Raw genomic sequence first — 70,687 nt, forward strand, 5'->3', positions numbered from 1 at the left:
TTACATTGACAGCCTGGGGTCAGTCTGCTCTGCCCTGAGTGTGTTACATTGACAGAGTGGGGTCAGTCTGCTCTTCCCTGGGTGGGTTACATTAACAGAGTGGGGTCAGTCTGCTCTACCCTGGGTGGGTTACATTGACAGAGTGGGGTCAGTCTGCTCTTCGCTGGCGGCGTTACATTGACAGAGTGTGGTCAGCCTGGTCTTCCCTGGGTGTGTTACATTGAGGATTGGAGTCAGTCTGCACTTCCCTGGGTGTGTTACATTGACAGAGTGGGGTCAGTCTGCTCTTCCCTGGATATGTTACATTGACAGGGTGGGGTCAGTCTGCTCTTCCCTTTGTGAGATACATTGACAGAGTGGGGTCAGTCTGCTCTTCCCTGAGTGAGTTACATTGACAGAATGGGGTCAGTCTGCTCTTCCCAGGGGGTGTTACATTGACAGAGTGGGGTCAGTCGTATCTTCCCTGGGTGAGTTACATTGACAGAGTTGGGTCAGTCTGCACTTCCCTGGGTGTCTTACATTGACAGAGTGTGGTCAGCCTGCTCTTACCTGGATGTGTTACATTGACAGAGTGGGGTGAGTCTGCTCTTCCCAGGGTGTGTTACACAGACAGAGTGGAAACAGTTTGCTCTTCCCTGGGTGGGTTACATTAACAGAGTGGGGTCAGTCTGCTCTACACTGACTGGGTTACATTGACAGAGTGGGGTCAGTCTGCTCTTCGCTGGGTGCGTTACATTGACAGAGTGTGGTCAGTCTTGTCTTCCCTGGGTGTGTTACATTGACACAGTGGGATCAGTCTGTTCTTCACTGTGTGTGTTACATTGACAGAGTGGGGTCAGTCTGCTCTTCCCCGGGTGTGTTACATTGAGAGAGTGGGGTCAGTGTGCTCTTCCCTGGGTGTGTTACATTGACAGAGTGGGGTCAGTCTGCTCTTCCCTGGGTGTGTTACACAGACAGAGTGGAAACAGTTTGCTCTTCCCTGGGTGGGTTACATTGACAGAGTGGGGTCAGTCTGCTCTTCCCTGGGTGTGTTACACAGACAGAGTGGAAACAGTTTGCTCTTCCCTGGGTGGGTTACATTAACAGAGTGTGGTCAGTCTGCTCTAACCTGACTGGGTTACATTGACAGAGTGGGGTCAGTCTGCTCTTCGCTGGGTGCGTTACATTGACAGCGTGGGGTCAGTCTGTTCTTCCCCGGGTGTGTTACATTGACAGAGTGGGGTCAGTCTGCTTTTCCCTGGATGTGTTACATTGACGAATTGGGGTCGGTCTGCTCTTCCCTGGGTGGGTTACATTGACAGAGTGGGGTCAGTCTGCTCTTCCCTTTGTGAGTTACATTGACAGACTCGGGTCAGTCTGCTCTTCCCTGGGTGTGTTACATTGACACAGTGGGATCAATCTGCTCTTCCCTGGGTGTATTACATTGACAGAGTGCGGTCAGTCTGCTCTTCCCTGGGTGCGTGACATTGACAGAGTGGGGTCAGTCTGTTCTTCCCTGGGTGTGTTACATTGACAGAATGGGGTCAGTCTGCTCTTCCCTGGGTGTGTTACATTGACAGAGTGGGGTCAGTCTGCTCTTCCCTGGGGGTGTTACATTGACAGAGTGGGTTCAGTCTGCTCTTCCCTGGGTGGGTTACATTGAGAGAGTGGGGTGAGTCTGCTCTTCCCAGGGTGTGTTACATCGACAGAGTGGAAACAGTTTGCTCTTCCCTGGGTGGGTTACCTTAAAAGAGTGGGGTTAGTCTGCTCTACCCTGGGTGGGTTACATTGACAGAGTGGGGTCAGTCTGCTCTTCGCTGGGTGCGTTACATTGACAGAGTGGGGTCAGTCTTGTCTGCCCTGGGTGTGTTACATTGACACAGAGGGGTCAGTCTGCTCTTTCCTGGGTGTGTTACATTGACAGAGTGGGGGCAGTCTGCTCTTCCCTTTGTGAGTGACATTGAAAGAATGAGGTCAGTCTGCTCTTCCCTGGGGGTGTTACATTGACAGAGTGAGGTCAGTCTGCTCTTCCCTGGGTGTGTTACATTAACAGAGTGAGGTCAGTCTGCTCTTCTCTCTGTGTTACATTGACTGAGTGGGGTCAGTCAGGTCTTCCCTGTGTGTTTTACATTGACAGAGTGGGATCAGTCTGCTCTTCACTGGGTGTGTTACATTGACGCAGTGGGGTCGGTCTGCTCTTCACTGGGTGGGTTTCAATGACAGAGTGGGGTCAGTCGGCTCTGCCCTGGGTGTGTTACATTAACAGAGTGTGGTCAGTCTGCTCTTCCCTGGGTGTGTTACATTGACAGAGTGGAGTCAGTCTGCTCTTCCCTGGGTGTGTTACATTGACAGAGTGGGGTCAGTCTGCTCTTCCCTTTGTGAGTTACATTGACAGACTGGGGTCAGTCTGCTCTTCCCTGGGTGTGTTACATTGACAGAGTGGGGTCAGTCTGCACTTCCCTGCGTGTGTTACATTGACAGAGTGTGGTCAGTGTGCTCTTCCCTGGGTGTGTTACATTGACAGAGTGGAGTCAGTCAACTCTTCCCTGGGTGGGTTACATTGACAGAGTGGGGTCAGTCTGCTCTTCCCTTTATGAGTTACATTGACAGCCTGGGGTCAGTCTGCTCTGCCCTGAGTGTGTTACATTGACAGAGTGGGGTCAGTCTGCTCTTCCCTGGGTCTGTTACATTGACAGAGTGGGGTCAGTCGGCTATGCCCTGGTGGTGTTACTTTGACAGAGTGTGGTCAGTCTGCACTTCCCTGGGTGTGTTACATTGACAGAGTGGGGTCAGTCTGCTCTTCCCTGGATATGTGACATTGACAGGGTGGGGTCTGTCTGCTCTTCCCTTTGTGAGATACATTGATAGAGTGGGGTGAGTCTGCTTTTCCCAGGGTGTGTTACACAGACAGAGTGGAAACAGTTTGCTCTTCCCTGGGTGGGTTACATTAACAGAGTGGGGTCAGTCTTCTCTACCCTGACTGGGTTACATTGACAGAGTGGGGTCAGTCTGCTCTTCGCTGGGTGCGTTACATTGACAGAGTGGGGTCAGTCTTGTCTTCCCTGGGTGTGTTACATTGACACAGAGGGGTCAGTCTGCACTTTCCTGGGAGTGTTACATTGACACAGTGGGATCAGTCTCTTCTTCACTGTGTGTGTTACATTGACAGAGTGGGGTCAGTCTGCTCTTCCCCGGGTGTGTTACATTGAGAGAGTGGGGTCAGTCTGCTCTTCCCTGGGTGTGTTACATTGACAGAGTGGGGTCAGTCTGCTCTTCCCTGGGTGTGTTACATTGACAGAGTGGGGTCGGTCTGCTCTTCCCTGGGTGTGTTACATTGACAGAGGGGCGTCAGTCTGTCCTTCCCTGGGTGTGTTACACTGACAGATTGGGGTCAGTCTGCTCTTCCCTGGGTCTGTTACATTGACAGAGTGGGGTCAGTCTGCTCTTCACTGGGTGTGTTACATTGACAGAGTGGGGTCAGTCTGCTCTTCCCTGGGGGTCTTACATTGTCAGAGTGGGGTCAGTCTGCTCTTCCCTGGGGGTGTTACATTGAAAGAGTGGTGTCAGTCTGCTCTTCCCTGGGTGTGTTAAATTGACAGAGTGGGGTCAGTCTGCTCTTCCCTGGATATGTTACATTGACAGGGTGGGGTCTGTCTGCTCTTCCCTTTGTGAGATACATTGACAGAGTGGGGTCAGTCTGCTCTTCCCTGAGTGAGTTACATTGACAGAATCGGGTCAGTCTGCTCTTCCCAGGGGGTGTTACATTGACAGAGTGGGGTCAGTCGTATCTTCCCTGGGTGAGTTACATTGACAGAGTTGGGTCAGTCTGCACTTCCCTGGGTGTGTTACATTGGCAGAGAAGGGTCAGTCTGCTCTTACCTGGATGTGTTACATTGACAGAGTGGGGTGAGTCTGCTTTTCCCAGGGTGTGTTACACAGACAGAGTGGAAACAGTTTGCTCTTCCCTGGGTGGGTTACATTAACAGAGTGGGGTCAGTCTGCTCTACCCTGGGTGTGTTAAATTGACAGAGTGAGGTCAGTCTGCTCTTCACTGGGTGTGTTACAGTGACAGAGTGAGGTCAGTCTGCTCTTCCCTGGGTGTGTTACTTTGATAGAATGGGGTCCGTCTGCTCTTCCCTGGGTGTGTTATATTGACAGAGTTGGGTCAGTCTGCTCTTCCCTGGGGGTGTTACATTGACAGAGTGGTGTCAGTCTGCTCTTCCCTGGGGGTGTTACATTGACAGAGTGGGGTCAGTCTGCTCTTCCCTGGCTGGGTTATATTGGCAGAGTGGGGTCAGTCTACTCTTCCCTGCGTGTGTTTCATTGACAGAGCGGGGTCAGTCTGCTCTTCCCTGAGTGTGTTACATTGACAGGGTGGGGTCAGTCTGCTCTTCCCTTCATGTGTTCCATTGACAGAGTGGGGTCAGTCTGCTCTTCCCTGGGTGTGTTACATTGACAGAGTGGGGTCCGCGTGCACTTCCCTGGGTGTTTTAAATTGACAGAGTGGGGTCAGTCTGCTCTTCCCTGGGAGTGATACATTGACAGAGTAGGGTCAGTCTGCTCTTCCCTGGGTGTGTTACTTTGACAGAGTGGGGTCAGTGTGCTCTTCCCTGGGTGTGTTACATTGATAGAGTGGGGTCAGTCTGCTGTTGCCTGGGTGTGTTACATTGACAGAGTGGGTTCAGTCTGCTCTTCCCTGGCTTTGTTACATTGACAGAGTGGGGTCAGTCTGCTCTTCCCTGGGTGTGTTACATTGACAGAGTGGGGTCAGTCTGCTCTTCCCTGGGTGTGTTACATTGACAGAGAGGGGACAGTCTGCTCTTCCCTGGGTGTGTTACAATGACAGAGTGGGGTCAGTCTGCTCTTCCTTGGGTGGTTTACATTGACAGAGTGGGGTCAGTCTCCTCTTCCCGCGGTGTGTTACATTGACAGAGTTGGGTCAGTCTGATCTTCCCTGGGTGTATAACGTTGACAGAAAGGGGTCAGTCTGCTCTTCCCTTGGTGCGTTGCAATGACAGAGTGTGGTCAGTCTGCTCTTCCCTGTGTCTGTTATATTTGACCGGATGAGGTCAGTCTGCTCTTCCCTCGGTGTGTTACATTGCCAGAGTGGTTTCAGTCTGCTCTTCCCTGGGTGTGTTACATTGACAGAGAGGGGTCAGTCTGCTCTTCCCTCGGTGGGTTACATTGAAAGTGTGGGGTCAGTCTGCTCTTCCCTGGGTGTGTTACATTGACACAGTGGGGTCAATCTGCTCTTCCCTGGGTGTGTTACATTGACAGTGTGCGGTCAGTCTGCTCTTCCCTGGGTGCGTGACATTGACAGAGTGGGGTCAGTCTGCTCTTCCCTGGGTGTGTTACATTGACAGAGTGGGGTCCGTCTGCTCATCCCTGGGTGTGTTACATTGACAGAGAGGGGTCAGTCTGCTCTTCCCTGGATGTGTTACATTGAAAGTGTGGGGTCAGTCTGCTCTTCCCTGGGTGTGTTACATTGACACAGTGGGGTCAGTCTGCTCTTCCCTGGGTGCGTGACATTGACAGAGTGCGGTCAGTCTGCTCTTCCCTGGGTGCGTGACATTGACAGAGTGGGGTCAGTCTGCTCTTCCCTGGGTGTGTTACATTGACAGAGTGGGGTCAGTCTGCTCTTCCCTGGCTGAGTTACATGGAGGGAGAGGGGTCTGTCTGCTCTTCACTGGGTGGGGTACATTGACAGAGTGCGGTCAGTCTGCTCTTCCCTGGATGTGTTACATTGAAAGTGTGGGGTCAGTCTGCTCTTCCCTTGGTGTATTACATTGACAAAGTGGGGTCAATCTGCTCTTCCCTGCGTGCGTGACATTGACAGAGTGCGGTCAGTCTACTCTTCCCTGGGTGCGTGACATTGACAGAATGGGGTCAGTCTACTCTTCCCTGGGTGTGTTACATTGACAGAGTGGGGTCAGTCTGCTCTTCCCTGGTCTGTTACATTGACTGAGTGGGGTAAATCTGCTCTTCCCTGGCTGTGTTACATTGACAGAGAGGGGTCAGTCTGCTCTTCCCTGGGTGGGTTGCATTGACCGAGTGCGGTCAGTCTGCTCTTCCCTGGATGTGTTACATTGAAAGTGTGGGGTCAGTCTGCTCTTCCCTGGGTGTGTTGCATTGACACAGTGGGATCCATCTGCTCTTCCCTGGGCGGTTACATTGACAGAGTGCGGTCAGTCTGCTCTTCCCTGGGTGCGTGACATTGACAGAGTGGGGTCAGTCTGCTCTTCCCTGGGTCTGTTACATTGACAGAGTGGGGTAAATCTGCTCTTCCCTGGCTGTGTTACATTGACAGAGAGGGGTCAGTCTGCTCTTCCCTGGGTGGATTACATTCACGGAGTGCGGTCAGTCTGCTCTTCCCTGGATGTGTTACATTGAAAGTGTGGGGTCAGTCTGCTCTTCCCTGGATGTGTTACATTGACACAGTGGGATCAATCTGCTCTTCCCTGGGTGTGTTACATTGACAGAGTGCGGTCAGTCTGCTCGCCCCTGGGTGCGTGACATTGACAGAGTGGGGTCAGTCTGCTCTTCCCTGGGTGTGTTACATTGACAGAGTGGGGTCAGTCTGCTCTTCCCTGGGTGTGTTACAATGACAGAGTGGGGTTAGTCTGCTCTTCCCTGGGTATAACATTGACCGAGTGAGGTCAATCTTCTGTTCCCTGGGTGAGTTACATTGACAGAGAGGGGTCAGTCTGCTCTTCCCTGGCTGTGTTACAATGACAGAGTGGGGTCAGACTGCTCTTCCTTGGGTGTGTTACATTGACAGAGTGGGGACAGTCTGCTCTTCCCTGAGTGTGTTACTTTGACAGAGTGGGGTCAGTCTGCTCTTCCCTTGGTGAGTTACATTGAGATAGAGAGGTCACTCTGGTCTCCCCTGTGTGTGTTACATTGACAAAGGGGGGGCAATCTTCTCTTCCCTGTGTGAGGTACATTGACAGAGTGGGGTCAGTCTGCTCTTCCCTGTGTGTGTTACATTGACAGAGTGGGGTCAGTCTGCACTTCCCCGAGTGTGTTACTTTGACAGAGTGGGGACAGTGTGCTCTTTCCTGGTTGTGTAACATTGACAGAGTTGGGTCAGTCTGCTCTTCCCTGGGTGTGTTACATTGAGAGAGGGGGTCAGTCTGCCCTTCCCTGTGTGTTACTTGGAGAGAGTGGGGTCAGTCTGCTCTGCCCAGGGTGTGTTATATTAACAGAGTGGGGTCAGTCTGCTCTTCCCGGTGTGTGTTACATTGACAGAGTGGGGTCAGTCTGCTCTTTACAGGGTGTGTTACATTGATATAGTGGGGTCAGTCTGTTCTTCCATGGGTGTGTTGCATTGACAGAGTTGTGTCAGTCTGCTCTTCCCTGTGTGTGTTAGATTAACAGAATGGAGTCAGTCTGCCCTTCCCTGGATGTGTTACATTGACAGAGTGTGGTCAGTCTGCTCTTCCCTGGGTGTGTTACGTTGACAGAGTGGGGTCAGTCTTGTCTGCCCTGGGTGTGTTACATTGACACAGAGGGGTCATTCTGCTCTTTCCTGGGTGTGTTACATTGACAGAGTGGGGGCAGTCTGCTCTTCCCTTTGTGAGTGACATTGAAAGAATGAGGTCATTCTGCTCTTCCCTGGGGGTGTTACATTGACAGAGTGAGGTCAGTCTGCTCTTCCCTGGGTGTGTTACATTAACAGAGTGAGGTCAGTCTGCTCTTCTCTGTGTGTTACATTGACTGAGTGGGGTCAGTCAGGTCTTCCCTGTGTGTTTTACATTGACAGAGTGGGATCAGTCTGCTCTTCACTGGGTGTGTTACATTGACGCAGTGGGGTCGGTCTGCTCTTCACTGGGTGGGTTTCATTGACAGAGTGGGGTCAGTCGGCTCTGCCCTGGGTGTGTTACATTAACAGAGTGTGGTCAGTCTGCTCTTCCCTGGGTGTGTTACATTGACAGAGTGGAGTCAGTCTGCTCTTCCCTGGGTGTGTTACATTGACAGAGTGGGGTCAGTCTGCTCTTCCCTTTGTGAGTTACATTGACAGACTGGGGTCAGTCTGCTCTTCCCTGGGTGTGTTACATTGACAGAGTGGGGTCAGTCTGCACTTCCCTGCGTGTGTTACATTGACAGAGTGTGGTCAGTGTGCTCTTCCCTGGGTGTGTTACATTGACAGAGTGGAGTCAGTCAACTCTTCCCTGGGTGGGTTACATTGACAGAGTGGGGTCAGTCTGCTCTTCCCTTTATGATTTACATTGACAGCCTGGGGTCAGTCTGCTCTGCCCTGAGTGTGTTACATTGACAGAGTGGGGTCAGTCTGCTCTTCCCTGGGTCTGTTACATTGACAGAGTGGGGTCAGTCGGCTATGCCCTGGTGGTGTTACTTTGACAGAGTGTGGTCAGTCTGCACTTCCCTGGGTGTGTTACATTGACAGAGTGGGGTCAGTCTGCTCTTCCCTGGATATGTGACATTGACAGGGTGGGGTCTGTCTGCTCTTCCCTTTGTGAGATACATTGATAGAGTGGGGTCAGTCTGCTCTTCCCAGGGGGTGTTACATTGACAGAGTGGGGTCAGTCGTATCTTCCCTGGGTGAGTTACATTGACAGAGTTGGGTCAGTCTGCACTTCCCTGGGTGTGTTACATTGGCAGAGAAGGGTCAGTCTGCTCTTACCTGGATGTGTTACATTGACAGAGTGGGGTGAGTCTGCTTTTCCCAGGGTGTGTTACACAGACAGAGTGGAAACAGTTTGCTCTTCCCTGGGTGGGTTACATTAACAGAGTGGGGTCAGTCTGCTCTACCCTGACTGGGTTACATTGACAGAGTGGGGTCAGTCTGCTCTTCGCTGGGTGCGTTACATTGACAGAGTGGGGTCAGTCTTGTCTTCCCTGGGTGTGTTACATTGACACAGAGGGGTCAGTCTGCACTTTCCTGGGAGTGTTACATTGACACAGTGGGATCAGTCTCTTCTTCACTGTGTGTGTTACATTGACAGAGTGGGGTCAGTCTGCTCTTCCCCGGGTGTGTTACATTGAGAGAGTGGGGTCAGTCTGCTCTTCCCTGGGTGTGTTACATTGACAGAGTGGGGTCAGTCTGCTCTTCCCTGGGTGTGTTACATTGACAGAGTGGGGTCGGTCTGCTCTTCCCTGGGTGTGTTACATTGACAGAGGGGCGTCAGTCTGTCCTTCCCTGGGTGTGTTACACTGACAGATTGGGGTCAGTCTGCTCTTCCCTGGGTCTGTTACATTGACAGAGTGGGGTCAGTCTGCTCTTCCCTGGGTGTGTTACATTGACAGAGTGGGGTCAGTCTGCTCTTCCCTGGGGGTCTTACATTGTCAGAGTGGGGTCAGTCTGCTCTTCCCTGGGGGTGTTACATTGAAAGAGTGGTGTCAGTCTGCTCTTCCCTGGGTGTGTTATATTGACAGAGTTTGGTCAGTCTGCTCTTCCCTGGGTGTGTTACATTGACAGAGTGTGGTCAGCCTGCTCTTCCCTGGCTGTGTTACATTGACAGAGTGGAGTCAGTCTGCACTTCCCTGGGTGTATTACATTGACAGAGTGGGGTCAGTCTGCTCTTCCCTGGATATGTTACATTGACAGGGTGGGGTCTGTCTGCTCTTCCCTTTGTGAGATACATTGACAGAGTGGGGTCAGTCTGCTCTTCCCTGAGTGAGTTACATTGACAGAATCGGGTCAGTCTGCTCTTCCCAGGGGGTGTTACATTGACAGAGTGGGGTCAGTCGTATCTTCCCTGGGTGAGTTACATTGACAGAGTTGGGTCAGTCTGCACTTCCCTGGGTGTCTTACATTGGCAGAGAAGGGTCAGTCTGCTCTTACCTGGATGTGTTACATTGACAGAGTGGGGTGAGTCTGCTTTTCCCAGGGTGTGTTACCTAGACAGAGTGGAAACAGTTTGCTCTTCCCTGGGTGGGTTACATTAACAGAGTGGGGTCAGTCTGCTCTACCCTGGGTGTGTTAAATTGACAGAGTGAGGTCAGTCTGCTCTTCACTGGGTGTGTTACAGTGACAGAGTGAGGTCAGTCTGCTCTTCCCTGGGTGTGTTACTTTGATAGAATGGGGTCCGTCTGCTCTTCCCTGGCTGGGTTATATTGGCAGAGTGGGGTCAGTCTACTCTTCCCTGCGTGTGTTTCATTGACAGAGCGGGGTCAGTCTGCTCTTCCCTGAGTGTGTTACATTGACAGGGTGGGGTCAGTCTGCTCTTCCCTTCATTTGTTCCATTGACAGAGTGGGGTCAGTCTGCTCTTCCCTGGGTGTGTTACATTGACAGAGTGGGGTCCGCGTGCACTTCCCTGGGTGTTTTAAATTGACAGAGTGGGGTCAGTCTGCTCTTCCCTGGGAGTGATACATTGACAGAGTAGGGTCAGTCTGCTCTTCCCTGGGTGTGTTACTTTGACAGAGTGGGGTCAGTGTGCTCTTCCCTGGGTGTGTTACATTGATAGAGTGGGGTCAGTCTGCTGTTGCCTGGGTGTGTTACATTGACAGAGTGGGTTCAGTCTGCTCTTCCCTGGCTTTGTTACATTGACAGAGTGGGGTCAGTCTGCTCTTCCCTGGGTGTGTTACATTGACAGAGTGGGGTCAGTCTGCTCTTCCCTGGGTGTGTTACATTGACAGAGAGGGGACAGTCTGCTCTTCCCTGGGTGTGTTACAATGACAGAGTGGGGTCAGTCTGCTCTTCCTTGGGTGGTTTACATTGACAGAGTGGGGTCAGTTTCCTCTTCCCGCGGTGTGTTACATTGACAGAGTTGGGTCAGTCTGATCTTCCCTGGGTGTATAACGTTGACAGAAAGGGGTCAGTCTGCTCTTCCCTTGGTGCGTTGCAATGACAGAGTGTGGTCAGTCTGCTCTTCCCTGTGTCTGTTATATTTGACCGGATGAGGTCAGTCTGCTCTTCCTTCGGTGTGTTACATTGCCAGAGTGGTTTCAGTCTGCTCTTCCCTGGGTGTGTTACATTGACAGAGTGTGGTCAGTCTGCTCTTCCCTGGGTGTGTTACATTGACAGAGTGGAGTCAGTCTGCTCTTCCCTGGGTGTGTTACATTGACAGAGTGGGGTCAGTCTGCTCTTCCCTTTGTGAGTTACATTGACAGACTGGGGTCAGTCTGCTCTTCCCTGGGTGTGTTACATTGACAGAGTGGGGTCAGTCTGCACTTCCCTGCGTGTGTTACATTGACAGAGTGTGGTCAGTGTGCTCTTCCCTGGGTGTGTTACATTGACAGAGTGGAGTCAGTCAACTCTTCCCTGGGTGGGTTACATTGACAGAGTGGGGTCAGTCTGCTCTTCCCTTTATGATTTACATTGACAGCCTGGGGTCAGTCTGCTCTGCCCTGAGTGTGTTACATTGACAGAGTGGGGTCAGTCTGCTCTTCCCTGGGTCTGTTACATTGACAGAGTGGGGTCAGTCGGCTATGCCCTGGTGGTGTTACTTTGACAGAGTGTGGTCAGTCTGCACTTCCCTGGGTGTGTTACATTGACAGAGTGGGGTCAGTCTGCTCTTCCCTGGATATGTGACATTGACAGGGTGGGGTCTGTCTGCTCTTCCCTTTGTGAGATACATTGATAGAGTGGGGTCAGTCTGCTCTTCCCAGGGGGTGTTACATTGACAGAGTGGGGTCAGTCGTATCTTCCCTGGGTGAGTTACATTGACAGAGTTGGGTCAGTCTGCACTTCCCTGGGTGTGTTACATTGGCAGAGAAGGGTCAGTCTGCTCTTACCTGGATGTGTTACATTGACAGAGTGGGGTGAGTCTGCTTTTCCCAGGGTGTGTTACACAGACAGAGTGGAAACAGTTTGCTCTTCCCTGGGTGGGTTACATTAACAGAGTGGGGTCAGTCTGCTCTACCCTGACTGGGTTACATTGACAGAGTGGGGTCAGTCTGCTCTTCGCTGGGTGCGTTACATTGACAGAGTGGGGTCAGTCTTGTCTTCCCTGGGTGTGTTACATTGACACAGAGGGGTCAGTCTGCACTTTCCTGGGAGTGTTACATTGACACAGTGGGATCAGTCTCTTCTTCACTGTGTGTGTTACATTGACAGAGTGGGGTCAGTCTGCTCTTCCCCGGGTGTGTTACATTGAGAGAGTGGGGTCAGTCTGCTCTTCCCTGGGTGTGTTACATTGACAGAGTGGGGTCAGTCTGCTCTTCCCTGGGTGTGTTACATTGACAGAGTGGGGTCGGTCTGCTCTTCCCTGGGTGTGTTACATTGACAGAGGGGCGTCAGTCTGTCCTTCCCTGGGTGTGTTACACTGACAGATTGGGGTCAGTCTGCTCTTCCCTGGGTCTGTTACATTGACAGAGTGGGGTCAGTCTGCTCTTCCCTGGGTGTGTTACATTGACAGAGTGGGGTCAGTCTGCTCTTCCCTGGGGGTCTTACATTGTCAGAGTGGGGTCAGTCTGCTCTTCCCTGGGGGTGTTACATTGAAAGAGTGGTGTCAGTCTGCTCTTCCCTGGGTGTGTTATATTGACAGAGTTTGGTCAGTCTGCTCTTCCCTGGGTGTGTTACATTGACAGAGTGTGGTCAGCCTGCTCTTCCCTGGCTGTGTTACATTGACAGAGTGGAGTCAGTCTGCACTTCCCTGGGTGTATTACATTGACAGAGTGGGGTCAGTCTGCTCTTCCCTGGATATGTTACATTGACAGGGTGGGGTCTGTCTGCTCTTCCCTTTGTGAGATACATTGACAGAGTGGGGTCAGTCTGCTCTTCCCTGAGTGAGTTACATTGACAGAATCGGGTCAGTCTGCTCTTCCCAGGGGGTGTTACATTGACAGAGTGGGGTCAGTCGTATCTTCCCTGGGTGAGTTACATTGACAGAGTTGGGTCAGTCTGCACTTCCCTGGGTGTCTTACATTGGCAGAGAAGGGTCAGTCTGCTCTTACCTGGATGTGTTACATTGACAGAGTGGGGTGAGTCTGCTTTTCCCAGGGTGTGTTACCTAGACAGAGTGGAAACAGTTTGCTCTTCCCTGGGTGGGTTACATTAACAGAGTGGGGTCAGTCTGCTCTACCCTGGGTGTGTTAAATTGACAGAGTGAGGTCAGTCTGCTCTTCACTGGGTGTGTTACAGTGACAGAGTGAGGTCAGTCTGCTCTTCCCTGGGTGTGTTACTTTGATAGAATGGGGTCCGTCTGCTCTTCCCTGGCTGGGTTATATTGGCAGAGTGGGGTCAGTCTACTCTTCCCTGCGTGTGTTTCATTGACAGAGCGGGGTCAGTCTGCTCTTCCCTGAGTGTGTTACATTGACAGGGTGGGGTCAGTCTGCTCTTCCCTTCATGTGTTCCATTGACAGAGTGGGGTCAGTCTGCTCTTCCCTGGGTGTGTTACATTGACAGAGTGGGGTCCGCGTGCACTTCCCTGGGTGTTTTAAATTGACAGAGTGGGGTCAGTCTGCTCTTCCCTGGGAGTGATACATTGACAGAGTAGGGTCAGTCTGCTCTTCCCTGGGTGTGTTACTTTGACAGAGTGGGGTCAGTGTGCTCTTCCCTGGGTGTGTTACATTGATAGAGTGGGTTCAGTCTGCTCTTCCCTGGCTTTGTTACATTGACAGAGTGGGGTCAGTCTGCTCTTCCCTGGGTGTGTTACATTGACAGAGTGGGGTCAGTCTGCTCTTCCCTGGGTGTGTTACATTGACAGAGAGGGGACAGTCTGCTCTTCCCTGGGTGTGTTACAATGACAGAGTGGGGTCAGTCTGCTCTTCCTTGGGTGGTTTACATTGACAGAGTGGGGTCAGTCTCCTCTTCCCGCGGTGTGTTACATTGACAGACTTGGGTCAGTCTGATCTTCCCTGGGTGTATAACGTTGACAGAAAGGGGTCAGTCTGCTCTTTCCTTGGTGCGTTGCAATGACAGAGTGTGGTCAGTCTGCTCTTCCCTGTGTCTGTTATATTTGACCGGATGAGGTCAGTCTGCTCTTCCCTCGGTGTGTTACATTGCCAGAGTGGTTTCAGTCTGCTCTTCCCTGGGTGTGTTACATTGACAGAGAGGGGTCAGTCTGCTCTTCCCTCGGTGGGTTACATTGAAAGTGTGGGGTCAGTCTGCTCTTCCCTGGGTGTGTTACATTGACACAGTGGGGTCAATCTGCTCTTCCCTGGGTGTGTTACATTGACAGTGTGCGGTCAGTCTGCTCTTCCCTGGGTGCGTGACATTGACAGAGTGGGGTCAGTCTGCTCTTCCCTGGGTGTGTTACATTGACAGAGTGGGGTCCGTCTGCTCATCCCTGGGTGTGTTACATTGACAGAGAGGGGTCAGTCTGCTCTTCCCTGGATGTGTTACATTGAAAGTGTGGGCTCAGTCTGCTCTTCCCTGGGTGTGTTACATTGACACAGTGGGGTCAGTCTGCTCTTCCCTGGGTGCGTGACATTGACAGAGTGCGGTCAGTCTGCTCTTCCCTGGGTGCGTGACATTGACAGAGTGGGGTCAGTCTGCTCTTCCCTGGGTGTGTTACATTGACAGAGTGGGGTCAGTCTGCTCTTCCCTGGCTGAGTTACATGGAGGGAGAGGGGTCTGTCTGCTCTTCACTGGGTGGGGTACATTGACAGAGTGGGGTCAGTCCGCTCTTCTCTGCGTGTGTTACTTTGACAGAGTGGAGTCAGTCTGCTCTTCCCTGGGTGTGTTACATTGAAAGTGTGGGGTCAGTCTGCTCTTCCCTTGGTGTATTACATTGACAAAGTGGGGTCAGTCTGCTCTTCCCTGCGTGCGTGACATTGACAGATTGCGGTCAGTCTACTCTTCCCTGGGTGCGTGACATTGACAGAATGGGGTCAGTCTACTCTTCCCTGGGTGTGTTACATTGACAGAGTGGGGTCAGTCTGCTCTTCCCTGTGTCTGTTACATTGACTGAGTGGGGTAAATCTGCTCTTCCCTGGCTGTGTTACATTGACAGAGAGGGGTCAGTCTGCTCTTCCCTGGGTGGGTTGCATTGACCGAGTGCGGTCAGTCTGCTCTTCCCTGGATGTGTTACATTGAAAGTGTGGGGTCAGTCTGCTCTTCCCTGGGTGTGTTGCATTGACACAGTGGGATCCATCTGCTCTTCCCTGGGCGGTTACATTGACAGAGTGCGGTCAGTCTGCTCTTCCCTGGGTGCGTGACATTGACAGAGTGGGGTCAGTCTGCTCTTCCCTGGGTCTGTTACATTGACAGAGTGGGGTAAATCTGCTCTTCCCTGGCTGTGTTACATTGACAGAGAGGGGTCAGTCTGCTCTTCCCTGGGTGGATTACATTCACGGAGTGCGGTCAGTCTGCTCTTCCCTGGATGTGTTACATTGAAAGTGTGGGGTCAGTCTGCTCTTCCCTGGATGTGTTACATTGACACAGTGGGATCAATCTGCTCTTCCCTGGGTGTGTTACATTGACAGAGTGCGGTCAGTCTGCTCGCCCCTGGGTGCGTGACATTGACAGAGTGGGGTCAGTCTGCTCTTCCCTGGGTGTGTTACATTGACAGAGTGGGGTCAGTCTGCTCTTCCCTGGGTGTGTTACAATGACAGAGTGGGGTTAGTCTGCTCTTCCCTGGGTATAACATTGACCGAGTGAGGTCAATCTTCTGTTCCCTGGGTGAGTTACATTGACAGAGAGGGGTCAGTCTGCTCTTCCCTGGCTGTGTTACAATGACAGAGTGGGGTCAGACTGCTCTTCCTTGGGTGTGTTACATTGACAGAGTGGGGACAGTCTGCTCTTCCCTGAGTGTGTTACTTTGACAGAGTGGGGTCAGTCTGCTCTTCCCTTGGTGAGTTACATTGAGATAGAGAGGTCACTCTGGTCTCCCCTGTGTGTGTTACATTGACAAAGGGGGGGCAATCTTCTCTTCCCGGGGTGTGTTTCATTGACAGAGTGGGTTCTGTCTGCTCTTCCCTCTGTGTGTTACATTGACAGAGTGGGGTCAGTCTGCTCTTTCCTGGTTGTGTAACATTGACAGAGTTGGGTCAGTCTGCTCTTCCCTGGGTGTGTTACATTGAGAGAGGGGGTCAGTCTGCTCTTCCCTGTGTGTTACTTGGAGAGAGTGGGGTCAGTCTGCTCTTCCCAGGGTGTGTTATATTAACAGAGTGGTGTCAGTCTGCTCTTCCCGGTGTGTGTTACATTGACAGAGTGGGGTCAGTCTGCTCTTTACAGGGTGTGTTACATTGATATAGTGGGGTCAGTCTGTTCTTCCATGGGTGTGTTGCATTGACAGAGTTGTGTCAGTCTGCTCTTCCCTGGGTGTGTTACATTGTCAGAGTGGGGTCAGTCTGCTATTCCCTGTGTGTAACATTGACAGAGTGGGGTCAGTCTGCTCTTCCCTGTGTGTGTTAGATTAACAGAATGGAGTCAGTCTGCCCTTCCCTGGATGTGTTACATTGACAGAGTGGGGTCATTCTGCTCTTCCCTGGGTGTGTTACATTGACAGAGTTGGGTCAGTCTGCTCTTCCCTGGGTGGGTTACATTTACAGAGTGGTGTGAGTCTGCTCTTCCCAGGGTGTGTTACATAGACAGAGTGGCGTCAGTCTGCACTTCCCTGGGTGTCTTACATTGACAGAGAAGGGTCAGTCTGCTCTTCCCTGGATGTGTTACATTGACAGAGTGGCGTCAGTCTGCTCTTCCCTGGGTGGGTTACATTTACAGAGTGGTGTGAGTCTGCTCTTCCCAGGGTGTGTTACATTGACAGAGTGGGGTCAGTCTGCTCTACTCTGGGTGGGTTACATTGACAGAGTGGAAAAAGTTTGCTCTTCCCTGGGTGCATTACATTGACACAGAGGGGTCAGTCTGCTCTTCCCTGGTAGTTTTACATTGATACAGAGTTATCAGTCTACTCTTCCCTGTGTGTGTTACATTGACAGAGTGGGGTCAGACTGCTCTTCCCTGGGTGTGTTACATTGACAGAGTGGGGTCAGTCTGCTCTTTCCTGGGTGTGTTACATTGACAGAGTGGGGTCAGACTGCTCTTCCCTGGGGGTGTTACATTGACAGAGTGGGGTCAGTCTGCTCTTCCCTGGGTGTGTTACATTGACAGAGTGGGGTCAGTCTGCTCTTCCATGGGTGTGTTCCATTGACAGAGTTGGGTCAGTCATATCTTCCGTGGGGATGTTATATTGACAGAGTGGGGTCAGTCTGCTCTTCCCTGGGTGTGTTACATTGACAGAGTGGGGTCAGTCTGCTCTTTCCTGGGTGTGTTACATTGACAGAGTGGGGTCAGTCTGCTCTTCCCTGGGGGTGTTACATTGACAGATTGGGGTCAGTCTGCTCTTACCTGGGTGTGTTACATTGACAGAGTGGGGTCAGTCTGCTCTTCCCTTTGTGAGTTACATTGACAGAGTGGGGTCAGTCTGCCCTTCCCTGGGTGTGTTACATTGACAGAGTGTGGTTAGTCTGCTCTTCCCTGGGGGTCTTACATTGACAGAGTGGGGTTTGTTTGCTCTTCCCTGTGTGTGTTACATTGACAGAGTGGCGTCAGTCTGCTCTTCCTCGGGTGTGTTACATTGACAGAGTGGGGTCAGTCTGCTTTTCCCTGGGTGTCATACATTGACAGAGTGGGGTCAGTCTGCTCTTCCCTTGGTGGGTTACATTGACAGTATGGGGTGAGTCTGCTCTTCCCAGGGTGTGATACATAGACAGAGTGGAAACAGTTTGCTCGTCTCTGGGTGTGTTACATTGACACAGAGGCGTCAGTCTGCTCTTTCCTGTTAGTGTTACATTGACACAGTGGGATCAGTCTACTCTTCCCTGGGTGGGTTACATTGACAGAGTGGGGAAGGTCTGCTCTTCACTGGGTGTGTTACATTGACAGAGTGGGGTCAGTCTGCTCTTCCCTGGGTGTGTTACATTGACAGAGTGGGGTTAGTCTCCTCTTTCCTGGGTGGGTTACATTGACAGAGTGGGTTCAGTCTGCTCTTCCCTGGGTGTGTTAAATTGACAGAGTGGGACCGGTCTGCCCTTCCCTGTGTGTGTTACATTGACAGAGTGGGGTCAGTCTGCTCTTTACAGGTTGTGTTACATTGACAGAGTGGGGTCAGTCTGCTCTTCCCTGTGTGTTACATTGTCAGAGTGGGGTCAGTCTGCTCATCAATGGGTGTGTTATATTGACAGAGTGGGGTTAGTCTGCTCTTTCCTGGGTGGGTTACATTGACAGAGTGGGTTCAGTCTGCTCTTCCCTGGGTGTGTTAAATTGACAGAGTGGGACCGGTCTGCCCTTCCCTGTGTGTGTTACATTGACAGAGTGGGGTCAGTCTGCTCTTTCCTGGGTGGGTTACATTCACAGAGTGGGGTCGGTCTGCCCTTCCCTGTGTGTGTTACATTGACAGAGTGAGGTCAGTCTGCTCTTCCCTGGGTGTGGAACATTGACAGAGTGGGGTCAGTCTGCTCATCCCTGGGTGTTTTACATTGACAGAGTGGGGTCAGTCTGCACTTCCCTGGGTGTGTTACATTGACAGAGTGTGGTCAGTCTGCTGTTCCCTGGGTGTGTTACATTGTCAGAGTGGGGTCAGTGTGCTCTTCCCTGGGTGTGTAACATTGACAGTGTGGGGTCAGTTTGCGCTTCCCTGGGTGTGTTACATTGACAGAGTGGGGTCAATCTGGTCTCGCCTGGGTCTGTTACATTGACAGTGTGGGGACAGTCTGCACTTCCCTGGGTGTGTTACATTGACAGAGTGGGGTCAATCTGATCTTCCCTGGGTGTGTTCCATTGACAGAGTTGTGTCAGTCTGCTCTTCCCTGTGTGTGTTACATTTACAGAGTGTGGTCCGTCTGCTCTTCCCTGGGGGTGTTAAATTGACAGAGTCGGGTCAGTCAGAACTTCCCTGGGTGTGTTACATTGACAGAGTGGGGTCAATCTGATCTCGCCTGGGTATGTTACATTGACAGAGTCGGGTCAGTCTGCTCTTCCCTGTGTGTGTTACATTTACAGTTTGTGGTCAGTCTGCTCTTCTCTGGGGGTGTTACATTGACCGAGTGGGGTCAGTGTGCTCTTCCCTGGGTGTGGTACATTGACAGAGTGGGGTCAGTCTGCTCTTCCTTGGGTGGGTTACATTGACAGAGTTGGGTCAGTCTGCTCTTCCCTGGGGGTGTTACATTGACAGAGTGGGGTCAGTCTGCTCTTCCCTGTTTGTGGTTCATTGACAAAGTGGGGTCAGTCTGCTCTTCCCCGGGTGTGTTACATTGACAGAGTGGGGTCAGTCTGCTTTTCCCTGGGTGTGTTACATTGGCAGAGTGGGGTCAGTCTGCTCTTCCCTGGGTGGGTTACATTGACAGTATGGGGTGAGTCTGCTCTTCCCAGGGTGTGTTACATAGACAGAGTGGAAAAAGTTTGCTCGTCTCTGGGTGTGTTACATTGACACAGAGGCGTCAGTCTGCACTTTCCTGGTAGTGTTACATTGACACAGTGGGATCAGTCTACTCTTCCCTGGGTGGGTTACATTGACAGAGTGGGGTAGGTCTGCTCTTCCCTGGGTGTGTTACATTGAAAGAGTGGGGTCAGTCTGCTCTTCCCTGTGTGTGTTACATTGAGAGAGTGGGGTTAGTCTGCTCTTTCCTGGGTGGGTTACATTGACAGAGTGGGGTCAGTCTGCTCTTCCCTGGTTGTGTTAAATTGACAGAGTGGGATCGGTTTGCCCTTCCCTGTGTGTGTTACATTGACAGAGTGGGGTCAGTCTGCTCTTTACAGGTTGTGTTACTTTGACAGAGTGGGGTCAGGCTGTTCTTCCATGGGTGTGTTACATTGACAGAGTGTGGTCAGTCTGCTCTTCCCTGTGTGTTACATTGACAGAGTGGGGTCAGTCTGCTCTTCCCTTTGTGAGTTACATTTACAGAGTGGGGTCAGTCTGCTCATCAATGGGTGTGTTACATTGGCAGAGTGGGGTTAGTCTGCTCTTCCCTGGGGGTGTTACATTGACAGAGTGGGGTCAGTCTGCACTTCCCTGGGTGTGTTACATTGACAGAGTGTGGTCAGTCTGCTCTTCCCTGGGGGTGTTACATTGACAGAGTGGGGTCAGTCAGCTCTTCCCTGGGGGTGTTACATTGGCAGAGTGGGGTCAGTCTGCTCTTCCCTGGGTGTGTTACATTCACAGAGAGGGGTCGGTCTGCCCTTCCCTGTGTGTGTTACATTGGCAGAGTGAGGTCAGTCTGCTCTTCCCTGGGTGTGTTACATTGGCAGAGTGGGGTCAGTCTGCTCTTCCCTTTGTGAGTTACATTGAAAGAGTGGGGTCAGTCTGCTCATCCCTGGGTTTTTTACATTGACAGAGTGGGGTCAGTCTGCACTTCCCTGGGTGTGTTACATTGACAGAGTGTGGTCAGTCTGCTGTTCCCTGGGTATGTTACATTGACAGAGTGGGGTCAGTGTGCTCTTCCCTGGGTGTGTTACATTGACAGAGTGGGGTCAATCTGATCTCGCCTGGGTGTGTTACATTGACAGTGTGGGGTCAGTCTGCACTTCCCTGGGTGTGTTACATTGACAGAGTGGGGTCAATCTGATCTCGCCTGGGTGTGTTACATTGACAGTGTGGGGACAGTCTGCACTTCCCCGGATGTGTTACATTGACAGAGTGGGGTCAATCTGATCTTCCCTGGGTGTGTTCCATTGACAGATTTGTGTCAGTCTGCTGTTCCCTGTGTGTGTTACATTTACAGAGGGTGGTCAGTCTGCTCTTCCCTGGGGGTGTTACATTGACAGAGCGGGGTCAGTCTGCTCTTTCTTGGGTGGGTTACATTGACTGGGTGGGGTCAGTCGGATCTTCCCTGAGAGTGTGACATTGACAGAGTGAGGTCAGTCTGCTCTTTCCTAGGTGTGTTTCATTGACCGAGTGGGGTCAGTCTGCTCTTCCCTGGGTGTGTTACATTGACAGAGTGGGGTTAGTCGGATCTTCCCTGGGTGAGTTACATTGACAGAGTTGGGTCAGTCTGCACTTCCCTGGGTGTCTTACATTGACAGAGAAGGGTCAGTCTGCTCTTCCCTGGGGGTGTTACATTGACAGAGTGGGGTCAGTCTGCTCTTCCCTGGGTGGGTTACATTGAGAGAGTGGGGTGAGTCTGCTCTTCCCAGGGTGTGTTACATCGACAGAGTGGAAATAGTTTGCTCTTCCCTGGGTGGGATACATTAACAGAGTGGGGTCAGTCTGCTCTACCCTTGGTGGGTTACATTGACAGAGTGGCGTGAGTCTGCTCTTCGCTGGGTGCGTTACATTGACAGAGTGGGGTCAGTCTTGTCTGCCCTGGGTGTGTTACATTGACAGAGTGAGGTCAGTCTGCTCTTCCCTGGGTGTGTTACATTGACAGAGTGGAGGCAGTCTGCTCTTCCCTTTGTGAGTTACATTGAAAGAATGAGGTCAGTCTGCTCTTCCCTGGGGGTGTTACATTGACAGAGTGAGGTCAGTGTGCTCTTCCCTGGGTGTGTTACATTGACAGAGTGGGGTCGGTCTGCCCTTCCCTGTGTGTGTTATATTAACAGAGTGAGGTCAGTCTGCTCTTCCCTGTGTGTTACATTGACTGAGTGGGGTCAGTCAGGTCTTCCCTGTGTGTGTTACATTGACAGAGTGGGATCAGTCTGCTCTTCCCTGGGTGTGTTACATTGACGCAGTGGGGTCGGTCTGCTCTTCCCTGGGTGGGTTACATTGACAGAGTGGGGTCAGTCTGCTCTTCCCTTTGTGAGTTACATTGACAGACTAGGGTCAGTCTGCTCTTCCCTGGGTGTGTTAGATTGACAGAGTGGGGTCAGTCTGCACTTCCCTGCGTGTGTTACATTGACAGAGTGTGGTCAGTCTGCTCTTCCCTGGGTGTGTTACATTGACAGAGTGGAGTCAGTCTGCTCTTCCCTGGGTGGGTTACATTGACAGAGTGGGGTCAGTCTGCTCTTCCCTTTGTGAGTTACATTGACAGACTGTGGTCAGTCTGCTCTGCCCTGGGTGTGTTACATTGACAGAGTGGAGTCAGTCTGCTCTGCCCTGGGTGTGTTACATTGACAGAGTGGGGTCAGTCTGCTCTTCCCTGGGTGTGTTACATTGACAGAGTGGGGTCAGTCGGCTATGCCCTGGTGGTGTTACTTTGACAGAGTGTGGTCAGTCTGCACTTCCCTGCGTGCGTTACATTGACAGAGTGTGGTCAGTCTGCTCTTCCCTGGGTGTGTTACATTGACAGATTGGAGGCAGTCTGCTCTTCCCTTTGTGAGATACATTGACAGAGTGGGGTCAGTCTGCTCTTCCCTGAGTGAGTTACATTGACAGAATGGGGTCAGTCTGCTCTTCCCAGGGGGTGTTACATTGACAGAGTGGGGTCAGTCGTATCTTCCCTTGGTGTGTTACATTGACAGAGTTGGGTCAGTCTGCACTTCCCTGGGTGTCTTACATTGACAGTGAAGGGTCAGTCTGCTCTTACCTGGATGTGTTACATTGACAGAGTGGGGTGAGTCTGCTCTTCCCAGGGTGTGTTACACAGACAGAGTGGAAACAGTTTGCTCTTCCCTGGGTGGGTTACATTAACAGAGTGTGGTCAGTCTGTTCTAACCTGACTGGGTTACATTGACAGAGTGGGGTCAGTCTGCTCTTCGCTGGGTGCGATACATTGACAGAGTGGGGTCAGTCTGTTCTTCCCCGGGTGTGTTACATTGAGAGAGTGGGGTCAGTCTGCTTTTCCCTGGATGTGTTACATTGACAGAGTGGGGTCAGTCTGCTCTTCCCTGGGTGTGTTACATTGACAGAGTGGGGTCAGTCTGCTCTTCCCTGGGTGTGTTACATTGACAGAGTGGGGTCAGTCTGCTCTTCCCTGGGGGTGTTACATTGACAGAGTGGGGTCAGTCTGCTCTTCCCTGGGTGGGTTACATTGAGAGAGTGGGGTGAGTCTGCTCTTCCCAGGGTGTGTTACATCGACAGAGTGGAAACAGTTTGCTCTTCCATGGGTGGGTTACATTAACAGAGTGGGGTGAGTCTGCTCTACCCTGGGTGGGTTACATTGACAGAGTGGGGTCAGTCTGCTCTTCGCTGGGTGCGTTACATTGACAGAGTGGGGTCAGTCTTGTCTGCCCTGGGTGTGTTACATTGACACAGAGGGGTCAGTCTGCTCTTTCCTGGATGTGTTACATTGACAGAGTGGGGGCAGTCTGCTCTTCCCTTTGTGAGTTACATTGACAGACTGGGGTCAGTCTGCTCTTCCCTGGGTGTGTTAGATTGACAGAGTGGGGTCAGTCTGCACTTCCCTGCGTGTGTTACATTGACAGAGTGTGGTCAGTCTGCTCTTCCCTGGGTGTGTTACATTGACAGAGTGGAGTCAGTCTGCTCTTCCCTGGGTGGGTTACATTGACAGAGTGGGGTCAGTCTTCTCTTCCCTTTGTGAGTTACATTGACAGCCTGGGGTCAGTCTGCTCTGCCCTGAGTGTGTTACATTGACAGAGTGGGGTCAGTCTGCTCTTCCCTGGGTGGGTTACATTAACAGAGTGGGGTCAGTCTGCTCTACCCTGGGTGGGTTACATTGACAGAGTGGGGTCAGTCTGCTCTTCGCTGGCGGCGTTACATTGACAGAGTGTGGTCAGCCTGGTCTTCCCTGGGTGTGTTACATTGAGGATTGGAGTCAGTCTGCACTTCCCTGGGTGTGTTACATTGACAGAGTGGGGTCAGTCTGCTCTTCCCTGGATATGTTACATTGACAGGGTGGGGTCAGTCTGCTCTTCCCTTTGTGAGATACATTGACAGAGTGGGGTCAGTCTGCTCTTCCCTGAGTGAGTTACATTGACAGAATGGGGTCAGTCTGCTCTTCCCAGGGGGTGTTACATTGACAGAGTGGGGTCAGTCGTATCTTCCCTGGGTGAGTTACATTGACAGAGTTGGGTCAGTCTGCACTTCCCTGTGTGTCTTACATTGACAGAGTGTGGTCAGCCTGCTCTTACCTGGATGTGTTACATTGACAGAGTGGGGTGAGTCTGCTCTTCCCAGGGTGTGTTACACAGACAGAGTGGAAACAGTTTGCTCTTCCCTGGGTGGGTTACATTAACAGAGTGGGGTCAGTCTGCTCTACACTGACTGGGTTATATTGACAGAGTGGGGTCAGTCTGCTCTTCGCTGGGTGCGTTACATTGACAGAGTGTGGTCAGTCTTGTCTTCCCTGGGTGTGTTACATTGACACAGTGGTATCAGTCTGTTCTTCACTGTGTGTGTTACATTGACAGAGTGGGGTCAGTCTGCTCTTCCCCGGGTGTGTTACATTGAGAGAGTGGGGTCAGTGTGCTCTTCCCTGGGTGTGTTACATTGACAGAGTGGGGTCAGTCTGCTCTTCCCTGGGTGTGTTACACAGACAGAGTGGAAACAGTTTGCTCTTCCCTGGGTGGGTTACATTAACAGAGTGTGGTCAGTCTGCTCTAACCTGACTGGGTTACATTGACAGAGTGGGGTCAGTCTGCTCTTCGCTGGGTGCGTTACATTGACAGCGTGGGGGTCAGTCTGTTCTTCCCCGGGTGTGTTACATTGACAGAGTGGGGTCAGTCTGCTTTTCCCTGGATGTGTTACATTGACGAATTGGGGTCGGTCTGCTCTTCCCTGGGTGGGTTACATTGACAGAGTGGGGTCAGTCTGCTCTTCCCTTTGTGAGTTACATTGACAGACTGGGGTCAGTCTGCTCTTCCCTGGGTGTGTTACATTGACACAGTGGGATCAATCTGCTCTTCCCTGGGTGTATTACATTGACAGAGTGCGGTCATTCTGCTCTTCCCTGGGTGCGTGACATTGACAGAGTGGGGTCAGTCTGTTCTTCCCTGGGTGTGTTACATTGACAGAATGGGGTCAGTCTGCTCTTCCCTGGGTGTGTTACATTGACAGAGTGGGGTCAGTCTGCTCTTCCCTGGGGGTGTTACATTGACAGAGTGGGTTCAGTCTGCTCTTCCCTGGGTGGGTTACATTGAGAGAGTGGGGTGAGTCTGCTCTTCCCAGGGTGTGTTACATCGACAGAGTGGAAACAGTTTGCTCTTCCCTGGGTGGGTTACCTTAAATGAGTGGGGTTAGTCTGCTCTACCCTGGGTGGGTTACATTGACAGAGTGGGGTGAGTCTGCTCTTCGCTGGGTGCGTTACATTGACAGAGTGGGGTCAGTCTTGACTGCCCTGGGTGTGTTACATTGACACAGAGGGGTCAGTCTGCTCTTTCCTGGGTGTGTTATATTGACAGAGTGGGGGCAGTCTGCTCTTCCCTTTGTGAGTGACATTGAAAGAATGAGGTCAGTCTGCTCTTCCCTGGGGGTGTTACATTGACAGAGTGAGGTCAGTCTGCTCTTCCCTGGGTGTGTTACATTAACAGAGTGAGGTCAGTCTGCTCTTCTCTGTGTATTACATTGACTGAGAGGGGTCAGTCAGGTCTTCCCTGTGTGTTTTACATTGACAGAGTGGGATCAGTCTGCTCTTCACTGGGTGTGTTACATTGACGCAGTGGGGTCGGTCTGCTCTTCACTGGGTGGGTTTCATTGACAGAGTGGGGTCAGTCGGCTCTGCCCTGGGTGTGTTACATTAACAGAGTGTGGTCAGTCTGCTCTTCCCTGGGTGTGTTACATTGACAGAGTGGAGTCAGTCTGCTCTTCCCTGGGTGTGTTACATTGACAGAGTGGGGTCAGTCTGCTCTTCCCTTTGTGAGTTACATTGACAGACTGGGGTCAGTCTGCTCTTCCGTGGGTGTTACATTGACAGAGTGGGGTCAGTCTGCACTTCCCTGCGTGTGTTACATTGACAGAGTGTGGTCAGTGTGCTCTTCCCTGGGTGTGTTACATTGACAGAGTGGAGTCAGTCAACTCTTCCCTGGGTGGGTTACATTGACAGAGTGGGGTCAGTCTGCTCTTCCCTTTATGAGTTACATTGACAGCCTGGGGTCAGTCTGCTCTGCCCTGAGTGTGTTACATTGACAGAGTGGGGTCAGTCTGCTCTTCCCTGGGTCTGTTACATTGACAGAGTGGGGTCAGTCGGCTATGCCCTGGTGGTGTTACTTTGACAGAGTGTGGTCAGTCTGCACTTCCCTGGGTGTGTTACATTGACAGAGTGGGGTCAGTCTGCTCTTCCCTGGATATGTGACATTGACAGGGTGGGGTCTGTCTGCTCTTCCCTTTGTGAGATACATTGATAGAGTGGGGTCAGTCTGCTCTTCCCAGGGGGTGTTACATTGACAGAGTGGGGTCAGTCGTATCTTCCCTGGGTGAGTTACATTGACAGAGTTGGGTCAGTCTGCACTTCCCTGGGTGTGTTACATTGGCAGAGAAGGGTCAGTCTGCTCTTACCTGGATGTGTTACATTGACAGAGTGGGGTGAGTCTGCTTTTCCCAGGGTGTGTTACACAGACAGAGTGAAAACAGTTTGCTCTTCCCTGGGTGGGTTACATTAACAGAGTGGGGTCAGTCTGCTCTACCCTGACTGGGTTACATTGACAGAGTGGGGTCAGTCTGCTCTTCGCTGGGTGCGTTACATTGACAGAGTGGGGTCAGTCTTGTCTTCCCTGGGTGTGTTACATTGACACAGAGGGGTCAGTCTGCACTTTCCTGGGAGTGTTACATTGACACAGTGGGATCAGTCTCTTCTTCACTGTGTGTGTTACATTGACAGAGTGGGGTCAGTCTGCTCTTCCCCGGGTGTGTTACATTGAGAGAGTGGGGTCAGTCTGCTCTTCCCTCGGTGTGTTACATTGACAGAGTGGGGTCAGTCTGCTCTTCCCTGGGTGTGTTACATTGACAGAGTGGGGTCGGTCTGCTCTTCCCTGGGTGTGTTACATTGACAGAGGGGCGTCAGTCTGTCCTTCCCTGGGTGTGTTACACTGACAGATTGGGGTCAGTCTGCTCTTCCCTGGGTCTGTTACATTGACAGAGTGGGGTCAGTCTGCTCTTCCCTGGGTGTGTTACATTGACAGAGTGGGGTCAGTCTGCTCTTCCCTGGGGGTCTTACTTTGTCAGAGTGGGGTCAGTCTGCTCTTCCCTGGGGGTGTTACATTGAAAGAGTGGTGTCAGTCTGCTCTTCCCTGGGTGTGTTAAATTGACAGAGTGAGGTCAGTCTGCTCTTCACTGGGTGTGTTACAGTGACAGAGTGAGGTCAGTCTGCTCTTACCTGGGTGTGTTACTTTGATAGAATGGGGTCAGTCTGCTCTTCCCTGGGTGTGTTATATTGACAGAGTTGGGTCAGTCTGCTCTTCCCTGGGTGTGTTACATTGACAGAGTGTGGTCAGCCTGCTCTTCCCTGGCTGTGTTACATTGACAGAGTGGAGTCAGTCTGCACTTCCCTGGGTGTATTACATTGACAGAGTGGGGTCAGTCTGCTCTTCCCTGGATATGTTACATTGACAGGGTGGGGTCTGTCTGCTCTTCCCTTTGTGAGATACATTGACAGAGTGGGGTCAGTCTGCTCTTCCCTGAGTGAGTTACATTGACAGAATCGGGTCAGTCTGCTCTTCCCAGGGGGTGTTACATTGACAGAGTGGGGTCAGTCGTATCTTCCCTGGGTGAGTTACATTGACAGAGTTGGGTCAGTCTGCACTTCCCTGGGTGTCTTACATTGGCAGAGAAGGGTCAGTCTGCTCTTACCTGGATGTGTTACATTGACAGAGTGGGGTGAGTCTGCTTTTCCCAGGGTGTGTTACACAGACAGAGTGGAAACAGTTTGCTCTTCCCTGGGTGGGTTACATTAACAGAGTGGGGTCAGTCTGCTCTACCCTGGGGGTGTTACATTGAAAGAGTGGTGTCAGTCTGCTCTTCCCTGGGTGTGTTAAATTGACAGAGTGAGGTCAGTCTGCTCTTCACTGGGTGTGTTACAGTGACAGAATGAGGTCAGTCTGCTCTTCCCTGGGTGTGTTACTTTGATAGAATGGGGTCCGTCTGCTCTTCCCTGGGTGTGTTATATTGACAGAGTTGGGTCAGTCTGCTCTTCCCTGGGTGTGTTACATTGACAGAGTGGGGTCAGTCTGCTCTTCCCTGGCTGGGTTATATTGGCAGAGTGGGGTCAGTCTACTCTTCCCTGCGTGTGTTTCATTGACAGAGCGGGGTCAGTCTGCTCTTCCCTGGGGGTGTTACATTGACAGGGTGGGGTCAGTCTGCTCTTCCCTTCATGTGTTCCATTGACAGAGTGGGGTCAGTCTGCTCTTCCCTGGGTGTGTTACATTGACAGAGTGGGGTCCGCGTGCACTTCCCTGGGTGTTTTAAATTGACAGAGTGGGGTCAGTCTGCTCTTCCCTGGGAGTGATACATTGACAGAGTAGGGTCAGTCTGCTCTTCCCTGGGTGTGTTACTTTGACAGAGTGGGGTCAGTGTGCTCTTCCCTGGGTGTGTTACATTGATAGAGTGGGGTCAGTCTGCTGTTGCCTGGGTGTGTTACATTGACAGAGTGGGTTCAGTCTGCTCTTCCCTGGCTTTGTTACATTGACAGAGTGGGGTCAGTCTGCTCTTCCCTGGGTGTGTTACATTGACAGAGTGGGGTCAGTCTGCTCTTCCCTGGGTGTGTTACATTGACAGAGAGGGGACAGTCTGCTCTTCCCTGGGTGTGTTACAATGACAGAGTGGGGTCAGTCTGCTCTTCCTTGGGTGGTTTACATTGACAGAGTGGGGTCAGTCTCCTCTTCCCGCGGTGTGTTACATTGACAGAGTTGGGTCAGTCTGATCTTCCCTGGGTGTATAATGTTGACAGAAAGGGGTCAGTCTGCTCTTCCCTTGGTGCGTTGCAATGACAGAGTGTGGTCAGTCTGCTCTTCCCTGTGTCTGTTATATTTGACCGGATGAGGTCAGTCTGCTCTTCCCTCGGTGTGTTACATTGCCAGAGTGGTTTCAGTCTGCTCTTCCCTGGGTGTGTTACATTGACAGAGAGGGGTCAGTCTGCTCTTCCCTCGGTGGGTTACATTGAAAGTGTGGGGTCAGTCTGCTCTTCCCTGGGTGTGTTACATTGACACAGTGGGGTCAATCTGCTCTTCCCTGGGTGTGTTACATTGACAGTGTGCGGTCAGTCTGCTCTTCCCTGGGTGCGTGACATTGACAGAGTGGGGTCAGTCTGCTCTTCCCTGGGTGTGTTACATTGACAGAGTGGGGTCCGTCTGCTCATCCCTGGGTGTGTTACATTGACAGAGAGGGGTCAGTCTGCTCTTCCCTGGATGTGTTACATTGAAAGTGTGGGGTCAGTCTGCTCTTCCCTGGGTGTGTTACATTGACACAGTGGGGTCAGTCTGCTCTTCCCTGGGTGCGTGACATTGACAGAGTGCGGTCAGTCTGCTCTTCCCTGGGTGCGTGACATTGACAGAGTGGGGTCAGTCTGCTCTTCCCTGGGTGTGTTACATTGACAGAGTGGGGTCAGTCTGCTCTTCCCTGGCTGAGTTACATGGAGGGAGAGGGGTCTGTCTGCTCTTCACTGGGTGGGGTACATTGACAGAGTGGGGTCAGTCCGCTCTTCTCTGCGTGTGTTACTTTGACAGAGTGGAGTCAGTCTGCTCTTCCCTGGGTGTGTTATATTGACAGAGAGGGGTCAGTCTGCTCTTCCCTGGATGTGTTACATTGAAAGTGTGGGGTCAGTCTGCTCTTCCCTTGGTGTATTACATTGACAAAGTGGGGTCAGTCTGCTCTTCCCTGCGTGAGTGACATTGACAGAGTGCGGTCAGTCTACTCTTCCCTGGGTGCGTGACATTGACAGAATGGGGTCAGTCTACTCTTCCCTGGGTGTGTTACATTGACAGAGTGGGGTCAGTCTGTTCTTCCCTGGGTCTGTTACATTGACTGAGTGGGGTAAATCTGCTCTTCCCTGGCTGTGTTACATTGACAGAGAGGGGTCAGTCTGCTCTTCCCTGGGTGGGTTGCATTGACCGAGTGCGGTCAGTCTGCTCTTCCCTGGATGTGTTACATTGAAAGTGTGGGGTCAGTCTGCTCTTCCCTGGGTGTGTTGCATTGACACAGTGGGATCCATCTGCTCTTCCCTGGGCGGTTACATTGACAGAGTGCGGTCAGTCTGCTCTTCCCTGGGTGCGTGACATTGACAGAGTGGGGTCAGTCTGCTCTTCCCTGGGTCTGTTACATTGACAGAGTGGGGTAAATCTGCTCTTCCCTGGCTGTGTTACATTGACAAAGAGGGGTCAGTCTGCTCTTCCCTGGGTAGATTACATTCACGGAGTGCGGTCAGTCTGCTCTTCCCTGGATGTGTTACATTGAAAGTGTGGGGTCAGTCTGCTCTTCCCTGGATGTGTTACATTGACACAGTGGGATCAATCTGCTCTTCCCTGGGTGTGTTACATTGACAGAGTGCGGTCAGTCTGCTCGCCCCTGGGTGCGTGACATTGACAGAGTGGGGTCAGTCTGCTCTTCCCTGGGTGTGTTACATTGACAGAGTGGGGTCAGTCTGCTCTTCCCTGGGTGTGTTACAATGACAGAGTGGGGTTAGTCTGCTCTTCCCTGGGTATAACATTGACCGAGTGAGGTCAATCTTCTGTTCCCTGGGTGAGTTACATTGACAGAGAGGGGTCAGTCTGCTCTTCCCTGGCTGTGTTACAATGACAGAGTGGGGTCAGACTGCTCTTCCTTGGGTGTGTTACATTGACAGAGTGTGGTCAGTCTGCTCTTCCCGCGGTGTGTTACATTGACAGAGAGGGGTCAGTCTGCTCTTCCCTGGGTGGGTTGCATTGACCGAGTGCGGTCAGTCTGCTCTTCCCTGGATGTGTTACATTGAAAGTGTGGGGTCAGTCTGCTCTTCCCTCGGTGTGTTGCATTGACACAGTGGGATCCATCTGCTCTTCCCTGGGCGGTTACATTGACAGAGTGCGGTCAGTCTGCTCTTCCCTGGGTGCGTGACATTGACAGAGTGGGGTCAGTCTGCTCTTCCCTGGGTCTGTTACATTGACAGAGTGGGGTAAATCTGCTCTTCCCTGGCTGTGTTACATTGACAAAGAGGGGTCAGTCTGCTCTTCCCTGGGTAGATTACATTCACGGTGTGCGGTCAGTCTGCTCTTCCCTGGATGTGTTACATTGAAAGTGTGGGGTCAGTCTGCTCTTCCCTGGATGTGTTACATTGACACAGTGGGATCAATCTGCTCTTCCCTGGGTGTGTTACATTGACAGAGTGCGGTCAGTCTGCTCGCCCCTGGGTGCGTGACATTGACAGAGTGGGGTCAGTCTGCTCTTCCCTGGGTGTGTTACATTGACAGAGTGGGGTCAGTCTGCTCTTCCCTGGGTGTGTTACAATGACAGAGTGGGGTTAGTCTGCTCTTCTCTGTGTATAACATTGACCGAGTGAGGTCAATCTTCTGTTCCCTGGGTGAGTTACATTGACAGAGAGGGGTCAGTCTGCTCTTCCCTGGCTGTGTTACAATGACAGAGTGGGGTCAGACTGCTCTTCCTTGGGTGTGTTACATTGACAGAGTGTGGTCAGTCTGCTCTTCCCGCGGTGTGTTACATTGACAGAGTGAGGTCAGTCTGCTCTTCCCTGGGTGAGTTAGATTGACAGGGTGGGGTCAGTCTGCTCTCCCCTGGGTGTGATACATTGACAGAGTGGGGTCAGACTGCTATTCCCTGAGTATGTTACATTGACAGAGTGGGGTCAGTCTGCCCTTCCCTGGTTGTGTTACATTGACAGAGTGAGGTCAGTCTGCTCTTCCCTGAGTGTGTTACTTTGACAGAGTGGGGTCAGTCTGCTCTTCCCTAGGTGAGTTACATTGAGATAGAGGGGTCACTCTGGTTTCCCCTGGGTGTGTTACATTGACAGAGTTGGGTGAGTCTGCTCTTCCCTGGGTCTGTGATATTGACAGAGTGGGGTCAGTCTGCTCTTCCCTGGGTGTGTTACATTGACAGAGTGGGGTCAGTCTGCTTTTCCCTGGGTGTGTTACATTGACAGAGTGGGGTCAGTCTGCTCTTCCCTGGGTGTGTTACATTGACAGAGTGGGGTCAGTCTGCACTTCCCTGGGTGTGTTACATTGAAAGAGTGGGGTCAGTCTGCTCTTCCCTGGGTGAGTTACACGGAGGGAGAGGTGTCAGTCTGCTCTTCCCTGGGTATGTTACATTGACAGAGTGGGGTCAGTCTGCTCTTCCCTGAGTGTGTTACTTTGACAGAGTGGGAAGAGTCTGCTCTTCCCTGAGTGTGTTACTTTGACAGAGTGGGGTCAGTCTGCTCTTCCCTAGGTGAGTTACATTGTGATAGAGGGGTCACTCTGGTCTCCCCTGGGTGTGTTACATTGACAGAGTTGGGTGAGTCTGCTCTTCCCTGGGTCTGTGATAATGACAGAGTGGGGTCAGTCTGCTCTTCCCTGGGTGGGTTACATTGACTGAGTGCGGTCAGTCTGCTCTTCCCTGGGTGGGTTACATTGACAGAATGGGGTCAGTCTGCTCTTCCATGGGTGAGTTACATGGAGGGAGAGGGGTCAGTCTGCTCTTCACTGGGTGGGTTACATTGACAGAGTGGGGTCAGTCTGCTCTTCCCTGGGTGGGTTACATTGACAGAACGGGGTCTGTCTGCTCTTCCCTGGTTGTGTTACATTGACAGAGTGGGGTCAGTCTGCTCTTCCCTGGGTGTGTTACATTGACAGAGTGGGGTAAGTCTGCTCTCCCCTGGGTGTCTTACATTGACAGAGTGGGGTCAGTCTGTTCTTCCCTGGGTGTGTTACATTGACAGAATGGGGTCAGTCTGCTCTTCCCTGGGTGTGTTACATTGACAGAGTGGGGTCAGTCTGCTCTTCCCTGGGTTTGTTACATTGACAGAGTGGGGTAAATCTGCTCTTCCCTGGGTGTGTTACATTGACAGAGAGGGGTCAGTCTGCTCTTCCCTGGGTGGGTTACATTGACCGAATGCGGTCAGTCTGCTCTTCCCTGGATGTGTTACATTGAAAGTGTGGGGTCAGTCTGCTCTTCCCTGGGTGTGTTACATTGACACAGTGGGATCAATCTGCTCTTCCCTGGGTGTGTTACATTGACAGAGTGGGGTTAGTCTGCTCTTCCCTGGGTATGTTACATTGACCGAGTGAGGTCAATCTTCTGTTCCCTGGGTGAGTTACATTGACAGAGAGGGGTCAGTCTGCTCTTCCCTGGATGTGTTACAATGACAGAGTGGGGTCAGTCTGCTCTTCCTTGGGTGTGTTACATTGACAGCGTGGGGTCAGTCTGCTCTTCCCGCGGTGTGTTACATTGACAGAGTGAGGTCTGTCTGCTCTTCCCTTGGTGAGTTACATTCGCAGGGTTGGTTCAGTCTGCTCTCCCCTGCGTGTGATACATTGAAAGAGTGGGGTCAGACTGCTATTCCCTGAGTATGTTACATTGACAGAGTGGGGTGTGTCTGCTCTTCCCTGGGTGTGTTACATTGACAGGGTGGGGTCAGTCTGCTCTTCCCTGGGTGTGTTACATTGACAGAGTGGGGACAGTCAGCTCTTCCCTGGGTGTGTTACATTGACAGAGTGAGGTCAGTCTGCTCTTCCCTGAGTGTGTTATTTTGACAGAGTGGGAAGAGTCTGCTCTTCCCTGAGTGTGTTACTTTGACAGAGTGGGGTCAGTCTGCTCTTCCCTAGGTGAGTTACATTGTGATAGAGGGGTCACTCTGGTCTCCTCTGGGTGTGTTACATTGACAGAGTTGGGTGAGTCTGCTCTTCCCTGGGTCTGTGATAATGACAGAGTGGGGTCAGTCTGCTCTTCCCTGGGTGGGTTACATAGACTGAGTGCGGTCAGTCTGCTCTTCCCTGGGTGGGTTACATTGACAGAATGGGGTCAGTCTGCTCTTCCCTGGGTGAGTTACATGGAGGAAGAGGGGTCAGTCTGCTCTTCACTGGGTGAGTTACATGGAGGAAGAGGGGTCAGTCTGCTCTTCCTTGGGTGTGTTACATTGACAGAGTGGGGTCAGTCTGCTCTTCCCGCGGTGTGTTACATTGACAGAGTGAGGTCTGTCTGCTCTTCCCTTGGTGAGTTACATTGGCAGGGTTGGTTCAGTCTGCTCTCCCCTGCGTGTGATACATTGAAAGAGTGGGGTCAGACTGCTATTCCCTGAGTATGTTACATTGACAGAGTGGGGTGTGTCTGCTCTTCCCTGGGTGTGTTACATTGACAGAGTGAGGTCAGTCTGCTCTTCCCTGAGTGTGTTATTTTGACAGAGTGGGAAGAGTCTGCTCTTCCCTGAGTGTGTTACTTTGACAGAGTGGGGTCAGTCTGCTCTTCCCTAGGTGAGTTACATTGTGATAGAGGGGTCACTCTGGTCTCCTCTTGGTGTGTTACATTGACAGAGTTGGGTGAGTCTGCTCTTCCCTGGGTCTGTGATAATGACAGAGTGGGGTCAGTCTGCTCTTCCCTGGGTGGGTTACATAGACTGAGTGCCGTCAGTCTGCTCTTCCCTGGGTGGGTTACATTGACAGAATGGTTTCAGTCTGCTCTTCCCTGGGTGAGTTACATGGAGGAAGAGGGGTCAGTCTGCTCTTCACTGGGTGAGTTACATGGAGGAAGAGGGGTCAGTCTGCTCTTCACTGGGTGGGTTACATTGACAGAGTGGGGTCAGTCTGCTCTTCCCTGGGTGTGTTACATTGACAGAGTGGGGTCAGTCTGTTCTTCCCTGGGTGGGTTACATTGACAGAACGGGGTCTGTCTGCTCTTCCCTGGTTGTGTTACATTGACAGAGTGGGGTCAGTCTGCTCTTCCCTGGGTGTCTTACATTGACAGAGTGGGGTCAGTCTGTTCTTCCCTGGGCGTGTTACATTGACAGAATGGGGTCAGTGTGCTCTTCCCTGGGTGTGTTACATTGACAGAGTGGGGTCAGTCTGCTCTTCCCTGGGTTTGTTACATTGACAGAGTGGGGTAAATCTGCTCTTCCCTGGGTGTGTTACATTGACAGAGAGGGGTCAGTCTGCTCTTCCCTGGGTGGGTTACATTGACCGAATGCGGTCAGTCTGCTCTTCCCTGGATGTGTTACATTGAAAGTGTGGGGTCAGTCTGCTCTTCCCTGGGTGTGTTACATTGACACAGTGGGATCAATCTGCTCTTCCCTGGGTGTGTTACATTGACAGAGTGGGGTTAGTCTGCTCTTCCCTGGGTATGTTACATTGACCGAGTGAGGTCAATCTGTTCTTCCCTGGGTGTGTTACATTGACAGAATGGGGTCAGTCTGCCATTCCCTGGGTGTGTTACATTGACAGAGTGGGGTCAGTCTGCTCTTCCCTGGGTCTGTTACATTGACAGAGTGGGGTAAATCTGCTCTTCCCTGGGTGTGTTACATTGACAGAGTGGGGTCAGTCTGCTCTTCCCTGGGTCTGTTACATTGACAGAGTGGGGTAAATCTGCTCTTCCCTGGGAGTGTTACATTGACAGAGTGGGTTCAGTCTGCTCTTCCCTGGTTGTGTTACATTGACAGAGTGGGGTCAGTCTGCTCTTCCTTGGGTGTGTTACATTGACAGACTGGCGTAAGTCCGCTCTCCCCTGGGTGTCTTACATTGACAGAGTGGGGTCAGTCTGTTCTTCCCTGGGTGTGTTACATTGACAGAATGGGGTCAGTCTGCTCTTCCCTGGGTGTGTTACATTGACAGAGTGGGGTCAGTCTGCTCTTCCCTGGGTCTGTTACATTGACTGAGTGGGGTAAATCTGCTCTTCCCTGGATGTGTTACATTGAAAGTGTGGGGTCAGTCTGCTCTTCCCTGGGTGTGTTACGTTGATACAGTGGGATCAATCTGCTCTTCCCTGGGTGTGTTACATTGACAGAGTGCGGTCAGTCTGCTCTTCCCTGGGTGCGTGACATTGACAGTGTGGGGTCAGTCTGCTCTTCCCTGGGTGTGTTACATTGACAGAGTGGGGTCAGTCTGCCCTTCCCTGGGTGTGTTACATTGACAGAGTGGGGTCAGTCTGCTCTTCCCTGGGTCTGTTACATTGACAGAGTGGGGTAAATCTGCTCTTCCCTGGCTGTGTTACATTGACAGAGAGGGGTCAGTCTGCTCTTCCCTGGGTGGATTACATTGACCGAGTGCGGTCAGTCTGCTCTTCCCTGGATGTGTTACATTGAAAGTGTGGGGTCAGTCTGCTCTTCCCTGGATGTGTTACATTGACACAGTGGGATCAATCTGCTCTTCCCTGGGTGTGTTACATTGACAGAGTGCGGTCAGTCTGCTCTTCCCTGGGTGCGTGACATTGACAGAGTGGGGTAACTCTGCTCTCCCCTGGGTGTCTTACATTGACAGAGTGGGGTCAGTCTGTTCTTCCCTGGGTGTGTTACATTGACAGAATGGGGTCAGTCTGCTCTTCCCTGGGTGTGTTACATTGACAGAGTGGGGTCAGTCTGCTTTTCCCTGGTTCTGTTACATTGACGGAGTGGGGTAAATCTGCTCTTCCCTGGCTGTGTTACATTGACAGAGAGGGGTCAGTCTGCTCTTCCCTGGGTGGGTTACATTGACCGAGTGCGGTCAGTCTGCTCTTCCCTGGATGTGTTACATTGAAAGTGTGGGGTCAGTCTTCTCTTCCCTGGGTGTGTTACGTTGACACAGTGGGATCAATCTGCTCTTCCCTGGGTGTGTTACATTGACAGAATGCGGTCAGTCTGCTCTTCCCTGGGTGCGTGACATTGACAGAGTGGGGTCAGTCTGCTCTTCCCTGGGTGTGTTACATTGACAGAGTGGGGTCAGTCCGCCCTTCCCTGGGTGTGTTACATTGACAGAGTGGGGTCAGTCTGCTCTTCCCTGGGTCTGTTACATTGACAGAGTGGGGTAAATCTGCTCTTCCCTGGGTGTGTCACATTGACAGAGAGGGGTCAGTCTGCTCTTCCCTGGGTGGATTACATTGACCGAGTGCGGTCAGTCTGCTCTTCCCTGGATGTGTTACATTGAAAGTGTGGGGTCAGTCTGCTCTTCCCTGGATGTGTTACATTGACACAGTGGGATCAATCTGCTCTTCCCTGGGTGTATTACATTGACAGAGTGCAGTCAGTCTGCTCTTCCCTGGTTGCGTGACATTGACAGAGTGGGGTCAGTCTGCTCTTCCCTGGGTGTGTTACATTGACAGAGTGGGATCAGTCTGCTCTTCCCTGGGTGTGTTACATTGACAGAGTGGGGTTAGTCTGCTCTTCCCTGGGTATGTTACATTGACCGAGTGAGGTCAATCTTCTGTTCCCTGGGTGAGTTACATTGACAGATAGGGGTCAGTCTGCTCTTCCCTGGCTGTGTTACAATGACAGAGTGGGGTCAGACTGCTCTTCCTTGGGTGTGTTACATTGACAGAGTGGGGTTAGTCTGCTCTTCCCTGGGTGTGTTACATTGACAGAGTGGGGTCAGTCTGCTCTTCCCGCGGTGTGTTACATTGACAGAGTGGGGTTAGTCTGCTCTTCCCTGGGTATGTTACATTGACCGAGTGAGGTCAATCTTCTGTTCCCTGGGTGAGTTACATTGACAGAGAGGGGTCAGTCTGCTCTTCCCTGGCTGTGTTACAATGACAGAGTGGGGTCAGACTGCTCTTCCTTGGGTGTGTTACATTGACAGAGTGGGGTTAGTCTGCTCTTCCCGCGGTGTGTTACATTGACAGAGTGAGGTCAGTCTGCTCTTCCCTGGGTGAGTTAGATTGACAGGGTGGGGTCAGTCTGCTCTCCCCTGGGTGTGATACATTGACAGAGTGGTGTCAGTCTGCTCTTCCCTGGGTGTGTTACATTGACAGAACGGGGTCTGTCTGCTCTTCCCTGGTTGTGTTACATTGACAGAGTGGGGTCAGTCTGCTCTTCCTTGTGTGTGTTACGTTGACAGAGTGGGGTAAGTCTGCTCTCCCCTGGGTGTCTTACATTGACAGAGTGGGGTCAGTCTGTTCTTCCCTGGGTGTGTTACATTGACAGAATGGGGTCAGTCTGCTCTTCCCTGGGTGTGTTACATTGACAGAGTGGGGTCAGTCTGCTCTTCCCTGGGTCTGTTATTTTGACTGAGTGGGGTAAATCTGCTCTTCCCTGGCTGTGTTACATTGACAGAGAGGGGTCAGTCTGCTCTTCCCTGGGTGGGTTACATTGACCGAGTGCGTTCAGTCTGCTCTTCCCTGGATGTGTTACATTGAAAGTGTGGGGTCAGTCTGCTCTTCCCTGGGTGTGTTACGTTGACACAGTGGAATCAATCTGCTCTTCCCTGGGTGTGTTACATTGACAGAGTGGGGTCAGTCTGCTCTTCCCTGGGTGTGTTACATTGACAGAGTGGGGTCAGTCTGCTCTTCCCTGGCTCTGTTACATTTTCAGAGTGGGGTAAATCTGCTCTTCCCTGGGTGTGTTACATTGACAGAGAGGGGTCAGTCTGCTCTTCCCTGGGTGGATTACATTGACCGAGTGCGGTCAGTCTGCTCTTCCCTGGATGTGTTACATTGAAAGTGTGGGGTCAGTCTGCTCTTCCCTGGATGTGTTACATTGACACAGTGGGATCAATCTGCTCTTCCCTGGGTGTGTTACATTGACAGAGTGCGGTCAGTCTGCTCTTCCCTGGGTGCGTGACATTGACAGAGTGGGGTCAGTCTGCTCTTCCCTGGGTGTGTTACATTGACAGAGTGGGATCAGTCTGCTCTTCCCTGGGTGTGTTACATTGACAGAGTGGGGTTAGTCTGCTCTTCCCTGGGTATGTTACATTGACCGAGCGAGGTCAATCTTCTGTTCCCTGGGTGAGTTACATTGACAGATAGGGGTCAGTCTTCTCTTCCCTGGCTGTGTTACAATGACAGAGTGGGGTCAGACTGCTCTTCCTTGGGTGTGTTACATTGACAGAGTGGGGTTAGTCTGCTCTTCTCTGGGTGTGTTACATTGACAGAGTGGGGTCAGTCTGCTCTACCCTGGGTGTGTTACATTGACAGAGTGGGGTTAGTCTGCTCTTCGCTGGGTATGTTACATTGACCGAGTGAGGTCAATCTTCTGTTCCCTGGGTGAGTTACATTGACAGAGAGGGGTCAGTCTGCTCTTCCCTGGCTGTGTTACAATGACAGAGTGGGGTCAGACTGCTCTTCCTTGGGTGTGTTACATTGACAGAGTGGGGTTAGTCTGCTCTTCCCGCGGTGTGTTACATTGACAGAGTGAGGTCAGTCTGCTCTTCCCTGGGTGAGTTAGATTGACAGGGTGGGGTCAGTCTGCTCTCCCCTGGGTGTGATACATTGACAGAGTGGGGTCAGACTGCTATTCCCTGAGTATGTTACATTGACAGAGTGGGGTCAGTCTGCCCTTCCCTGGTTGTGTTACATTGACAGAGTGAGGTCAGTCTGCTCTTCCCTGAGTGTGTTACTTTGACAGAGTGGGGTCAGTCTGCTCTTCCCTAGGTGAGTTACATTGAGATAGAGGGATCACTCTGGTCTCCCCTGGGTGTGTTACATTGACAGAGTTGGGTGAGTCTGCTCATCCCTGGGTCTGTGATATTGACAGAGTGGGGTCAGTCTGCTCTTCCCTGGGTGTGTTACATTGACAGAGTGGGGTCAGTCTGCTTTTCCATGGGTGTGTTACATTGACAGAGTGGGGTCAGTCTGCTCTTCCCTGGGTGAGTTACGTGGAGAGAGAGGGGTCAGTCTGCTCTCCCCTGGGTGTGTTACATTGACAGAGTGGGGTCAGTCTGCACTTCCCTGGGTGTGTTACATTGAAAGAGTGGGGTCAGTCTGCTCTTCCCTGGGTGTGTTACATTGACAGAGTGGGGTCAGTCTGCTCTTCCCTGGGTGTGTTACATTGACAGAGTGGGGACAGTCAGCTCTTCTCTGGGTGTGTTACATTGACAGAGTGAGGTCAGTCTGCTCTTCCCTGAGTGTGTTACTTTGACAGAGTGGGGTCAGTCTGCTCTTCCCTAGGTGAGTTACATTGTGATAGAGGGGTCACTCTGGTCTCCCCTGGGTGTGTTACATTGACAGAGTTGGGTGAGTCTGCTCTTCCCTGGGTCTGTGATAATGTCAGAGTGCGGTCAGTCTGCTCTTCCCTGGGTGAGTTACATGGAGGGAGAGGGGTCAGTCTGCTCTTCACTGGGTGGGTTACATTGACAGAGTGGGGTCAGTCTGCTCTTCCCTGGGTGTGTTACATTGACAGAGTGGGGTCAGTCTGTTCTTCCCTGGGTGTGTTACAGAGACAGGGTGGGTTCAGTCTGCTCTTCCCTGGGTGTGTTACATTGACAGAGTGGGGTCAGTCTGCTCTTCCCTGGGTGTGTTACATTGACAGGGTGGGGTCAGTCTGCTCTTCCCTGGGTGTGTTACATTGACAGAGTGGGGTCAGTCTGCGCTTCCCCGAGTGTGTTACTTTGACAGAGTGGGGACAGTGTGCTCTTCCCTGGGTGTGTTACATTGACAGAGTGAGGTCAGTCTGCTCTTCCCTGAGTTGTTTACTTTGAGAGAGTGGGGACAGTCTGCTCTTCCCTGAGTGTGTTACTTTGACAGAGCGGGGTCAGTCTGCTCTTCCCTTGGTGAGTTACATTGAGATAGAGAGGTCACTCTGGTCTCCCCAGTGTGTGTTACATTGACAAAGGGGAGGCAATCTTCTCTTCCCTGGGTGAGTTACATTGACAGAGTGGGGTCAGTCTGCTCTTCCCTGTGTGTGTTACATTGACAGAATGGGGTCAGTCTGCTCTTCCCTGGGTGTGTTACATTGACAGAGTGAAGTCAGTCTGCTCTTCCCTGGGTGTGTTACAATGATAGAGTGGGGTCAGTCTGCTCTTCCCTGGGTGTGTTGCATTGACAGAGTGGGGTCAGTCTGCTCTTCCCAGAATGTGTTACATTGACAGAGTTGGGTCAGTCTGATCTTCCCTGGGTGTGTAACGTTGACAGAAAGGGTCAGTCTGCTCTTCCCTGGGTGTTTTACATGAACAGAGTGGGGTGAGTCTGCTCTTCCCTGGGTATGTTACATTGACAGAGTGGGGTCAGTCTACTCTTCCCTGTGTGTCTTACATTGACAGAGTGGGGTCAGTCTGCTCTTCCCTGGGTGTGTTACATTGACAGAGTGGGGTCAGTCTGCTCTTCCCTGGGTGTGTTATACTGACAGAGTGGGGTCAGTCTGCTCTTCCCTGGGTGCGTTACATTGACAGAGTGGGGTCAGTATGCTCTTCCCTGGGTGTGTTACATTGACAGAACAGGGTCCGTCTGCCTTTCCCTGGGTGTGTTACATTGACAATGTGGTTAGTCTGCTCTTACCTGGGTGTGTTACATTGACAGAGTGAGGTCAGTCTGCTCTTCCCTGGGTGTGTTACAATGACAGAGTGGGGTCAGTCTGCTCTTCCCAGGGTGTGTTACATTGACAGAGTGGGGTCAGTCTGCTCTTTCCTGGGTGTGTTACATTGACAGAGTTGGGACAGTCTGATGTTCCCTGGGTGTATAACGTTGAGAGACAGGGGTCAGTCTGCTCTTCCCTGGGTTTGTTACATTGACAGAGTGAACTCAGTCCGCTCTTCCCTGGGTGTGTTGCAATGACAGAGTGTGGTCAGTCTGCTCTTCCCTGTTTCTGTTATATTGACCGAGTGAGGTCAGTCTGCTTTTCCTTGGATGTGTTACATTGCCAGAGTGGTGTCAGTTAGTTCTTCCCTGGGAGTGTTACATTGACAGAGAGTGGTCAGTCTGCTCATCCCTGGGTGTGTTACATTGGCAGAGTGGGGTCAGTCTGCCCTTCCCTGGGTGTGTTGCATTGACAGAGTGGGGTCAGTCTGCTCTTCCCTGGCTGGGTTATATTGGCAGAGTGGGGTCAGTCTCCTCTTTCCTGGGTGTGTTTCATTGACAGAGGGGGGTCAGTCTGCTCTTCCCTGAGTGTGTTACATTGACAGGGTGGGGTCAGTCTGCTCTTCCCTTCATGTGTTCCATTGACAGAGTGGGGTCATTCTGCTCTTCCCTGGGTGTGTTACATTGACAGAGTGGGGTCAGCGTGCACTTCCCTGGGTGTTTTAAATTGACAGAGTGGGGTCAGTCTGCTCTTCCCTGGGAGTGTTACATTGACAGAGTGGGGTCAGTCTGCCCTTCCCTGGGTGTGTTACTTTGACAGGGTGGGGTCAGTCTGCTCTTCCCTGGGTGCGTGACATTGACAGAGTGGGGTCAGTCTGCTCTTCCCTGGGTGTGTTACATTTACAGAGTGGGGTCAGTCTGCTCTTCCCTGGATGTGTTACATTGACAGAGAGGGGTCAGTCTGCTCTTCCCTGGATGTGTTCCATTGAATGTGTGGGGTCAGTCTGCTCTTCCCTGGGTGTGTTACATTGACACAGTGGGGTCAGTCTGCTCTTCCCTGTGTGTGTTACATTGACAGAGTCGGGTCAGTGTGCACTTCCCTGGGTGTGTTACATTGACAGAGTGTGGTCAGTCTGCTCTTCCCTGGGTGTGTTACGTTGACAGAGTGGGGTCAGCCTGCTCTTCCCTGGGTGTGTTACAATGACAGAGTGGGGTCAGTCTGCACTTCCCTGGGTGTGTTACATTGACAGAGTGGGGTCAGTCTGGTCTTCCCTGTGTGTGTTACATTGACAGAGTGGGGTCAGTCTGCTCTTCCCTGGGTGTGTTATATTGACAGAGTCGGGTCAGTCTGCACTTCCCTGGGTGTGTTACATTGACAGAGTGGGGGTCAGTCTGCTCTTCCCTGGGTTTGTTACTTTGACAGAGTGGGGTCAGTCTTCTCTTCCCTGGGTGTGTTACATTGACAGATTGGGGTCAGTGTGCACTTCCCTAGGTGGGTTACATTGACAGAGTTGGGTCAGTCTGCTCTTCAGTGCATGGGTCAGGTGACGGTTTACCTCTTTCATTGGGGCGGATGTCAAGGAGCATCTTAAACCGGAGAGGGATCGGGGGGAATTGGAGCCGTTTAGAGAGAGAGTACAGAAGGTAAGACAGCTCCGCTGAAAGCACGGTAGTTAATGCTGCCCCGATTAAAATATTGAAGATGGCAGAGGGGCAGATGAGCTGAGACAGGGTGGGAGCTGGGCGATATTGATGATGTGGAAGGACAGTGTGTGTATCTGATCACATTCTGTCAGTCTGACTAATAGCAGTCATTCCTGCTACTGGATTCACTGAGGGGTGAAGGCTACGTGAACAGAGTAGACTGTCCCTGTTATTCTGTTCCTGACTCTCCAGCTCCCACTCTGTTAGTGACCTCTCAGTCTCCCGGGAAATGGGCTTTTTCCCAATTGTGCCGGATTCCTGGCCTTCATCCTTGGCCGAGCTGAGAGTTGATGGTCTGAGGAATATCATTCCCAAATGACTCCTGTCCAATATAATACCAATTAATGTGTCTGTGTATCCTCCAGTAATCTGTAAACATCATTGCTCAGGGCTGGAGGGACATGGATTGATGACATTGAGGATGTTATGAACCAGACCAAACTCCTCTGCCTTAAGGAAATGGTCTCGACCCCTTTTCCTGAATTCCTGAAGGGAAGTGTAAGGCGTTACAATGTGATTGGTCAAACTGCCAGGCCTGAATCAAAACATACTTTACTCCACACTATCGTTGTAACACAAACATAAGGAAGAAAGATTGGACAAACCGAACTCGATTGGAAACCTGAACCAAATGAACATTATTTAACTATAAACAGCAACTGTTCGGATATCGTAACATTCCATAAACCACACAATTCTGGTCTTTCTGCTATCGGGAGAATGGGGTGAAACTTGTAAAGATTCAGAAAAGATTTACAAGGATGTTTGCAGAGTCAGGATTTCTGACTGTTTTGAGGCTGGAGTTTATTTTATCCTTGTGTAGATTTGACACATTAACCCTCCCTCCCCACCACTACAGAAGCTGTTGGAACTGTTCAGTGTTTCCAGTGGCTTCTGTAATTATTTCAGGTTCCTGACTGGAGCAGTCTCTCACTTTTCGAACAAAACAAACCCATCCTTGTGCTGCAACCAATATTTCAATAAGAAATGGGAAGCAGCAGAGGGGAAAGCTTCTGAGATGCCGAGCAATGCTGCCCGGTTCCACACTGCAATTCACAGGAACCATCACCAGGAAAAGCAAGGAGCAATCTGACAGATCCGGTTTACCACAGAATGAAAGATTTATTTCCTCGATTTATCCCAGTGCCTTACCTTTAAAAGGCTGTTTACAAACCACAACACTGCAATGGCTGGGAATCGGACCCAGGTCAACTGCTTGGAAGACAGCTCTGCTCCCCACTATCCCACCATCACCCTGCTCGCAGCTCCCTCCCCATTCCCAAACACACTTAACAAGGCCGTGATCATCACCAACTGGATTGGGGCTGAAATCCAAACAGACACATCCTCTGTATCTAACCCAGTGATGGAGCTATCCTGATTGAGTTTGATGTGAACAGGATGGGGGAAGTGGGGGATTTAATCAGTACCTAACGCCGAGCTCAAAATGGCCTGGGAATTTGAAATGCTGCAGTGTAGAGGGAGATTTACTCTGTATCTGACCCCATTCTCTACCTGCCCTGGGGATTTAAATGGAGACAGTTTAATGGGAGCTTTATTTTGTCTGGAACCCTGTGCTCCCTCTGCCCTGGGAGTGTTTGCTGGGATCACTGTCTAACCTCTGTGATATGGATCCTATGAAGATTGATGGGAGACAGTGTAAATGGAATTGTCAGGATCCAATTCCTTCACGTGGATGAGAGAAGGTGGGAAAAAATGATACCAGTGGGACTGAAGGGTCAGTAGCAGAATGAAGACACCATTGGCTCAGAGAGAGTAGACAGGAGAGAGGGTCATGAGGGTTTCAGACTGGAGGGAGCAACAGGCACATACAAGTTGGGAACTGTTTTCAGTAAAAGGCAATTGATCCCAGGTCACTGCAGAGTGTAAGAATCTGATGCCTTTCCCTCACTATCCCCCTCCAATCCCTGGGAAGATCTGCTCCCACACCATGTTCCATCCCAACTGCTGACTGTGTTACATACATTAATACATTGGAGCTGGGCAGAGGTGCTTTTAACCCTGGGATCTTGCTGTGTAACTTGCCTCCAAAATGCTCTTGCTCCCCCTTTCAACTAATCTTTTCCCTCTTTTATCCCGAGGAACCTTTGTTTGGAAAGCTGCAACGTGAAGTTCCAAAATGTTCGAGTCCAGGAAAGAACAACCTCCAGAGGGGGACCACTGGCCTGAGGCCTGAGGCCTGGTCGACAGGCTGCACCCCGTGGGGGCCCACAGTGAGTTGTGTGTTTATTTACCCCGAGGTTTAATCTCCTCTGGGGGACCCTGGGTTTTAGAGGCCTCTGGGTAACTGGCTCCTGTCAGATTGTGGCCCTGTCATTTTTAAAACAGGTTTGAAGCCTGGGGTTAAAGTTTGTCAATCCCCAGGATCTGAGAGGTAGGACTCTCTCAGGGTGGAATTAAAACCCAAATGCTGTGACCCTCTCTAAAGACTCCCTCTCTCACCCTTCTCTCTCACCCCTCTCTCTCTCACACCCCCTCTCTCAACCCCCCACACTCTCTCATTCCCTCAGTCTCTCACCCCCTCTCTCTCAACCCCTTGCTCTCTAAACCCCCCCACTCTCACCCCCTCTCTCTCTCACTCCCCCTCTCTCTCACCACCCCCTCTCTCTCACCCCCACTCCCTCACCCCCTCTGTCTCACCCATCTCTCTCCCCCCTCCCGCTCTCTCCACTCTCTCGCTCCCCCCTCTCTCGCCCTCCCCTCTCTCTCACCCTCCCCTCTCTCTCGCCCTCCCCACTCTCTCTCCCTCCCCTCTCTCGCCCTCCCCTCTTTCGCCCTCCCCTCTCACTCGCCCACCCCTCACTGGCTCTCCCCTCTCTCTCCCTGCCCCCTCTCTCTCTCCCTCCCCTCACTGGCCCTCCCATCTCTCTCCGTCCCCCTCACTCTCCTTCCCCTCTCTTGCCCTCCCCTCCCTCTCACTCTCCCTCCCCTCTCAATCTCCCTCCGCTCTTACTCTCCCTCCCCCTCCACCCACCCAGCCTCCACTCTCTCTCCCACCCGCTCTCTCCCACGCTCTCTCCCCTCTTCTCTCTACCCCCTCCCCCTCTCACCTGTCTCACGCCCTCCACTCCCCCTCCTCTCTCTCCTCCCTCCTCTCTCTTCCTTCCTCTCTGACCCTCCTCTCTCCCCTCCTCTCTTTCCTCCTCTCTCCCCCTCCTCTCTCCCCTACTCTTTCTCCTCATTGCTCTCCTTCTCTATCTCTCCCTTATCCTCTCTCCCCTCCTCTCTCTTCGCACCTCTCTCTTCCCTCCTCTCGCCTCCTCTCTCTCCCACTCTCTCTCTCTCTTGCTCTCTCTCTCTCTCACTCTCTCTCCCCTCTCTCTCTGCACTCTCTCCCCTCTCTCTCCTTCCCCTCTTTCTCTCCCCGAACTTTCTCTCCCCCCACTCTCTCTCTCTGCCCACTCTCTGTGCCTCATCTCTCTGTCCTCTCCCTACCGTCCCCCCGTCCCCCTCTGTCCCCCACTCTCTGCATCCCCCATTCTCTGTCCCCCTCTCTCTGACCCCTTCTCTCTTCCCCACTCTGTACCCCTCTCTCTGCCCCCGACTCTCTGTCCCCCTCTATCTCCCCCACTCTCTGTGCCCCTGCTCTGTAGTCCTCTCTCTGTCCCCCCTCTCTCTCTGTCCCCCACTCGCTCTGTCCTCCTCTCTCTGTCCACCTCTCTCTGTCCCCCTCTCTCTGTCCCCCTCTCTCTGTCCCCCTCTCTCTGTGCCCCTCTCTCTCCCACCCGCCTCACTATCCCCCCTCTTTGTCCTCCTCTCTCTCTGTTCCCCTCTCTCTCAGTCCGGCTCTCTCTGTTCCCCCTATCTCTGTCGCCCTCTCTCTCCCACCGCCTCTCTCAGACCCCCTCTCCCTCCCACCACATCTCTCTCTGTCCCCCTCTCTCTGTCTCCCCCTCTTTCTGTCCACCCTGTCTCTGTCCTACCTCTCTCTGTCCACTCTCTCTGTCCCCCTCTCTCTGTCCCCTCCACCTCTACCCCGCTCTCTGCCCCCCTCTCAGTCGCCCTCTCTCTGCACCGTCTCTCTCTGCCCCCCCCCTCTCTCCCCCCTCTCTCTGTCCCCCCTCTCTCTGTCCCCCTCTCTCTCTTCCCCCTCTCTCTCTGTCCCCCCCTCTCTCTCCCCCCTCTCTCTGTCCCCCTCTCTCTGTCCCACCTCTCTCTGTCCCCCCTCTCTCTGTCCCTCCTCTCTGTCCCCCCTCTCTCTCTTCCCCCTCTCTCTCTGTCCCCCCCTCTCTGTCCCCCCTCTCTCTGTCCCCCTCTCTCTGTCCCCCCCTCTCTGTCCCCCCTCTCTCTGTCCCCCCTCTCTCTCTTTCCCCTCTCTCTGTTCCCCTCTCTCTGTCCCCCTCTCTCTATCCCCCCTCACTCTGTCCCCCCTCTCTCTGTCCCCCCCCCTCTCTGTCCCCCCTCTCTCTGTCCCCCCTCTCTCTCTTTCCCCTCTCTCTGTTCCCCTCTCTCTGTCCCCCTCTCTCTCTGTTCCCCCCTCTCTGTCCCCCTCTCTCTCTGTCCCCCTCTCTCTTCCCCCTCTCTCTCTGTCCCCCCTCTCTCTCTGTCCCCCTCTCTCTCTGTCCCCCCTCTCTCTCTGTCCCCCCTCTCTCTGTCCCACTCTCTCTCTCTGTCACCTCTCTCTCTATCCCCCTCTCTCTCTTCCCCTCTCTCTCTGTCCCCATCTCTCTGTCCCCCCTCTCTCTGTCCCCCCTCTCTCTCTTCCCCCTCTCTCTCTGTCCCCCTCTCTCTCTTCCCCCTCTCTCTCTGTCCCCCCTCTCTCTCCCCCCTCTCTCTGTCCCCCTCTCTCTGTCCCCCTCTCTCTCTGTTCCCCTCTCTCTGTTCCCCCCTCTCTCTCTGTCCCCCTCTCTCTTTCTCCCTCTCTCTGTTCCCCCCTCTCTCTGCCCCCCCTCTATGCCCCCCACTCTGCCCAGCTCTCTCTGTCCCCCTTTTTCTCTTACCCTCTCACTCTGTCCCACTCTCCCTGCCCCCCTTTCTCTCTGTCCCCTCTCTCTCTGCCCTCCTCTCTCTGTCCCCCCTCTCTGTCCCGCCTCTATATGTCCCCTCTCTCTCTGTCCCCCTCTCTCTGACCCCCTCCATCTCCCCCACACGCTGTCCCCTCTCTCTGTCTGCCTCTCTCCTCACCCCCTCTCTCTGCCTTCCTCTCTCTGTCTCCCTCTCTCTGTCACCCTCTCTCCGCCCCTTCTCTGTCCCCCCTCCCTCTGTCCCCCTCTCTCTGTCCCCCTCTCTCTCCCCCCCCTCCCCCTCTCTATCTCCCCCTCTCTCTCTCCCCCTCTCTCTGACCCCCCTTTCTCTGTCCCTCTAACTCTGTCGCCCTCTCTGTACGCCCTCTCTGTCACCGTCTCTCTGTCCCCCCTCCCTCTGTCCCCCTCTCTCTCTTTCCCCCTCTCTCTCTGTCACGCTCTCTCTGTCCCCCTCTCTCTGTCCCCCTGTCTCTGATCCCCCTCTCTCTGTCCCCCTCTCTTTCCCACCCGCCTCTCTCTGTTCCCCGCTCTCTGTCCCCCTCTGTCTGTCTCCATCTGTTTGTCCCCTTCTCTCTGTCCCCCTCTCTCTCCCACCTGCCTCTCTCACCCCCGCTCTCTGCCCCCCTCTGTCTGTCGCCCTCTCTCTCTGCCCCCCCCCATCTCCCATCCGCTTCCCTCTATCCCCCCTCTTTGGCCCCCTCTCTCTCTGCCCCCCTCTCTCTGTCCCACGCTCTCTCCCACCAGCCTCTCTCTGACCCCTCTCTCTCTCCCACCTGCCTCTCTCTCTGTCCCCCTCTTTCTGTCCCCCTCTCTCTCTGCCCCCTCACTCTCTCCCCCTCTCTCTCTCCCCCCTCTCTGCCCCCCCTCTGTCGCCCTCACTTTCTGTCCCCCTCTCTCTCTGTCCCCCACTCTCTCTGTTCCCCACTCTCTCTGTCCCCTACTATCTCCATCCCCCCTCTCTCTGAACCCCTCTGCCACCCCACTCTGTACCCCTCTCTCTCCCCCACTCTCTGACCCCCTCTCTCACCCCACTCTGTACCCCTCTCTTCCTGTCCCCCACTCACTGACCCCCGCTACCTGCCCCTCTTTCTGTCCCCCTCTCCCTCACACCCGCCTCTCTCTTTCTCCCTCTCTCTGTTCCTCCATCTCTCTGCCCCCTCTCTCTGCCCCCCTCTCTCTCTGCTCCCCTCTATCTGTCCCCTTCTCTCTCTGACCCCCTTTCTCTCTGACCACCTCTATCTGTCCCACTCTCTCTGTTCCCTCTCTCTCTGTCCCCCCCCCCCCCCCCCCCCCCCCCCCCCCCCCCCCCCCCCCCCCCCCCCCCCCCCCCCCCCCTCTCTGTCCCCTTCTATCTCCCCCACTCTCTGTGCCCCTGTCTCTTTCACCTCTCCCTGTCCCCCCCTCCCTCCCACCCGCCTCTATCTTTTCCCCTCTCTCTGTTCCCCTTTCTCTCTGCCCCCTCTCTGTCCTCCTCTTTCTCTGACCCCCTCACTCTGTCCCACTCTCTCTGCCCCCTTCTCTCTCTGCCCCACTCTCTCTGTCCCCTCTCTCTCTGTCCCCCTCTATCTCCCCCACTCTCTGTGCCCGTCTTTCTGTCCCCCCTCTCTGACACCCTCTATTTCCCCCACTCTCTGTCCCCCTCTCTCTGCCCCCCTCTGTCTGCCCCATCTCTCTGCCCCACTCTGTCTCTGCCCCCCTCTCTCTGCCCCCTTCTCTCTCTGTCCCCCTCTCTCTGTCATCCTCTCTTGTCGCCATCTCTCTGCCCTCCTCTCTCTGCCTCCTTCTCTCTCTATCCCCTTCTCTCTCTCTCCACCCCTTCTCTCTGTCCCCCCTCTCTCTGACAACCCCTCTCTCTGTCCCCTATTGTCTGCCCCCTCTCTCTGCTCCACTCTCTCTCTGACCCTCTCTCTCAGTTCCCGTCTCTCTGTCTCCCTCTCTCTCGCCCCCCTCTCTCTCTGCCCCCTCTCTCTCTGCCCCCCCTCTCTCTCTGTCGCCTCTCTCTCTGTCCCCTGTCTCTGTGTTCCCCTCTCTCTGTCCCCCTCTCTCTCTGTCCCCCCTCTCTCTGTCGCCTCTCTCTGTCCACTGTCTCTGTGTTCCCCTCTCTCTGTCCCCCTCTCTCTCTGTCCCCCTCTCTCTCTGTCCCCCCTCTCTCTGTCCACCCTCTCTGTCACTGTCCCTCCCCTCTGTCGCCTTCTCTCTGACCCCTCTCTCTGTCCCCTCTCTCTCTGTCCTGCCATCTCTCTGTCCACTTCTCTCTCTCTCCTTCCCTCTCTGTCCCCCCTCTCTGTCCCCCGTCTCTCTGCCTCCCCCTCTCTGTCCCCCTCTCTCTCTGTCTCCCTCTCTCTCTCTGTTTCTCTCTCTCTCTGCCCCCCTCTCTCACTGTCCCCGTCTCTCTGTCTCCCGCCTCTCTTTGTCCCCCCCGTCCCTCTCTCTCTCTGTCCCCTTTCTCTCTCTGTCCCTCTCTCTCACTGTCCCCCCCCCGTCGCCTTCTCTCTGACCCCACTCTCTCTGTCCCCTCTCTCTCTGTCCACTTCTCTCTCTGTCCCCCTCTCTCTGTCCCCCCCTCTCTGTCCCCCTCTCTGTACCCCTCTGTCCGCCCACTCTGCCCCCCTCTCTGTCCCCCGCTCTCTTTCCCCCTCTCTCTGCCCCCTCTCTCTGCCCCTCTCTCTCTCTGTCCCCCACTCCCTCTGTTCCTCTCTCTCTGCCCCCCTCTCTCTGCTCCACACTCTCTCTGTCCCTCTCTCTCTGTCCCCCTCTCTCTGACACCCTCTCTCTCTGTCCCCCTGTCCCCCTCTCTCTCTGTCCCCCTCTCTCTGCCTCCCCCTCTCTGTCCACCCCTCTCTCTGTCCCCCCTCTCTCTGTCCCCCTCTCTCTCTGTTCCCCTCTCTCTCTGTCTCCCTCTCTCTCTGTCCCCCCCTCTCTCTGGCCCCTCTCTCTGCCCCCTTCTCTCTCTGTTCACCTCTCTCTCTGTCTCCCTCTCTCTCTCTGTCCCCCCCCTCTCTCTGTCCCCCTCTCTCTCTGCCCCCCTCTTTTTCTCTCGCTCTCTCTGCCCCCTCTCTCTCTGCCCCCTCTATCTCTGCCCTAATCTCTCTCTGTCCCCCACTCCCTCTGTCCCCCTCTCTCTCTGTCCCCCCGTCCCCCTCTCTCTCTGTCCCCCTCTCTCTCTGTCCTCCCTCTTTCTGTCCCCCGCCTCTCTCTGTCCCCCCCGTCCCCCTCTCTCTCTGCCCCCTCTATCTGTCCCCCTCTCTCTCTATCCTTCCCTCTCTCTGTCGCCCCCTCTCTCTGACCCCCCTCTATGTGTCCCTCTCTCTCTCTGTCCCCCCATTCTCTGTCCCCCCTCTCTCCTTTCCCCCTCTCTCTGTCTCCCCCTCTCTCTGTCCCCCTCTCTCTGTCTCCCCACTCTCTGCCCCCTCTCTCTGTTCCCCCTCTCTCTGCCCCCCGCTGTCTGTGTTCCCCTCTCTCTGTGTTCCCCTCTCTCTCTATCTCCCTCTCTCTATCTCCCTCTCTCTCTCCCCCCTCTCTCTCGCGCTCTCTCTGCCCCCCTTGCTCTCTGACCCCTCTCTCCCTGCCCCCCACTCTCTCTGCCACCCCCTCTCTCTGCCCCCTCTCTCTCTGCCCCCCCTCTCTCTCTGTCCGCCTCTCTCTGTCCCCTTCTCTCTCTGTCCCTCTCTCTCTGCCCCCTCTCTCTCTGTCCGCCTCTCTCTGTCCCCTTCTCTCTCTGTCCCTCTCTCTCTGCCCCCCTCTCTCTCTGTCCCCCTCTCTCTCTGTCCCCCTCTCTCTCTGTCCCTCTCTCTCTGTCCCTCTCTCTCTGTCCCCTCTCTCTCTGCCCCCCTCTCTCTCTGTCCCTCTCTCTCTGCCCCTTCTCTCTCTGCCCCCCTCTCTCTCTGTCCCCTTCTCTCTCTGCCCCCCTCTCTCTCTGTCCCCCTCTCTCTCTGCCCCCCCCCTGTCTCTGTCCCCCTCTCTCTCTGCCCCCCCCTCTCTCTCTGGCCCCTCTCTCTCTGTCCCCCTCTCTCTCTGTCCCCTCTCTCTGTCCCCTTCTCTCTCTCTCTCTCTCTCTCTCTGCCCCCCTCTCTCTCCCCCCCTCTCTCTGCCACCTCTCTCTCTGTCCCCCTCTCTCTCTATCCCCCCTCTCTCTGTCCCCCCTCTCTCTGTCCCCATCTCTCTCTGTCCCCTCTCTCTCTGTTCCCCTCTCTCTCTGTCCCCCTCTCTCTCTGTCCCCCTCTCTCTGTCCCCCCTCTCTCTGTCCCCGTCTCTCTCTGTCCCCTCTCTCTCTGTTCCCCTCTCTCTCTGTCTCCCTCTCTCTCTGTACCTTCTCTCTCTGCCCCCTCTCTCTCGCTCTCTCTCTGTCCCCCTCTCTCTCTGTCCCCCACTCTCTCTGTTCCCCTCTCTTTCTGTTCCCCTCTCCCTTTGTCTCCCTCTCTCTCTGTCTCCCTCTCTCTGTGTGTCTCTCTCTCTCTGTCCCCCACATTGTCTGTCACCCTCTCTCTCTCCCCCCTCTCTCTCTGCCTCCCTCTCTCTCTCGCCTTCTCTCTGCCCCCCCGCCCCCTCTCTCTCTGCTCCCCTCTCTCTCTGCCCCCGCTCTCTCTGCCCCATCTCTCTGTCCCCCTCTCTCTGTCCCCTCTCTCTGTCCCCCTCTCTCTCTGTCCCCCTCTCTCTCTGTCCCCTCTCTCTGTTCCCCTCTCTCTTTGTCCCCTTCTCTCTCTGCCCCCCCTCTCTCTGTCCCCCTCTCTCTCTGTCCCTCCTCTCTCTGTCTCCCACTCTCTCTGCCCCCTCTCTCTGCCCCCCCTCTCTCTGCCCCCCTCTCTCTCTGTCCCCTCTCTCTGTCCCCTTCTCTCTCTCTCTCTGCCCCCTCTCTCTCTGCCCCCCTCTCTCTGTCCACTCTCTCTCTGTCCCCCTCTCTCTCTGTCCCCCTCTCTCTCTGTCCCCCTCTCTCTCTGTTCCCCTCTCTCTCTGTCCCCTTCTCTCTCTGCCCCCCTCTCTCTGTCCTCTCTCTCTGTCCCCCTCTCTCTCTGCCCCCCCTCTCTCTGCCCCCTCTCTCTGTCCCCCTCTCTCTGTCCTCTCTCTCTGTCCCCTTCTCTCTCTGTCCCCCTCTCTCTCTGTCCCCCTCTCTGTCCCCCTCTCTCTCTGTCCCCTCTCTCTCTGTTCCACTCTCTCTCTGCCCCCTCTCTCTCTGTCCCCCACTCTCTCTGTCCCCCTCTCTCTCTGTTCCCCTCTCTCTCTGCCCCCCTCTCTCTCTGTCTCCCTCTCTCTCTGCCCCCCTCTCTCTCTGTCTCCCTCTCTCTCTGTCACCCTCTCTCTCTGCCCCCCCTCTCTCTGACCCCTCTCTCATTATGTCCTCCCCTATTTCTCTCTCTCTCCCTCCCTCCCTCACCTTATTTCTCCCTTCCGTCTCTCTCTGTCTTTCCCTGCTCCTTCGCTCTCTCTCCATCTTCTCTCACTCTCGATCTCCCTATCTTGGTCTCTCTTTTCCCACCACCCTCCGTTTCTCTCAAACTGAATCTCTCTCCCTTCTGTCCCGCCCTTATTCTCTCTCTCTGACACACTCTGTCTCCCTGGTCCTTCCCTCTCCCTCTGACCCAGAGACTGCAGGTTGGTGGTGAGTCTGCTTGTGGGGGTTGGGGGGGTGGGGGGGCTTGTGGGTGTGAGATGATCGAGAGATGTGGGAAGTGGGAGGTGGGGAAAATGGGGTAGAGCCAGAATTGTGAGAAGGAGATAGAGACGGCAGGAGAGAGAGAGAGAGAGAGAGAGAGAGAGAGGGTGAGGGGGAGAGAGAAGAATGGAGGCAGGTGGATAAACTCATGTTGGGGGTGTGAGAGAGAGCGAGGGGGAGAGTGAGGCAGAAAGAATAGTGGAGGCAGGTGGAGAAACTGGGGTTGGGGGCTCTGAGAGGGGACCAGAGAGAGTGAAAGGGAGAGGTGGTGAGAAAGAGAGATTGTGCAGGAAGGGAGAGATGGAGAGAATTGAGGAGGAAAAGTGGGGGTGAGCAATTGGGGAGGCCAGGTTGGAATGGGGGGGTCAGAGGGAGTTAAACCCAGCTCCTGAGCTCAGGGCGCGGTGCCCTCCCCTTCCCTGAGGACCAGGACTTGGGGCTGAGTCTGTCTCTCTCCAGCTCAGCTTCTCCAACACAAAGACACACAACAACATCGGTCACTCTGCTGCTCGGCACGATTTAATCAACATTTTTATTGGTTACAAATGGAAGTGATGGATACAGTCAGTGGGATGGTGCCTTTTCTCACTGGCCCCTGAGTTGTGAGAAACATTGAAATGTTTCCCTGTAACCCCCCTGTGGGATAAGGATGGACAAACCAGCGCTACCCTCAGTCTGTTACCATAGCGACAGTCTGCTCCATCACTGAAACACTGAACTGAAATGAGAAAATCCCGGATGGTGTGATTAATGAGGGAATTTGATGGATGGATGGATTTGGGTGAAGGGATATTTCAGCACATTCTTCAGCTGCTGCCTGAACTTAGTCTGGGTCACGACATAAATCGCGGTGTTTGTGCAGCAACTGAGGAGCTGCAGCATGAAGCCCAATTCCTGCACAAAGAGATGGAGATACACAGACCGATACCCAATCCACCACATCCGGTACCATATAGAAAACAGCATTAACGTTGACCATAACAGGATGAAATTGGCCGAGATCACAAACAGTAAAATGATGGATTTTTTTCGGTTTCTCATTTCAGTGTCAGACTGAGTGTCCCCATTGGTGTGAGCGCGGAGTCTCCTGCGGGCTCTGCTGGTCACTAAAATGTGTCTGACGGTGAGAACATTGAGCAGCAGAATCAGGAGAAATGGGACACACGGGGTTAGAATGTGGTGGAGGGACTCGATTGTGACCCAGACAATGGAGACGAGAACAGCTTCTGTTACATCACAAAACCAGGGGTCGTTCACCAGCCAATACCGAGCCTTGAGCATAAAATACCAGGAAATGTTCTTTAAACAGCTCAGCACAGTCACTGCTCCCAGAACCACAGCCGCCGTTTTCTCACTGCAATATTTACTTTTCAGCTTCTGGCAACAAATGGCCACAAACCGATCAAAGGTGAAAGTGACGGTGAACCAGACAGAGCAGTCAGTGGCTGCATAAACCAGGACCCCGTGGATATTACACACGGGGACGGAGAACAGGAAATAAAACTGTTCCCGATAAACAATGGGAATGTGTCTCAGGATCAGGTCGAGGATAATGACCAGGAGATCCGCCGCTGCCATGGCCCCCAGGTAACGTCTGACACATGGAGACAATCCACAATCTTTATAAAGCAGGACGTAGATGGTCACTACGTTAACTGTGAGGAAGGAAAACAAACCCATTATCCATCAGCCTGGAGGCAAAGGGACCCGTTTGATCGGGGACACAGTGAGATTTTCAAATGTGTCCCTGTATTCAGGGATTTATTAAAATAATTGGAGCTGGAATAACAAATGGGAAGGTTGGAATTACTGACAAAAATGTGACATAAATCACAAGAAACCCTCCCTCCCCAAACACACAGAGACACATCCATCAGGACAGATGGTTTCTAGAACATTCCCACACACTCGATCACTCGAGAGCAGACACAGGTCACTCCTTCCCAGTTCCTAATGCGGAAGTTGGAAACGTTGCTGTCCTGAAGGATTCTCTCCCAGTTTCCTAAGACAAACAGAGTTTGGGAATTTCTGTATTTTGGTCTAAATTGTGGTCGATCCTGTGTCGTGGAGAAATGTAAACGCAGGGAAAACGTATTCACCCCTTTAACTGCCTGAGGGACCTTCGGAACAGTGTCTCCTTCTCCCTGGAACGGGATCTCTTCCCTCTGGATCTTATCGTTTGTTCAATTCACTGACGTCCGGCCGTTCACAAACAATGTCAGGGACAGAACGTTCCGGGGAATGTCAGTTATAGAATGTTGGGGACAGAACGTTCCGGGGAATGTCAGTTATAGAATGTTGTGGACAGAACGTTCCGGGGAATGTCAGTTATAGAATGTTGTGGACAGAACGTTCCGGGGAATGTCAGTTATAGAATGTCAGGGACAGAACGTTCCGGGGAATGTCAGTTATAGAATGTCAGGGACAGAACGTTCCGGGGAATGTCAGTTATCGAATGTCAGGGACAGAACGTTCCGGGGAATGTCAGTTATAGAATGTCGGGGACAGAACGTTCCGGGTAATGTCAGTTATAGAATGTTGGTGACAGAACGTTCCGGGGAATGTCAGTTATAGAATGTCGGGGACAGAACGTTCCGGGGAATGTCAGTTATAGAATGTCGGGGACAGAAGGTTCCGGGGAACTCCTTGACCTGTCCATGACCTTTTCCCCCTACCCACCCCGCCAACATGATGTACTGTACCTGGACACACTGTAACATTAATGGGGTGTGAGACGGAGGGTCCAATCACAGGAATGGGAACTAAAGGCATTGCCAGATCAGCTGAAATGGTTAGATATACCACATTCTCAATCCACCTCCCAGAACCAGCCCAGTCACCATATACCCAGAGGAGATATCTGTTCACTGTGGAACACTGCACAGACCAGGCCAGTGTCCTGCTCAGTACAACCCAGCAATCTGTCCAGATTCATCCATTACACTGGTCAATACAACCCAGCAATCTGGCCAGAGTGGAACATTGCACCGATCAGATCAGTGCATTGATCTATAACCCCGGACTAGATATCTGTCCAGGACGGGGAGCTGTGCAGACCACAGCAGTGCATTGATCTATAAACCCGGACAAGATATCTGTCCAGGACGGGGAGCTGTGTTTACCACAGCAGTGCATTGATCTATAAACCCGGACTAGATATCTGTCCAGGACGGGGAGCTGTGCAGACCACAGCAGTGAATTGATCTATAAACCCGGACTAGATATCTGTCCAGGATGGGGAGCTGTGCAGACCACAGCAGTGCATTGATCTATAAACCCGGACTAGATATCTGTCCAGGACGGGGAGCTATGTAGACCACAGCAGCGAATTGATCTATAAACCCGGACTAGATATCTGTCCAGGACGGGGAGCTGTGCAGACCACAGCAGTGCATTGATCTATAAACCCGGACTAGATATCTGTCCAGGACGGGGAGCTGTGTAGACCACAGCAGGGCACTAATGTGTGAACCTGAAACAAATATCCATCCAGCATGGGGAGCTGCACAAACCATATCATTGCAGTATCTATAAACCTCAACCAGACAGTCTGACCAGCTCAGCGACCTGTGCAGTGATCACCCGTGAATTAATCTGTAACCCAGGAGCAGTTACCCTCCCAGCATGTAGGACTGTGTACTCCACCCCAGTGCATTGATCTGTAACCCAGGAGCAGTTACCCTCCCAGCATGTAGGACTGTGTACCCCACCCCAGTGCATTGATCTGTAACCCAGGAGCAGTTACCCTCCCAGCATGTAGGACTGTGCACCCCACCCCAGTGCATTGATCTGTAACCCAGGAGCAGTTACCCTCCCAGCATGTAGGGCTGTGTACCCCACCCCAGTGCATTGATCTGTAAACCAGGAGCAGTTACCCTCCCAGCATGTAGGACTGTGTACCCCACCCCAGTGCATTGATCTGTAAACCAGGAGCAGTTACCCTCCCAGCATGTAGGACTGTGTACCCCACCCCAGTGCATTGATCTGTAACCTAGGAGCAGTTACCCTCCCAGCATGTAGGACTGTGTACCCCACCCCAGTACATTGATCTGTAACCCAGGAGCAGTTACCCTCCCAGCATGGAGGACTGTGTACACCACCCCACTGCATTCCTCATTAACTCTGTATTAGATCCCTGCCCAGTGTGGGGAAAGTTGCAGACCAGGCTGGAAGTGTCAGGATGTGCAGCTCCCACCCATTTACAGCTCCATATCTCCATTGTTGCCCCGACAAGGGGGTGCTGTGTGTGTGAACATCACTGCCAGAGAGACCAGGCGGGGGAATCAGTTTAAATATCATCACATGGGAGGGGTTTGGGGTATAGACAGTGAGAGGGAGATTGAGAGACAGTGTCATGGAAGGATGTGTTCCCAGGTTGCAGAATGCTGAAATGTGGACACTTCGATAACATCCTGTAACATGAGCCTGTCTTCCCAGGAAAAATGGGAAAATGGGATATTGGTGTGAGGTCAGATGATGGAGAGTTTTGGATGAGCATTTGTTCTCCAGCTTTGTAAATGGAGTCCTTCATGGCTGGAGGTGCACCCCATCACCCAGATGCCCCTGGATATTCTGTGATCCCTGACACTGGGGCCATCTTTAAAAGGCCATTGGGCACATGGTTGAGCTTTCTCAGTTTGGAGCTGCCCTGCACAGTTTACCCCGAGCCTGGCAGATAAGGGGCAATTACACTATGGTTTGTCAACAGGGGTACGGAGGGCCTGGTGGATGTGCTAGTACAGAGGGGGACCATTCTCTTCCCAGAGGGGGCGACACCACCAGACCCACCGAGCATGGTCTGAGCTCACCACCCAGCTCAGTGCAGTATCTGTGGTCTGAAGAAATGTCCAGCAATACAGGACAAACATCAATAACCTTCCCCACTCTGTCAGGATAAGGGTCACTGTATTCTCTCTGCTCCCTCACACTCACTGTATATCTGTTATAGCACCGACCCCCGAACAAGGCTCATGGTCCAACACTGTCATTGCTGCATGAAGCAGCTTCCCTCTCTGTCTCTGTCTCTGTCTCTCTCTCTCTCTCTCCCCCTCTCTCTCCCCCCCCTCCCTCCACTTCACCCCCACACTAATAACACTGCATGAATACAACACTGTGGACTGGCTCCCTCCAGACACCTCACCATGACCCCCTCCCCACCTACACCAGCACTAACAGCAGGACCACCCACTCCCACCCTCACTCTCTCCCTCCCTTTCTCCCATTCCAGGAGAAACAGCCTGGAATAGGTCAGAAATGGCCAAGCCAGGTGGTGGGGTGCCCGATATCCGTTCCCTCACCCCCCCCCCCCCCCCCCCCCCCCCCCGCCATGTAGGGAGGACCCTGGTAGGAGCCGGAGACGACAGGGACGCCTCATGTGGAGATTCTGAAACATCCACGTCCCACCGACCGAGTAAGGAGCAATGTTCAGTGAAGGGCAATTCTCACTTTAAACCCACTGGCAGCTCCGTTTCCCCCCGGCACAACTTAGAAGCCGTGGCCCTGATGCCATCTCCCTTTTGTGTCGAGCTGGTACAAATGGAATCCCCACGGTCTCAGTGGGCAGGAGGGTGGGCTCACATCACATCGTCACCACCACCTCCCAGGAAGGGAGCACCGAGACTGCCTCCTACACCTCCCCCAATAAACAGCTCAGATACTGAAACTAAGTTGTGAGAGTTACTGCTCTCCCCACTTGTCCTGACATCTTCAACAATCTGTGCTCATATACACCCAGGGCCCTCTGCTCCTGCAGCCCCTTTATAATGGCACAGTCTGTTTTAAATTGTCTTTCATTGTCTTTCCGACCAAAGTGTATCACCTCAAACTGCTCTGCACTGATCCCCATCTGCCAGAAACTGAACACTGCAGCAACGTGTGATTGTCCTGTTAGAATTCCACACTCTCCTCCATAGACTTCAGATAACTTCCAGGTTCGGTGCCACCTACAAACATTGAGATTGTTATAGTGTCACAGTCCCCATGAAACAACTGAAATCCTGCCCCACACACATGAGTGTGAGTAAGTGAAATACTGATATATTCCTATGGACAGAGTCGAATAATGACATGCTGTCAATGGAGCAACAAAAGTCCTGACACACACCAGACGGAGCGAATGAAATATTGACAAACCACAGAACAAGAGAAATCGGATAGGTCCCACTTATCGATATTCATCAGGGTATAAGGTGATGAAGTTGGAACAGAGAGGGAATACTATTATAAACTGAGAGCTTACAAGCACCTGTGGTATGAGAGGATAGAAAACCCAGAAACAGTATATTGCTATAGAGCTGGAGTCGGGTAATAAGAAGTTAAGAGATAGAGGGTCCCAGAGTTGTGAATAGTTCATGTAAAATGTTCACTTTCAGAGTGAAAAAAATAAATTGATGATTTTATTTAAACAGTAGAATTTGGCAGATCTGTCCTGTACAACCACAACATGACATCCCAATTCCGATACTCAAAGGTCTGTCCGATGAAGACATGTGTGTTAAACACCTTCTTAACCACACTATCTATACGAGATGCAAATTTTAAAGAATTAAACCTGACGGCCTCAGTTTCTGTCCTACAGCCCTGCCAAAGGTTCTACTTTTAATTGTATAGGTCCTGCTCTTGTTTGATTTACCAAATCCAATACCTCGCATTAATCCAAACTAAACTCCATCAGCGACCCCTCAGCCCAGTGAGTGATATTACTGTCACCTCACCCTCCCTCTTCAATTTTAAAATGCCCATCCCTCTGCAGGAGGCCTGCACACTCCGGCCTTGATTTTCACAAAGACCCTATGCTTGGTTTGCCTTGTGTGGTTAGGGGGAGGAGGAACAGATTGCAGACACAGTCAGTGGGGAGGAGAGGCTGGACAGTAATCAGCGGCTAGGAAGAGGGGAGTCGCACGTTAGAGATGGGTAAGTGTGATCGGTGTTTTGGGGTCAGAAATTAAGCTCTTCCTTCGTCTCTGGTGTTCAGTAATAAATATCTATTTGAGACTCTTCATTGGGCAGAGTGTGTCTGCAGGATTTCTTTCCTTAATATTGCATACTACAGATAATAGCACTTAAAGATGGTCATAGTTAATTTCAATGGCATAGCATATACACTCAATATCCTACAGTTGAGACAAATATCTTGCATTTGTTTAACAATACAAAGTGTTGTTTGTAATTCAGTAATGGGAACCTGATTATAATAAATCCACATCAAGCTGAAAGTGGGCACTAAAATATGACCCAAAATCTGGGTATGGTAGTGCAGTGGGTAGTGTCCCTGTCTCTGAGCCAGAGCTCTGGATTTGATTCCAATTCCTGAACTTGTGTGGTAGTGTTCCTAGCTCTGGACTAGAAGTTCTGGATTCAAGTCGTGCCTGTTGCAGAGGTATGTCCCAGCATGTCAGGACAGTCTGATGAACAAACACACAGGAGAATACTGTTACAGCTTTATGGGTATTGTTGAGTGATGCTAGTGTCCCTACCTCCGGGCACAAAGGTCTAGGTGTAAAGCCCACAGAAGTGTCTCAGGATATATCTGAACAAACTGATTAAAGTGGATTTAGATTGTGACTGGATGGAGAAGGAAGAGGTGTCAGTATGGCACTTCAGAATTTAGGCCCAGAATGACTGAAAGTTCAGCCATTCGTGTTGATTGGGGTCGCATTTTGCAGCCGTAAAGGTTTATAAAATCAAAATGGCCATAGATAGGGTGAGTAGTCAGGGGTTTTTCCCCAGGTTTGGGGCGTCCAAAACTAGAGGGCATTGCTGGAAAGTGAGAGGGGAAAGGTTTTGAGGAGGCCTAAAGGGCACCATTTCACACAGAGGGTGGTGTGCGTATGGAATGAGCTGCCAGAGGAAGGGGTGGAGGTTGGTACAACTACAGCGTCTTGGTACTGAGAGACCTGGCGAGCTTTTCCAGCAATTTCTGTATTTCTTTAAAACAATGCATTCAGTTTAACACAGGTATTCTGAATAAGTTAAACATTTTTATTTTCTAATGACGCAGGGACATATAGATATATCTTCAAATTGACTGAGACCATTTTCTGCGAAGGATATGGCTCTGTGTATGACAGCAGCAATGATGCACCTACATGGAGCAGGGAATGTGATGGAGACATAGTTTGGACAATGTACAAGGAGACCTCACATGGTCCAGTTTGGGGAACTATAGACCGGTGAGCCTAATGTCCGTGGTGGGTAAGTTGTTGGAGGGGATTCTGAGGGATAGCATTTACATACATTTGGGAAGGCAAGGGCTGATCGGAGTAGACAACGAAGCTTTCTGCATGGGAAATCATGTCTCATTAATTTGGTTGCGTTTTTTGAAGAGGTGACAAAGACGATTGATGAAGGCAATTTGGTGGACATTGTCTATATGGGCTTCAGCATGGTGTTCATTTAAAGAACAAAGACCAAAGAAAATTGACAGCCCAGGAACAGGCCCTTCGCCCTCCAAGCCTGAGCCGATCCAAATGTACTGTCTAAATCTGTCGGTCAATTCCTAACCATCTGTATCCCTCTGCTCCCCACCTACTCATGTATCTGTCCAGACGCATCTTAAATGAATCTACCGTGCCTGCCCCTCCCACCTCTGCTAGCAACGTGTTCCAAATGCCCACCACCCTCTGTGTGAGGTACTTACCGCGTGTATCCCCCTTAAACTTTCCACCTCTCACTTTGAAAGCACGACCTCTCGTTATTGAATCCTTCACCCTGGGAAAAAGCTGGTCTCTATCCACCCTGGCTATACCCTTCATGATTTTGGAAACCTCAATCAGGTCCCCCCCAATCTCCTTTTATCTCGTGAAAATAAACCTAACCTACTCAGCCTGCCTTCACAGCTAGTATTTCATCCTGATTGGTAGACAGATTAGTAAGTTTCAGTCACATAAGATAGTCACAAATGGCGTGAAGGAAGAGGGATATTTTTCAGCCTGGAGGCTTGTGACCAGCAGTGTGCTGCAAGTATCAGTACTGAGTTCACTGCATTTCATCATTTATGTAAAGGATTTAGATGTGAATATTGGGGCAATAGTTAGTACGTTTACAGATGACATCAGAAAGGTGGTGTAGTCGATTATCTCAGAGTACAACAAGACCACAATTAGATGAGACAAAGGGTCAAGGAGTAACTGATGAAGTTTAATTTAGATAAATATGAAGCTTTGCATTTTGGGAAGGCAAATCAGGGCAGATATTATATACTTCATGGTCAGGTCCTGGGGCATGTTGTGAAACAAAGGGGCATAGGGCTGCAGGTTCATTGTTCCTTGAACGTGGAGTTGCAGGTAGACAGTGTGGTGCAGAACACATTTGGCACATTTGCCTTAATCAGTCAGAGCATTGAGTATAGGAGTTGTGGTGGTATGTTGCATCTGTACAGGATGTTGGTGAGGTCACTTTAAGAATACTGCATACAACTCGGTTTTCTGCAGAAATGACTTACACGGATGTTCCAGGACTGGAGGCTTGAGCTAAAGGGAGAGGCTGGTTAGGTTGAGGTGTTTCCCCCTGGAGTGTCAGAGGCTTAGGGGTGACATTATAGAGGTTTATAAAACCATCAGGAGCATGGATATTCTGAACAGCCACGTTCTGCTCTCCAGGATTGGGGAGTCCAGAACAAGAGGGCATAGGTTGAAGGTGAGAGGGCGAATAATTTAGAAGGGACCTGAAGGTAAATGTTTCACACAGAGAGTGGTGTGTGTACAGAAAGTGCTGTCAGAGGAAGTAGTGAAGGTGGTTACAATCGCACATTTAAAAAGTATCTGAAAGAAGAGGGATATTTACCAAATGCTGGCAAATGGGACTGGATCGGATTTGATATCTGATCGGAGTGAACAGATTGGACTAACGGGTCTGTTTCCATTCTGCATGACTCTCTGATTCTATAAGAGGGATGATGAAAAATTCTGTAAGGTCCTTTCAAGTCGTACTTCTCTTCTCTGGAAGTTTATCGTGCCTCTATGTTTACATTGATTGAAAGCTGCATTAGTTAAATATTTGACAAAGAAGTGAGTCACGGATAATGGGATACAGACAGGAAAGTGGGGCTGAGACCCCAATCTGATCAGCCACAATCTTACTGCCTGGTGGAGAAGGCTCAAAGTATCTAATGACCCACTCCTGCTCCTCAGTCCCATGTTCCTGTGTTCCATTCAGCCCCTCAAACCTGCTGGACAGGAACAGTTGGAGGCCACTTGCTCCTATAACCTGTTGCACAGAAACAGAGGAGACCATTCAGTCCCTCAAGACTGTCCCACATGCTTTGAGGTGATTTGGGAAATGTAATTGGAAAATCCAGGCTGGGTATGAAAGAGGCCCCTCATCTTTCTTTAGAAAGCTTCCCCTATCTGCAGCTTGAGCTCCATTTGTTGATCATGTTGTAGACCCAGATTCACTGTGAAAACAGCCCACATACCTCACCCAGAGATGGCTCACAAAATCACCTGGTCTCCCTGACTGCAATATGCAATACCAGAACATTCATAAAAATAACACTCACTAACATTCCAATAACAGAATGTGAGAGCATCAGAAACAGCGGCATTTCGTTCACTCCCCAAACGTGCCTTGCCCTTCACGAAGATCATGGCTGATCTGCTTCTGGCCTCAAATCCTCTTTCATACCCAATTCTTCATAGCCCTCACCTCTCTGACAGGTCAATATCCATCTACCTCCTCTTCAAATACTTTCAGTCATCTCGCTCCCCGAACACTCTTGAGAAGAGAAATCCTGACATTCAATCCCACCTGTTTGAAGAAAACGCTTGCTGCTCCTATATCATGGTTTATTGATATGAACAAAAGAGGTTGAGACAAGGTTGCCGGTAAAAATGACTGGCCCTGATATCAAGACAATGGTTGACTTCTGTTGACATCAAGGAGCTGAACTTAATGGGAATCAGAGTAACCTCTCCAGTGTTTGGGGTCAAACCTGGCACAAAGGAAGATGTTCACCATCTCAGTCCTGGGTCACCTCTGTGGGAGATCCTCAGGGTAGCTTCATCTTCACAAACATCTTCAGCTGCTTCATCAATGTCTCCCCGCCCCCACCCTCCCCACCATAAGATCAGAAGTGGGGATGGTCGCTAAAGATTCAACAATGTTCAGAACATTTTGTCCCCCATCAGCTCCTGAACTGGTCTGTGTCCATGTGCAACAAGACCCAGACTCCATTCAGGCGTGTGCTATTAAAGTATCAGTAACAATCATGTAACAGCACTGCCTGACACTGTACATTGCCACAGTAAAAAAAGAGTTCATTCAGCACCTCACACTGGTTTGACGGGAATATGAGGAAGCCATTCAGCCCATTGACATTATTGGAGAAGAACAGGGACAGCCCATTCAGTGCCTCCAGCTTATTACTCAGGAAGAGAAGGAGTCTAGTGTGATGGACTAGAGCCCCTCGAAAATATTTGAAGGCAACATCCTAGACCTTTATGTTTTCTTAATTTAAAGGAAATGAAAAGTATCTGTTCCAGATGCAATGTGACTGGTCAAACCCCTCGGTGTGAAGCAAAATACCATCTATTTCAACATGAAAGAAGAAATAACACCACAGAAAGAGGAATTTAGAATAACGTAATTCTATTGGACAGCTTAACAGAATAATAGATCTAGGAACTATTACTAATGAACTGTTCCAATATAGGGAAATCCCATAAACACAGCCCTTGGCAAAAAGAAATATTCAGACACAGAATGTCACAAATATTTATCCAATCCAGGAATTAAAAACAGCATCAAGAGAAAATTCAGAGAGAGTAGCAACCAGGAGACATTTACTGAAGCTTCCAACTCTATGGAGACCCCAATAGTTTCTGATGTTACTGAGAAACCAAAACCCAGTGATCCTAATCTGTGAGAGCTGGCCACACCCATTCAGGCTGCATTAAAATAAACCCAAGGCCTCCCTCGCTGTTACTCAAGTGGTCTTAACTAACCAGCTTCGTAACGATCGTTCAATCTCTCTTAAAGGAAACCCGGACAAAATAACCTCTTAAAGCTGCAGCACCATCACACTTGTCAGTACATCGAGCTGTCAAACAGAAACCAGGGATAACCCAGTCAGTCCTTTGGCCCTGCCCAATTGGACAAGGAAGAAGCCAGTCAGTCCCTTGAGTCACTTATACAGGAACAGCAGGAGGCCATTCCCACCTCAATACACTTACACGGGGGCAGAATGAGGAAATTGATTCTGATTCCTGATGAATGTCTTATGCCCAATACGTCGATTCTCCTGCTTCAAGGATGCTGTCTGACCCGCTGTGCTTTTCCAGCAATCGACTCTCTTCTCTGATCTCCAGCATCGGCAGTCTTAAGTGTTTCCTGAATGATGCTCTAACATGATGAACAAGTGGGGCAGAGGCTGCACAGACAGAGTGCTCCACGATGTTCCTCTTGGCTCTGTTGCTTATGATACACACGTGGGACTTTAACGTGGTTTTCAAGAGGTGAGCAGGGAAGCCATATGTCTTGTGCGAAGTCTCAAGAAGGCATCTTTCATCTCTGAGAAGGCAGTCTGGTGTTCTCTATGTAGGGTGGAAGCTGGTGGGAATGTCTACCTGTTTCAGATGGAATGTATTGTGGCTGCTGTTGGGGATTGTGAGCAATCTGACGTTCAGTACAGGGTTCACACGCCGACTGCACAATAACGTGGGGAGAGTTAATTTAGGCATATAAACTATTAGAAAGGTCACGTTAGACTGATGAATGGACTCTCTAAGATCAAATAATGCTGATCTTGTTCATGTTGATCTTGTCTAGTGCATGTCCTGTTCAGTGTAACTTGTATGCCTTACTCTGTCCAAGTCTATTTCCACCCTATGATCTGTCTGGCCATGCTTACTATGATCTTCCTCCACTGCTCATAAACAAAGTGTTTCCCTGTACTGAGGTACACGTGACAATAAATCAAACCAATCAATCCTGGGTAAAGTATGGAATTTCTCTCCCTGTCAATGTATCTTTTGGAAATAAGTGATCGCTGCCACTCCTCGTGTTTCAGCATCACCATTTCTTCGTCTCTCACAGCTCTACAGATTAAACATTCAGCTTATTCACTCTATCCTCCTGTTACCATCACCCGTGTCTGTGGTAAGGAGATCATTCCTTAAAAAGGAGATCAAATCTGTAGAGAGTGCCCCAAATGCTCTCTCAGCAAGGCTCTACAACAGCCGGAAGATGGCTTTACTTATGTACTCTGATCATCTTACAATGAAGGACAGCGTACCATTGACTGCACCCATTACTTACACAGGGTTTGATTCGGAGCAGTCAGCATAGACTTGTGAGTGGGAGATCAGATCATGCATCCCAAATTTCTTAGAGTCCTTTGGTGAAGTGACCAAGAAGGTTAATGAGGGCAGAGCGGTAAATGTAGTCTCTTTGGATTTCAGTATGGCCTATGATAAGTTTCCACATGGCAGGCTGCTCAGGAAGGTTCAATCACGTAGAATACTGGGGGAACTGGCCAATTGGATACACAGTTGGGTTGATGGTAGGAAGCTTGTTAGACTGGAGGTTGGGACCATAGCTTTTTGTTATCTCTGATTTGGATGAGAATATACAAGGCATGATTAGACAGTTTGCAGATGACACTAAAATAAATGGCAGCATGATCAGTGAGGACATTTATCAGAAATTGCAGCAGGATCTTAATCAGGTGGGTAAGTGGGCTGAGAAATGGCAAATGGAATTTAATATAGAAGTGTGAGGTCTTGCAGTTTGGAATCTCAAATCAAGGTAGGAGTTTCACAGTGAATGGGCGGGCCTTAAGGGGTGTAGTGGGCAGAGAGACCTTGGAATTCAGGTGCACGGTTCACTGAGAGTGGAGTCACAGGTAGACAGGGCAGTGAAGAAGGCTTTTGACACACTGGCCTTCGTCAGGCAGGACATTGAGTATAGAAGTTGGGAATTTATGTTGCAGTTACGCAGGACTTTGGTAAGGCCGCACTTGGAGGATTGTGTTCAGTTTTGTCAACTTGTTATAGGGGGGATATAATGTAATTAGAAAGAGTGCAGAAGAAATTTACAAGGACATTGCCAGGATCCAATGGTCCGAGTTATAGGGAGAGGTTGGACAAGCTTTGACCTTTTCTTTAGCGTGTAGGAGAATGAGGGAGTCCTTATAGAGCTGTATAAGATCATGAGGGATATGGATAGGGTGAATGCTCTCAGTCTTTTCCAAAGTTTAGAGAATCGAGGAGGAATGGGGATCAGTTTCAGGTTAAAGGGAAAGGAATAAAAGGGAACCTGAGGGACCATTTATTTACATAAATGGCTGGTACTTGGATGAGCTGCCAGAAGATGTGCCTGAGGGGGATGCATTAACAACGTTTCAAAAGCATTTGGATAAATATGTCGATAGGAAAGGATTAGAAGGATATGGGACAACTGCAGGGAAATGGGGTTAGTATGAATGTACATTTACAAGGTGGAGTCGAACCTCTTTGTTAACTAAAACCAAACACCCAGAAAAGCTGGCCTCACCTCGTAATCTGTTAACATATGAGTGATACAGATCTCCTACATTCCACTATTTAAACAAAAAATGGCAAGTTAGTTTCTTAACTTTAATAGTGAACACTAAACAAAAACTATTCGCAAATACAAGCCCCTCTTTTCTTTGCTACTTACTATCTGACTCCAACTCTGTAAAAAATATACTGTTCCAACAACCCACATATTAAACGTTACAATCTCAAGACCACACAGTCTCTATCTTCCCCGCTGTCTGCACTCTTTCAGCTGCTGATCTCCCTGGGTCATTTTTTTTTTAACTGCAAGTATGTTTTACATGAACATGTGTCTTTGATGGAGAGTGTTTGAGATGGTCAGTTAGCACTCCTGCTCTACAGCAGTTACTCTGCTGTTGGATGGCAGCAGCTCTCCCTCCAGTGTTCAAATGCTGGATTTATTTACTTCCAATGATACAATAATTCTCATAATTTGATTGATTTCCAGGTGTACGAACAATAATATTCAAATTCCATTGGCATCGGATATTCTGAGCATTATTTAAACTCTTTGATTGCATTTCAATTGCTGTCAAAAAAACAACCAAAACTCAGGCTTCCATTTCCCACCTAATTGTTACATTTGGAACAGTCTGACCTTTAGCTGGCATCTGTGGCTGTACTTTCGATTCAGCAAAACCCGTCCTATCTTAAAGTGAACAGACATTGATTAGCCTCCAGACAGTAACTCACTCCGCGCTATCTGTTATTCTGTATACTAACCTCCTTGAACCCCTCAATTACATTCCAGGCTGTAACACACCCCAGAATATCTGTTATTCTGGATATAAACCACCCTGAACCCCTCAATTAGATTCCAGGCTGTAACTTCCTGTCAGGGTTGAAAGGGAAGGCTGGTAGTTATTGGGAATGCTGGCTGACTAAAGAAATTGAGGGTTTCGTTCAGAAAAAGAAGGAAGCATATGTCAGGTATAGGCAGGATCGATCGAGTGAATCCTTAGAAGAGTAGAAAGGAAGTAGGAGTATACTTAAGAGGGAAATCAGGAGGGCAAAACGCGGACATGAGATAGCTTTGGAAAATAGAATTAAGGAGATTCCAAAGTGTTTTTACAAATATATTAAGACCAAAGTGTAACTAGGGAGAGAATAGGGCCCCTCTAAGATCAGTAAGGCGGCCTTTGTGTGGAGCCACAATAAATGGGAGAGATATTAAATGAATATTTTGCATCAGTATTTTCTGTGGAAAAGGATATGGAAGATATAGACTGCAGGGAAATCGATGGTGACATCTTGCAAAATGTTGCAGATATACAGAGGAGAAAGTGCTGGATTTCTTGAAATGGTAAAAGGTGGATAAATCCCCAGGACCTGATCAGGTGTACCTGAGAACTCTGTGGGAAGCTAGAGAAGTGATTGCTGGGCCTCTTGCTGAGATATTTGTATCATCGATTGTCACAGGTGAGATGCTGGAAGACTGGAGGTTGGCAAACGTGGTGCCAATGATTAAGAAGGGCGGTAAAGACAAGCCAGGGAACTCTAAACCAGTGAGCCTGACCTCGGCAGTGGGAAAGTTGTTGGAGGGAATCCTGAGGGACAGGATGTACATGAATTTGGAAAGGCAAGGACTGATGCGGGATAGTTAACATGGCTTTGTGCGTGGGAAATCATGTCTCAAAAACTTGATTGAGTTTTTTGAAGAAGTAAAAAAGAAGATTGATAAGGGCAAAGCAGTAGATGTGATCCATATGAACTTCAGTAAGGCATTCGACAAGGTTCCCCATGGCAGACTGATTAGCAAGGTTAGATGTCTTGGAATACAGGGCGAAGTCGCCATTTAGATACACAACTGGCTCAAAGGTAGAAGACAGAGGGTGGTGGTGGTGGAGGGTTGTTTTTCAGACTGGAGGCCTATGACCAGTGAAGTGCCACAAGGATCAGTGTTGGGCCCTCTACTTTTTGTCATTTACATAAATGATTTGGATGCGAGCATAAGAGGTACAGTTAGTAAGTTTACAGATGACACCAAAATTGCAGGTGTAGTGGACATCGAAGAGGGTTTCCTCAGATTATAACAGGATCTCGACCAGATGGGCCAATGGGCTGAGAAGTGACAGATGGAGTTTAATTCAGATAAATGCGAGGTGCTGCATTTTGGGAAAGCAAATCTTACCAGGACTTCTACATTTAATGGTAAGGTCCTAGGGTGTGTTGCTGAACAGAGAGACCTTGGAGTGCAGGTTCATAGCTCCTTGAAAGTGGAGTCGCAGGTAGATAGGATAGTGAAGAAGGCGTTTTGTATGCTTTCCTTTATTGGTCAGAGTACCGATGACAGGAGTTAGGAGGTCATGTTGCAGCTGTACAGGACATTGGTTAGGTCACTCTTGGAGTATTGCGTGCAATTCTGGTCTCCTTCCTGTCGGAAAGATGTTGTGAAACTTGAAAGGGTTCAGAAATGATTTACAAGGATGTTGCCAGCGTTGGAGGATTGGAGCTACAGGGACAGGCTGAACAGTCTGGGGCTGTTTTCCCTGGAGTGTCGGAGGCTGAGGGGTGAACTTATCGAGGTTTACCCTGGGGTAAGGGAGTCCAGAACCACAGGGCATAAGTTTAGTTTGAGAGGGGAAAGATATGAAAGAGTCCTAAGGGACAACGTTTTCACGCAGAAGGTGGTACGTGTATGGAGTGAGCTGCTAGAGGAAGTGGTGGAGGCTGGTACAATTGCAACATTTAAGACGAATTTGGATGAGTATATGAATAAGAAGGGTTTGGAGGGACATGGGCCAGGTGCTGCCAGGTGGGACTAGATTGGGTTGGGATATCTGGTCGGCATTGACAGGTTGGACCTAAGGGTTTGTTTCCATGCTGTACATCTCGATGATTCTATGACTCTATAACTCACTCCGGGCGACCTGTTATTC

The sequence above is a fragment of the Chiloscyllium punctatum genome, chromosome 12 (genome assembly GCF_047496795.1).
Source record: "Chiloscyllium punctatum isolate Juve2018m chromosome 12, sChiPun1.3, whole genome shotgun sequence".
In the NCBI taxonomy this organism is placed as follows: domain Eukaryota; kingdom Metazoa; phylum Chordata; class Chondrichthyes; order Orectolobiformes; family Hemiscylliidae; genus Chiloscyllium; species Chiloscyllium punctatum.